The sequence below is a fragment of the Leucoraja erinacea genome, chromosome 6 (assembly GCF_028641065.1).
Source record: "Leucoraja erinacea ecotype New England chromosome 6, Leri_hhj_1, whole genome shotgun sequence".
Classification (NCBI taxonomy): domain Eukaryota; kingdom Metazoa; phylum Chordata; class Chondrichthyes; order Rajiformes; family Rajidae; genus Leucoraja; species Leucoraja erinaceus.
The window spans coordinates 68495563-68556510 of record NC_073382.1 but is presented as its reverse complement, the minus strand read 5'-3'; the positions used below and the strand labels follow the sequence as shown (position 1 = coordinate 68556510).

Genomic DNA, 60948 nt, shown 5'->3' with positions numbered 1-60948 from the left:
GGTACACTTGCCTCCACATACGAATCTGAAACACGAAGTGGAAATGCTCTCGTGTTTTATAATTAGTTTTTTTTCATCCAGGGCAAGTCGATAACGATACCAATGAAGAGCGTTTTATGTTATTTGGGCATGACGTCGGCGTTATCTGTATTCCACGGGGAACTGAACTGAATTAATGAATAAAATTCCTCACGTAAACTTGAATTGTTACTTGAAATAAAGATCTAACAGCAGTACCATTGACGAGTGAATGCAGGCTGACAAAATGCCATGGATAGCATACGATGTCCCGTTTTTTTTTTAAAGTTAATGGCTGGTTAGGTAGCTCGGCAATGCAAAAATAATTCTGCTTTTTTTACATTTGTAAAGAACTATATTTTTGAATACAATGGAAATAAATAGAAAGGGTGCTATACAACGAAGGGGCACAGGGAACTGAAGGCGCTGAAATATAAAGCAAAGCTTCGCCGGGTGAGGGGGGTGGGAGATTTAAGGAATTGGAGAGTTCATTCTTTGCTTGAAACAGAGTGAGACGTATACTGAGGTGGGAATACAGCACCGCGTTATGCTATGCAGATTTTCAACAAAAAAAAAGGAGCGACGAGAAAGAGACGTCACTGTGCTAAGGCGGCCAAAACATCAATTGGTTACAGTACGTGTCACCTTGTGCGTGGGTTTCAGCTGGCTTCATGTATAAAAGAGCTCGCATCATAATCTCTCGGCGGTAGCGAGATGTTGGCTCAATACGACCCAAAACACACTCCACTACTGCACAAACCGAGCAGCACTTTCTGAAATGAGTGATTTACAAAGCGGTTTCTTATCTAAGACCGAACAGTGCAGATGACGGCATCGCTGCAACTTTTCAGAAAGCAACTTTGCCAAGATTTATAAATCCAGAGACTTGTTGTGTTTTTTTTTTTAACATTATAATGACCCGTTACATGTCTCTTCCTTACTTGACCAAAGCTTTTCAAAGGTCAAGTAACTTACTTAACATCAGTTTATCTGGATTGCCTTTAATGCCTAACAGGTCGACTTTCTTTCCGTGGGGCAACTTTAGTCTGGACGATTGGGAGAGCTTTGTAGGATCGGCTAAATACGAGGCAGAATCTCAAAATGCAACAGTCAAGGCTTTTCTTATCGTGGCTTATTCGGTCATGATAGTTATCTCCCTCTTTGGGAATGTTCTTGTGTGCCAAGTCGTGATAAAGAACAAACGGATGCATTCTGCTACCAGCCTGTTCATTGTTAATCTCGCCGTCTCGGACATCATGATAACTCTTCTTAACACTCCTTTTACACTGGTAAGACCACAGTTATGTATTAGAGGGCGGGGGTACGGTGTTCAAACTTAATAGCTTTCATTGCTCGTTTCATAAGGAAAGAGGGAGAGAGAAAGCGGGGAATTAGAGACCAGTTATCCTTACATTGGTAGTGGGGAAGATGCTGGAGTCGATTATTAAAGATGTTACAGCGGCTCACTTGGAAAGCGATGACAGGATCGGTCAAAGTCGGCATTGATTGATGAAGGGGAAATCATGTTCGACTAATCCTTTGGAATTTTTTTGAGGATGTAACAAGTAGAATGGCTAAGGGAGAGCCAGTGGATGTGGTGTATCTGGACTTTCAAAAAGCCTCTGACAAGGTCCCACACAAGAGATTAGTCCAAAATTAGAGTACATGGTATTGGGGGTAGGGTATTGACATGGATAGAGAATTGGTTGGTAGACAGGAAGCAAAGAGTAGCATCCTTAACGGGTCCTTTTCAGAATGGCAGCCGGTGACTAGTGGGGTGCCGCAAGGCTCGATGCCGGGACCCCAGTTCTTTACAATATACATTAACGATTTAGACAAGGGAATTAAAGGTAACATCTCTAAATTTGCAGATGACACAAAGCTGGGTGGCAGTGTGAGCTGCGAGGAGATACTATAAGGCTGCAGGGTGACGGATAGGTTGTGTGAGTGGGCAAAAGCATAGCAGATGCATTATAATGCGGATAAATGTGAGGTTATCCACTTTGGTGTCAAGAACAGGTAGGCAGATTATTATCTGAATGGTTTCAGTTTAAGAGGGGGGGGGGGGGTACAACGAAACCTGGGTGTGCTTGTACATCAGTCACTGAAAGAAAGCATGCATATACAGCAGGCAGTGAAGAAAGCTAATGGCATGTTGTCCTTCTGGTCAATAGGATTTGAGTTTAGGAGCAAGGTGGTCCTACTGCTGTTGTACAGGGCCCTGGTGAGACCATACCTGGAGTACTGTGTGTAATTTTGGTCTCCTAATTGGTCTCCTGATTTGAGGAAGGACATTATTGCTATTGAGCGAGTGCAGCATAGATTCACCAGGTTAATTCCCAGGATGGTGGGACTGGCGTATGATGAAGGAATGGATCGACTGGGCTGGAATTTACAAGGATGAGAGGGGATCTTACAGAAACATGTAAAATTCTTGGACAGGGTAGGTACAGGAAAAATGTTCCCGGTGTTGGGGGTGTCCAGATCCAGGGGTCACTATTTAAGAATAAGGGATAGGGATATGATTTATGACTGAGATGAGGAAAAACATTTTCTCTCAGAGAGTTGTGAATCAGTGGAATTTGCTGCCACAGAAGGCAGTGGAGGCCAATTTACTGGTGGTTTCAAAAGAACGTTGGATTTTGCTCTGAGGGCTAAGGGATTCAAGGCATATGGGGGAAAAGCCAGAACGGGGTACAGATTTTGGATGATCAGTCATGATCATATTGAATGGCCGAATATCGAAGGGCCGAATGGCCCAATCCTGCACATATTTTCTATGTTTCTAAGAATCCACTGAAAATTACATTAAGGCGCATTCACGCGTATTCATATGGCGCCTAATCTGTAACACAATATTGGAAAATTCACGAATAGAGTTGGCAAATGTGTTATATTGTGTTACACGCGATGAGTTGTGCACTTGGAGTATCCGAATGAAGCTTTCAGCATTTTGCTTCAACTTAACATATGCAAGTAGGAAACATCCAGTGGCAGGTGTCGTTTTTTTTACTTTTGCACATGTCTTCTCTTCAGTGTATAATAAACTGGTGTGCCAGTGGACAGTATGTGTAAAACAAAATGCCTTAGCTAATTAATATTATAGTACGGGTCAAATATAACTGGACTGGGATAAACATAACTATATTTCTGGCATGGAGCAAAAGTTACACCTGGGTGACAGACTGGCTGTATAGCAAAAGGCAACACGTTGGCACAGCTGGTAGAGCTGCTGCCTCACAGGGCCAAAAATCAGGATTTGATCCCGACCTCGGATGCTATCTGTGTGGAGTTTGTACGTTCTCCATGTGACCAGTAACTATCCTCTGTGTGTTCCGGTTTCTACCCACATCCCACAGACGTGCAGGTTTGTAAGTTAATTGTCCTCTATAAATTGTGTGTAGGAAGTAAATGCGAAAGCGGTCTAACATAGACTTGACCACATAACCAATGGGGATAAACACAAAATGCTGGAGTAACTCAGCGGGTCAGGCAGGTGAAAAAGAATAGGTGACGTATAGGATCGGAACCCTTCCTCAGAGTGAAAGTGGAGATGGGGGGGGGGGGGGGGGGGGGGTAAACTGGAGGCGAGAAAAGGCCAGCACAAAAACTAGCACCTGCGGTTCCTTTTTGAACATAACTAATAAGAATGGACTATGGATGGTCTGCTGGGATTTGATGGGGTGAAGGGCAAGTTTCCATACTGTATCTTTCAATTCAATTCAAGACCACAGCCATTTCCCTTCTTGCTTGGCACAAGTAACACGGGCATCCACATTTCACCACATTGTTATGATTTCCTCAACATTTTCACCCGAGCAAACTAGGCTCAAAATATGTCGGTGTAGCCAGTCACAGTGAATTTCAGACTATGTTCCAAAACATGCATCTTTATGCGTCTCCGATTGTCCACTCTGCCCAGTAACAAACAGATTCAAGATTCAAGTAAAATATAAATAACTTAAAAAGTAATTATTTTGCATTACATCTCATCATTCATAAGTTCATGTTCTAGGAGGTAAGTGAGGCCATTTGGCCCACTACATCGCCTTTCAATCATAGCTGATCTAACTTTCCCTCTCAACCCCATTCTCCTACCTTTGCCTCATAACCTCTGACACACTGACAAAAATCTATCAATCTCCCCATAAAAATATCAACTGACTTGGTCTCCACACCACCCTCTAACTGCAGAATCCCTTCTCATCTCCACATTCGTGTGTTTGGAAGGTCCAAACAAGACTATATCTATGCTGCTTGAATGTACCATATAACCCATTTGTAGAGTCCAAACACCGATAGTGTGTAGGAAGATAACTGCAGATGCCGGTTTACACAGAAGACAGACACAAAGTGATGGAGAAACTCAGCGGGACAGGCAGCATCTCTGGAGAGGAATGGGTGACGTTTCAGGTCGGAATTTTTCTTCAGTCGAAGGAAGGGTCTCGACCCGAAACGCCACCCATTCCTTCTCTCCAGAGATGCTGCCTGTCCCGCTGAGTTAGTCCAGCATTTTGTTTCTATCTTCGGTGTAAGCCAACATCTGCAGTTTCTTCCCACACGAAGCCTGACGTAGGATCGCGGAGTAGTACCCCATCTTTCCGCGAGGTACATTGTAACTGGCACGTATTTGATTCTGCAATCTTAGATAACCAGCCTTCCGTGTTTGTGTTAGAAGCGACCATTTCTGATCTAAGGTCATCCATCTGTAACGTTCATATCCCCCCCCCCCCCCCCAACTCTCTTGGGAAAGGGACTGTGAGCGGAATAGAGGATTACATCATTCGAAACCTTTATTTTAGACTGTGCATTTCCCCCCATTGGGAGTCAGTATACATTCCACATACAGCGTGCCCCTTATTTAACAGCGTGGACAACACGCGGTAATAGTGAAGACGGACATAAAAGGCTGGAGCAACCTAATGGGTCAGGCAGCAACTCTGGAGAAAGTGGGTGAAAGCGTCAGCTTTTCCTTTTCTCCAGAGATGTTGCTTGACCCGCTGAGCGAGTTACTCCAGCCTTTTTGGTCTGTCGTCGGTTTTAACCAGCATATCCAGTTCCTCTCTACACACAGTAATAGTGAATGGCCATTTATCCATGCACAGTGTACATGTCTCTCACGGTATGTGAAACCTTATGTGAGTTATCTTCTACTTTTGGTTACCAGGTCCGGTTCGTTAACAGTACCTGGGTGTTCGGAACGGTCATGTGCCACATCAGCCGCTTTGCTCAGTACTGCTCACTGCACGTCTCCACACTCACCTTGACCGCCATCGCTCTCGACAGGCACCAGGTAACTACCGCCTATGCTTCCCAGAACTTTTCTACGCGCCTACTGTCAATTTTGAAATCACCTACAGTTCACAGTCATCAATGTAAACACTGAACTGATACTGTTCATTGTTCTGAATAACATAACCGGTATTCAGATGTTTTACGTGTAGGAAGGAACAGCAGATGCTGGTTTAAACCGACGATAGACACACAATACTCAGTAACTCAGCAGAACAGGCAGCATCTCTGGAGAGACGGGATGGGTGACGTTTCGGGTCGAGATCCTTCTTACGGTTTAACGATTAGAAGAAGTGTCACTATATTCAACCAACATGGCAATAAGATGCCATTTAAACTTAACAATTTATTTGGCTGATGGGTGTTTGCATAAGATTAATGGCGCCTCTTTAAAATATCCCTTCAATTAGCTGTCCCGACTAATAGCAGCCATCTCAAAATAGTCCAGGGCTGAGAAATACTTAATAGAAGGATCATGGAAGTCGAAAATCAGTATCCTAAAACATTGGACCCCTCCCAGAAAATGCTGCAAATATTTAGCAGGTCAGGCAGCATCAGTGGAAATCAGAAACAGCTTACGTTTTGGACCGAAGTCTCTTCGCCCAACTCTGTTTCTCTTTCCACGGTTGCTGCCTGAACTGCCCCGTGACGTTTTAGATTTGCAGCATCGCCGAAGTAATACCCGGAGAAATTTGCAACCGACTGGATTTGTACAGTCACAGGGGGTCAGCAGCGGGAACCCCGGAAATAGCTGGCTGAAAACCCCACTGAATCGATGAATGTTGGCTTCGCACTGACGTAGCCCGTGAGTGGATGTGTCTCCTACCTCCCTCCCTATTCCCACGAATGTCATCGAACACATTTCATTTTCTGGAATACCTGAGTGCTTCACAATTCAGTGCATTCCAAAACCTACCCACAGTACGTAGAATCTCAGAGCCAGACAGAGCCCGCTGCCCAATGCTCATCACTTGCGATAACACCACGCTCAATACCTCTTGTGCAGAATTATACCGCGATCCGACATCAGGAGCTGGAGCAGGTATTCATTGTGTGGTTCAACTACTAATGTCCTGAAATGCCGCAGTGATAGAGACCGCAGGCTCGGTTGCTACTGGGCACCGACACAGCCAGCCGATTCCCATTTTAATCTTTTCGCAAGCAACATAAAACATCGGATCATTTGCACCGTGACTAGGCTAAAAGCAAAAGAAAACATTTTGTTTTGGAAACATTTAATCTGTTCAGAACTGAGAGCACCTGGGTTTTGGGGGTCCCCTCACACCGACCTGAACGCCCTCATCTACAAAGCCTTGAACATCTTGTCCTGATCAAAGATTCGTGTTAGAACACATGATTAAATATTTATCTTCCCTTAATTCGATGGTGATTATTAATAGACAATTTATTTTAACATAAATCCGCAGTAACGGTATCCATCATCTAAAGCACATAGCGACTCAGTTCTTGATTTTAAAGTCTTTGCTCCTTTGTCTTTCTTGTCTCTAATGTTCAGTCCCGCGTTTTAATTTCAATTAGGCTACCAGAAAAATGTTTTGGAAGTCAGCCAATTAAATGCAAAATCAATGCATGCAGCATCGCAATGAATCACTCAGCAGGAACTCTGCAGGTTCTGCGGCCACAACCTCGATTGGCGTCAGAAGAAATGTTATTTTGTTTCAAGACTGCAAATAAAGCGGTTCTGCAGCCAGAGATTCCAGTCCCGCCTTCGACTCGGATGCAGCCGAGCAGAAGATGGGGGAGCCATGCGCAAGCGTCCTCTCTGCCGCCCACTCCAAATAATTACACCAACTCGCTGCATTGCCAGAGCGAGTCATTCCAAATCCATCTAGTTTTCCCAAGGATTACTTTTCCTTTCCGAATTACGCCGAGACCTGCAATTAATTAATTTCATAATGGAAAGAAATTCATGGCTCCTGAAATACACCGTGTGTCTCTTGTGCCGTCAGTTTCAAAATTCCACCTATATTGTGTTCGCTGGGCATTAATTTACATCATGCACTGAAATCTCTAAGGGAGGAAAATTAAATAAAACATTTAATGTTAGTAAATCATCACTTGATGTTGTGGTAAAATCATAGGAAGACGGCAAAGGCAGAATGATTTAGGGGCATCAAATGGATTGCACAAATGTATTCCCAGTGTTGGAAGTTAATTGTTATATTTTGTGCAGGTTATAATGCATCCTCTAAAACCACGCATGTCAACTACCAAAGGTGTACTCTACATCACCGTCATCTGGGTTATGGCGAGCTGCTTCTCTCTTCCGCATGCCATCTATCAGAAGCTCTTCAAATTTGAATACAGGTATAGATGGAGAAATAATTACCTTCATTGGCTCTCTTATCTTCATTATGTTGGTAAAGATGATTAGTTAACAGGAAATTAGGTTCTATTCACTGGTGGCCCTCACATCACTACCGATTGTATGACTAAGTCGAGACATGAAATATCGTAAATGAGTATTTGGGAAGAAGCTAAAGGTGGATTTATGATTCCCAATTGCTGGGAGTTTTACTCACTGAGTCTGGGTTTGTGGTGGAGAAATTAATGAAGATTGACAGTCATGATTAGTCAGTAAACCTATTGTTGCCTGGGGTCAGCAGTGTATGGTGATAGACTAACCAGTTGCATTCCCTTAGGAATCTGATCATTCCTTTGGTTTCTACAGTTTTTAGTGTACCATCTGGGCTATATTTAAGAGGGAGTTAGATGTGGCCCTTGTGGCTAAAGGGATCAGGGGGTATGGAGAGAAGGCAGGTACAGGATACTGAGTTGGATGATCAGCCATGATCATATTGAATGGCGGTGCAGGCTCAAAGGGCCGAATGGCCTACTCCTGCACCTATTTCCTATGTTTCTATGTTTCTATGACACCTTGTTTAAGAAGGAACTGCAGATGCTGGAAAATCGAAGGTAGACAAAAGTGTTGGAGAAGCTCAGCGGGTGCGGCAGCTTCAATGGAGCAAAGGAAATAGGCAACGTTTTGGTCCGAAACCCTTCTTCAGACTGATGTATGGTGGGGGGGGGGGGGGGGGGGGGGGGGGGGGGGGGGGGGGGGGGGGGGGGGGGGGAGGGAGAAGAAAGGAAGAGGAGGAGCCAGAGTGCTGAGGGAGAGCTGAGAAGGGGAGGAAACAGTGAGGACTACCTGAAATTGGAGAAGTCAATGTTCATACTGCTGGTGTATAAACTGCCCAAGTGAAACATGAGGTGCTGCTCCTCCAATTTCCAGTGGTCCTCACTCTGGCCATGGAGGAGGCCCAGGACACAAAGGTCGGATTCGGAATGGTAGAGGGAGTTGAAGTGCTGAGCCACCGGGAGATCAGATTGGTTATTGCGTACATTGTGACAGGACTTGATCTTCCAGATAAGATATAAAAATGAGGCTATATCCTATCTTCATAAGACATTGAATTGGGCCAATCAGCCCATTGAGTTTGCTCTGCCACTCAATCTTGGCTGATCCTGTCTTAGAAACATAGAAACATAGAAAATAGATGCAGGAGTAGGCCATTCGGTCCTTCGAGCCTGCACCACCATTCAATATGATCATGGTTGATCATCCATCTCAGTATCCCATACTTGCCTTCTCTCCATACCCCCTGATCCCTTTAGCCACAAGGGCCACATCTAATTCCCTCTTAAATATAGCCAATGAACTGGCCTCAACTACTTTCTGTGGCAGTGAGTTCCAGAGATTCACCACACTCTGTGTGAAAAATGTTTTTCTCATCTCGGTCCTAAAGGATCTCCCCTCTTCCCCAATGTCGGGAACAACCTTCCTGCATCTAGCCTGTCCAACCCCTTAAGAATTTTGTAAGTTTCTATAAGATCCCCCCTCAATCTCCTAAATTCTAGCGAGTACAAGCCAAGTCTATCCAGTCTTCCTTCTCAAGGGCAGCTCCCAGGCTCTGGAACTCCCTCCCCCAACTGATCCACAATTCCGTGTCCCTCACCTTCTTCCAGTCCCGCCTCAAGACCCATCTCTTCACCTCTGCCTATCCTTAGCCCCATGTCCCCCTCCCTTTTCATCTGTGCTTGAATTGCCTCATATTGTGTTTTGAATTGAATTCTGTCTTTATTTGTGTACTAGTCATGTCTCTACTATTTATTTCATTCCGCTTACATGTTTTTCCTCTACTTGCTAAATTTTTGTAAGGTGTCCTTGAGACTCTTGAAAGGCGCCCATAAGTAAAATTTATTATTATTATTATATGAAAGTCCTGACATCCCAGGAATCAGTCTGGTGAACCTTCTCTGCACTCTCTCTATGGCAATAATGTCCTTCCTCAGATTTGGAGACCAAAACTGTACGCAATACTCCAGGTGTGGTCTCACCAAGACCCTGTACAACTGCAGTAGAACCTCCCTGCTCCTATACTCAAATCCTTTTGCTATGAATGCTAACATACCATTCACTTTCTTCACTGCCTGCTGCACCTGCATGCCTACTTTCAATGGTACACAAAAATGCTGGAGAAACTCAGCGGGTGCAGCAGCATCTATGGAGCGAAGGAAATAGGCGACGTTTCGGGCCGAAACCCTTCTTCAGACTGATGGGGGGTGGGGGGGAGAAGGAAGGAAAAAGGGAGGAGGAGGAGCCCGAGGGCGGGGGGGGGGTGGGAGGAGACAGCTCGAGGGTTAAGGAAGGGGAGGAGACATCAAGGGCTAGCAAAACTGGGAGAATTCAACGTTCATGCCATCCGGACGCAAGCAATCCAGGCGGAATATGAGGTGCTGTTCCTCCAATTTCCAGTGCTGCTCAGTCTGGCAATGGAGGAGACCCAGGACAGAGAGGTCGGATTGGGGATGGGAGGGGGAGTTGAAGTGCTGAGCCACCGGGAGTTCAGGTAGGTTATTGCGGACTTAGCAGAGGTGTTCGGCGAAACGATCGCCCAACCTCCGCTTAGTCTCCCCGATGTAAATCAGCTGACATCTAGAGCAGTGCTTGCAGTAGATGAGGTTGGAGGAGATACAGGTGAACCTTTGTCGCACCTGGAATGACTTTCAATGACTGGTGTACCATGACAACCAGGTCTCGTTGCATCTCCCCTTTTCCTAATCGGCCACCATTTGAGATAAAATTCTGCTTTCCTGTTTTTGCCACCAAAGTGGATAACCTCACATTTATCCACTTTACACTGTATCTGCCATGCATTTGCCCACTCACCCAGCCTATCCAAGTCACCTTGCAGCCTCCTAGCATCCTCCTCACAGCTAACACTGCCCCCCAGCTTAGTGTCATCTGCAAACTTGGAGATGTTGCATTTAATTCCCTCGTCTCTCATGATCTTAAAATATCTCACAATACCATTAAAAACAAGGACTTCACAGAGTTTTGGCCAACATTCATCTCTTCACCAGTGTCTCAGAAAATGGGCGCTCTGATCGTACCAATTTCTGTCTTTGTTGGACAGAATCTTGCCTCTGCATTATAACAATCATTGACTATAGTGTCAAACAGTGTTCTTTATCTATTCTCCTATTTTATTTACATTTAACTGAATATAAGGTTAACTTTAAAGTGGTTTTGAAATATATAACATTTAAGGACAACTTTTTAACATGAACACCGATCAAACTCAACATGAATCATTGAAGGTAGATACAGAATGCAGACTGAGAGTCAGGGGAGGGGAGGCACAGAGATAAGGAAGGGTAATGTGTGAAAATGAGACATCAAAAGATGAAGAAAGGTGGAATAGATAATTGTTTGCTAGGAGAAGGTGAAAACAAAGCAAACAGGTTTGTTGTGGAAACTTACTACAGAATCCCAGATTCAATTTCAGATTCAATTTTAATTGTCATTGTCAGTGTACAGTACAGAGACAACGAAATGTATTATGCAATCGCCTTACCTTGAACGTTTTCTGTGGAGTAATGTATACTTATAATAAAATTAAGTTGTGCATTGAATTCAGTTATGTTTTCCTTGTAAATTAATGTAAACGTCTATACTATCATTATGAAATGTGGTGAGAAAGATTTGTTTAAAGAATTACAGTTAGTACTAATAATCAAACTATTGATTTCTGGTTATGGTGGACAATGGAAGGAAAAGTCAAGTAAAATATCTAAAACATCTCATAAAGTTCCACAGTTCAATTAAAATACATTAAATTAGTTCATTCGGTTATCATAAGCTATTGATCACAGCGATGATCTTCTGTTTTCCATTGCAGCAAAGAAAAGATTCGGAGCTTGTGTGTCCCAAATTTTCCAGAGCCAGCGGATCTGTTCTGGAAGTACCTGGACCTGTCCACATTTATCATGTTGTATGTGCTACCCCTTTTAATCATCACTGTCACCTACACCACTGTTGCCAAGAAGTTGTGGCTTCGCAATGCAATCGGGGATGTGACAACAGAGCAATATTTTGCACATCGCCGGAAAAAGAAAAAGACGATTAAAATGCTGATGCTGGTCGTGGTGGTGTTTGCTGTCTGTTGGTTTCCACTGAACTGTTATGTTGTCCTTATATCTAGTCAAATCATTCGTACCAACAATGCTCTTTATTTTGCTTTCCACTGGTTTGCCCTGAGCAGCACTTGCTATAACCCATTCATCTATTGCTGGCTAAATGAGAGTTTTCGTTTAGAACTTAAGTCTCTCTTAAATATATTCAGAAAACAACGTGAAGTGCAGGAGCATATCCTTCCATCTATGGCCCCTTCTTACAGGTTAGCGTGGCCACAACAGAGTAATTGCAAGAGGAGACAAGATCCACAGAGTCTTCGCTCAAACAGTAACATCCAGTCAGGAAAGACAGATATTTCATCAGTTGAGCCAATAGTAACGATGAGCTAAAAATGAGAGACCTGCCGATTTCTATCATCATCTTACGAGAGTTGTGTAATATCTAGTTCTAAAGAGTTCATTTATCACAGTGCTATTGTACAGAATATTTTTATGCTTTATAAAACAGGTCAGCATTATTGAAAGTAATTGTTCATTAAATATCTTAAATGCAACAACTTGGATTGTTCCAAAACATTCATCAATGTGCAAATGAAGATTAATTAGCATTGCCCAGGGAGGAGGAAGGGTAGTCTGGCATTCTTACCAACCAACCACCTACACTGAAGTGGACGTATGCTAAGGGGAGACAGGATAAGAAGTTATTGGTCGTAGTACCATTAGGTGGTAGCGGAGACCCGACTAGGCCCCGAAGCTGTGGCGGAGGTAGCGGCAGCAGAGACCCGACTCGGTCCTGGAGCTGTGGCGGAGGCAGCGACCACCCGCGGAGTTTGAACCGTCGCCTCGGCGCAGAGGGAGAGCAAAGAGGGAAGAGACAGAGACTTTAGGATTTTGCCTTCCACCGCAGTGAGGAGGTATTTGGTGAACTCACTGTGGTGGATGTTAAATTTGTGTTGATTGTGTGTTTTTGTCATTTTTTAAATTATATGTATGACTGCAGGGAAACAAAATTTCGTTCAGACCGAAAGGTCTGAATGACAATAAACGAATCTGATCTAATCTAATCTAATCTAAAGGTGTCTGCATCTCGGCTACGGGAAACAAAGTTTAATTCTGACCTTCGAAACATAGAAACATAGAAATTAGGTGCAGGAGTAGGCCATTTGGCCCTTCGGGCCTGCACCGCCATTCAATATGATCATGGCTGATCATCCAACTCAGTATCCTGTACCTGCCTTCTCTCCATAACCCCTGATCCCTTTAGCCACAAGGGCCACATCTAACTCCCTCTTAAATATAGCCAATGAACTGGCCTCAACTACCTTCTGTGGCAGAGAGTTCCAGAGATTCACCACTCTCTGTGAGAAAAATGTTTTTCTCATCTCGGTCCTAAAAGATTTCCCCCTTATCCTTAAACTGTGACCCCTTGTTCTGGACTTCCCAAACATCGGGAACAATCTTCCTGCATCTAGCCTGTCCAATCCCTTAAGAATTTTGTAAGTTTCTATAAAATCCCCCCTCAATCTTCTAAATTCTAGCGAGTACAAGCCGAGTCTATCCAGTCTTTCTTCATATGAAAGTCCTGACATCCCAGGAAAGTCTGGTGAACCTTTGTACTCCCTCTATGGCAAGAATGTCTTTCCTCAGATTAGGAGACCAAAACTGTACGCAATACTCCAGGTGTGGTCTCACCAAGACCCTGTAGAACTGCAGTGCTATCTACAACTAGGTGCTATCTCTGTGGACCTTTTGTGTCCTTATTAATACTCTCCTGGGTGTTCCAGTTTTCCCCTAGGTGGGCTCCTATTTCCTCCCAAATCTCAAAGATGACGGGTGTCAGAGGTTATGGGGAGAAAGTAGGAGAATAGGGTTCAGAGGGAGAGATAGATCAGCCATGGTTGAATGGCGGAGTAGACTTGATGGGCAGAATGGCCTAATTCTCATTCTGCTTATATTACTCATGACCTTATGACTTGGTAGCTTAATTGACTGTTGCAAATTATCCCTAGTAGAGGTCGAGGTAAACAAAAGAGAATCAAGGGGCAGCTGAAGGGCACCTGAGAAAAAGCAAGTTGCAAGTATATAGGAAAATATGGTGAGCGGTCATGCGATGAATGGGATTGCTTTGCTGAGTGGTGACGTGGATCTGATAGGTTGATTCATCTCTTTCCACCTCATATTATGTTAGTTCAATGAAATGCAATTAGAAGTAAGATGGCAGGCCTTGGACATCTGTAGAAATGTCAGTGCCTTTAAAATAGAACGTGGAAATATAGAAGAAGAATAAAACAACTACATCATTGATATGAGTTAAAAATACCATGTTTAATATAGCTCCTTAAGGACTTTTGTTAAAATAATAGGAAATCATACCAAGCAGTTAGAGAGTATTGGCAAAGATGTGCAAGAGGCTGTAGGTCAAAATCGGAACAGACTCTATTGAATTATTTAACGTGAAGTCAAACTGCAGAGTTTTAAACAAGTCATTCAACATTATGGGTAGATTTTACCAACGTGCTTGTCAAGACCATGAACTGAGAATTCAGGCACAGATGTCAACAGAGCTTATTACATTTTCCGTCAATTTCTTTCAATGGTTTCAACATCCTGAGAGACCAGCTAGCCTCTGTGACTCAAATCCTGATGACTTGTTCTGGACACACAACATATTAATGTGCAAATTTGTAGAATCTATCATGAGAAGCATCAGGTATTGTATTAAGCTTGTATTTGATTACTGAACATGAGCTCTAAAGAGTTTATTCTGTTTCATGATCTATTTATAACATCCACAGTATGCTGAACTTCTTTAAGACATGGAATTTGTGTTTATAGATATTTTAATAATTTATATAACTGTGTAAAAAAGAATGCTGTGATACCCACACTTGATATAAATATTTGCATCTGTTACACAAACACGTGGTGTAAAAACTGCTCATTAAAGACGAGAATGTTTTGAATTTTGAAGGATTGCATAGGAAAACCAGTATAGAAATTGCGATTGGATAAAATGGTAACACCAATGGCTCAAAATGATGCATTAAATATTTTAAATTGTAACCAATTATTTGTGTAGTAATATGTTAATTCTTTGCTTAAATATTTTATTTTGAATTCAGATTTTCTTTCTCATAATAACATAGAAACATAGAAAATAGGTGCAGGAGTAGGCCATTCGGCCCTTCGAGCCTGCACCGCCATTCAATATGATCATGGCTGATCATCGAACTCAGTATCCTGTACCTGCCTTCTCTCCATACCATCTGATCCCTTTAGCCACAAGGGCCACATCTAACTCCTTCTTAAATATAGCCAATGAACTGGCCTCAACTACCCTCTGTGGCAAAGAATTCCACAGATTCACCACTCTCTGTGTGAAAAATGTTTTTCTCATCTCAGTCCTAAAATACTTTTTCCCCCTTATCCTTAAACTTTGACCCCTTGTTCTGGACTTCCCCAACATCTGGAACAATCTTCCTGCATCTAGCCTGTCCAACCCCTTAAGAATTTTGTAAGTTTCTATAAGATCCCCCCTCAATCTTCTAAATTCTAGCGAGTACGAGCCGAGTCTATCCAGTCTTTCTTCATATGAAAGTCCTGCCATCCCAGGCAAAAAACCATGTCTTATAACAATAAACCATGTCTTCTCTTTAAATAGTGTCCAATAATCAAGTTACTTAAAGTTGACATGGAATATCAACATCAAATATCCATTTAGTCCTGAAGTTTTTTCAGATGTATGTTGAAACAGCTACCTCCACCTGCCTGGCCTTCCATTTATCAAAGATAGATACAAAATGCCGGTGTAACTCAGTGGTCAGGCAGCATCCCTGGAGAACATGGATAGGCGACGTTTTGGGTCAGAGTGACTGGTGTAATTCAGGTCAGGCAGCATCTGTGGCCAATGTGGATAGATGATGTTTCAGGTCTGAAGAAGGGTCGTGACTGAACAAAACGACCCCTATCCATGTTCTCCATATACAGACACAAAATGCTGGAGTAACTCAGAGGGACAGGCAGCATCTCTGGAGAGAAGGAATGGCTGATGTTGAGACCATTCTTCAGACACGAGGCGAAACATCAACCCATTCATTTTCTCCAGAGATGCAGCCTGTCTTGCTGAGTTACTTCAGTGTGTCTATCTTCAATAATAGGTAAACACAGGCAATGAGGATATTTGAAAGGCAGATCGTTAAACATAGGCCAGCGATGCAAAGGCAGGAGATTCCAGAGAAGAAAAAGAGTTGTTAATTGTTAAATTGTAAGTGTTAGAAAAGTTGTGAAATGTGTATCCATTGTAAATGAAAAATGTTGAGGGGGGGGGGGGAAACTGGTGCAAGGTCAGGTATGTTTCATATGAGGAGAGGGAAGAGGTAGGGGGGGGGGAGGGGGGGGAGGGGGGGGGGGGGGGGGGGGGGTGGGTGGGGGAGAAAGGGGAGGGGGAAGGAGGCTGTGTGGAATAGTTACTTAAAACAGGAAAGTTCAATGCTCAATGTCTCGACCCGAAACGTCACCCATTCCTACTCTCCAGAGATGCTGCCTGTCCACAGGGCCGGATTTACATATAAACTAGACAAGCTTAAGCTTAGGGCCTCGAGATCTAGGGGAGCCTACTCACCTCACTGCGTCACCGGACCCGTCGAAACTCGCCGCCCCACTGACCATCCACCCACCGGGACCTCCTACACTTTGCCCACTGACCCTGGACAATCCACCGCCCTCCAGCAGCCGTCACCTTACCTGCAGCCTGGCCCCCATTGATGATCCCTTTTCCCGTCTCCACCGGACCCCCTCCTCTTGGACCCCCCCTCATGGCCATTGGTACAATGAAATTTGTGGGTCACCATCGGACGTCGGAACGAGAGAACATTCTCAGCGGCTTGGACTTCCGAATCGGCCACTTCCTACTGGAGACGGCGGCTCCCGAAGTCCACAGGCTGAGCTGGGTGGAGATTCACTCTGGCGGCCCTCGGCAAAGGGTTCCCAGGGCTCCGCGAAATTAAAATCAGCGTGGCCCGAGGCTGGGAGCTACGCAAACCACAGCCACCATGATGTTGAAGCAGCAGGCCCAACGCTCCAGAGCTTCAAACGGTGATCCAGGTAAGGCATCGCCCGCTCTGCGGTGAATCCAATATGTATTTTAAAACCTACTGTTTAATGACAACATACAGTAGGATCTAAAACTGTCACACTGTCACTGTCGTGTAGTCATGGTCCTGTAGTTGTGGGGGTGGGGGATGGGGAAGTGGACTCACAAGTGAAATAGCTTAGGGCCTCTCTTCATCCAGATCCGGCTGAGTTACTCCAGCTTTTTGTGTCTATCTATGGTTTAAACCAGCATCTGCAGTTCCTTCTTACACAAGCTCAATGTTCATACCATTTTGTTGTAGGCTGCTCAAGTGGAATATGAGGTGCTGCTTCTCCAGTTGGCGTGTGGTCATTAATCATCTGACTAAGGTTTTATTTGAATTCCTTATTTCATCTTGAATTATGTAACCTCCAGATGTGGCCAAGGCAATGGATTATTGGCTTGCCTCCCACCTTCCCTCATAAAATTATTCATAAACACTCAGCTGAAAACATCCTCATTTGCACCAAATCCTATGCAGCCATTGCCACTGTTCTCACTGAGCACGCAGGCCTCTGATTGAACTACATCTTATTTTTTAAATTCTACTCCTTGTTTACAATTCTCCTCCTTTATGTGGGTGGCATGGTGGCGTAGCAGTAGGACTACAGCCTTAAGCCCGTGTCCCACTTTCCCGAGTTACTCACAAATTCTCCCGAGTTTTCCCCTTGATTCAAACTCGGGGAATGTCCGTAGCGAGTCTGTAGGAGGACGTAGGAGTCCGTAGACATTTCGTAGCGGCTCGTAATGCCAGCCGTAGTTACTCGGGGCATCATGTAAGTCGGGACATTTTTCCAGCATGTTGAAAAATGTCCACGAGTGTAAAAAAATAGCCCCGAGTACCTACAGCTGGCTATTACCGTAATTCTCCAAGTTTGAATCAAGGGGAAACTCGGGGAAATTTGTAAGTAACTCAGGAAAGTGAGACGGGGCTTTACAGCGCCAGAGACCAGAGTTCAATCCTGACTATGGGTGCTTGTCTGAACGGATTCTGTACGTTCTCTCCATGACCCGAGTCGATTTTCTCCAAGATCTTTGTTTTTCTCCCACACTGTGCCTAGTGTGTGTAGGATAGTGTAAGTGTGCAGGGATCGCTGATAAGTCCAGACTCGGTGGGTAGAAGGGCCGGTTTCCGCGCTGTATTTCTAAACTAAACTAAACTAAACTAAATGGCACTGTGGTATTGTCTCTACGTTGGTATCTGTACCTTGTCCTACCTCCTCCTGTGATATCTATGGCCTTTCAATTTTGGTCTTGCATACACTTCAAATGTTGGCCTTTCATTGGTATCATGCCTACAGTTGGTAAGAGCTTAAGACCTGTCAGCATAGTGGTGCAGCGGGAGAGTTGCTGCCTTACAGCGAATGCAGCACCAGAGCGCCAGGTTCGATCCCGACGATGGGTACCGTCTGTATGGAGTTTGGACATTCTCCCCGTATCCTGCGTGGGTTTTTTCCGAGACCTTCGGTTTTCTCCCACACTCCAAAGATGTAGGTTAATTGACTTGGTATTAAAAAAAATGTAAATTGTCCCTAGTGGGTGTAGCATAGTGTTGATCCACGATAGCGGGAATCACTGGATGGCGCGGACCCGGTGGGCCGATGGGCCTGTTTCCGGGCTGTATCTCTAAATTAAACAAAACCTGGAATTGCTTTTATAAACCTCACCAACTCTCCTGGTGCTCTTTAAAGCATCACCTTAAGCCCCATCTAATCTTGACTATTCTTTAATTATTGGTACATAAAACATTAGCATCATTCAGCATCGATAATCATATTATCATCATGTTACAATTGGTGGAAGCATTGCACTAATTGGTTATGTGCTAAAAATATCAACACATTGGAAGGTGTTTAGGAAAGCAGATTCGTTTAATTTGGAATCATGTTGGGCACAGAATCACAGGTCAAAGGGGAATGTTCTATGTTTTATCTTCTATTCCATTGGCTGTTAAATGGTTTATTTGGAGCAAAATGTGTTATTTAAATGCAGGGCTTTTCCTTTTTTGTCACTTTCATTTTGCTTTCCTCTCCACAGTTATTTCTTGCAATAAATGCAACTAGTTCGTTAACCAGAATTGTAAACTTTGACCATCGGGACTTGAGCCTTGGAGGACATTATGGGGGCCCAAGGGTAATATGAACACCCTCTATTGCTTCTTGTATGAGTTTGGTGACAGGAAAGCTTGTAATCCTAAAACAAGTTAAATCCACCAACACGCATTCATATGTTTCAGAGAACATAGAATAAGATTTGGAAACATGTAATCTTTATAGTAATTGATAAAAATCAAGTTGTAACATTAGCTATAAATCGAAAGGAACAAACCTATTTGTGCAATCCATGTGAATTGATTATGTTTTGAAATTTCTGGTAAAGTTTTGAATGGTGTCCTCCAGTTCTACCTCAGAAGAAAGTAGTTGGGTTTTAACTGGAAAGGTGTGGTTAATATCTCATGTATCGTAAGGTGTCCTAATACCTTCTTTGAATGTTAATACATGATTACAGGGATATGTGATATTCTAAGTGTAGCTAGCACTAATAAAGAAACAATCTCTCATTGTAATCCCTCATTGAAACATTTTCTATTATAACCATATAACAATTACAGCACGGAAACAGGCCATTTCGACCCTTCTAGTCCGTGCCGAACACGTATATCCCCTAGTCCCATATACCTGCGCTCAGACCATAACCCTCCATTCCTTTCCTGTCCATATAACTATTATAGAAGAATCTTTGATTTCTTGGCCAAACTTCTTAACGTCTAAACTGTAACGAATTCTCAAAGCACAACATTTAGAGATGTACACAAGATGCTGGACTAACACAACGGGTCAGGTAGCATCTCTTGCAAAAATGAATAAGTCAATAAGTTCATAAGTGATAGGAGCAGAATTAGGCCATTTGGCCCATCAAGTCTACTCCGCCATTCAATTATGGCTGATCTATCTTTCCTTCTTAACCACATTCTTCAGCCTTCTCCCCATTACCTCTGACACCCGTATTAATCAAGAATCAATCTATCTCTGCCTTAAAAATATCCATTGACTTGTCCTCCACAGTCCTCTGTGGCAATGAATTCCTCAGATTCACCACCCTGGTGATAGGTGACATTTCATGTCAGTACCCTCATCAGACCGATTATCGGCTGTGGAGGGGTGAAACTTTATTGCAACATTTTGAGACGTCTTTCTCATGCTGATTTGTGTGTATCAGTACAGAAAAAATGTTTTATGAGGATTATACTTGTAATAAGCAGCACTTGCATTTCCAACCATGATCGTAACACAACAATACGGATTAGTGCCAAATAATTGAAGCTTTGGCTAAATTGTTGTCGGGTGAATGTGACTGACTTGATTCTCAATAAAGAACTGTACTTTATGCGTGTACAGTAAAGTAGACATAAATCCTAGGCTTTTTTAAACTATTTTATTGAATGGGACAATTGCAATGATGTGTTCGGCACAAAAGAAGCACAAAAGATGTGGGATGCTAAAGAGCGTATCGAGGGATGACAAATTAATTGTTCTTACAATATTCTCAGTCTTAAATGCAATTTAGGGCTACCTCTGAAATAGCAGTTCTTGTGTGTTCCTACTCCAGTATGGACATGGCCCTGATATATTCATCACCTGCATACAGGTTGGAAATTCCCTCATTGTTCGTTACTGTCAGATAGGGAAGATTGATAGAGTCATGAATGCTAATGCTGCTGTGATCTTTGTTTATTCATGAGTCAAGAGTGTTTTATTGTCATATGTCCCAGATTGAACAATGAAATTCTTACTTGCTGCAGCACAATAGAATATGTAAACATAGTACACTGTAAACAATATAATAAACGAGAGGAAAAAAAAGTTCAGTGTGTTCAAAGGTTCAATGCTTTTGTTAACTTTTTTCCAGATCAGCGAGAGTGACTTTACTGGTATCTCATGTTTTTAAATGTATAAAAAATCCTCTTCTAGAATATTTACAAGCATGTACCAAAGGTCAGCAAATGACTTTGGGAAATCGCATCATTCAGTTTTGTTGCCACACTTTGAAGCAACTGCAGACAAATATTGATTAATTTCACCAAACTCTTACAGGAAACCTTTGAAGGTATCATTGAGTTATGAACCAAACTATGCAGAGTGTCATTTTGTTTCGGTCAGTTACCCAAACATCATTCATCTCTCTTCATATTAGATTTTGTTGACCAAACCAATCAGGAAATGTTCCTGATCTAGTTAACTGTGTGGTGTGGAATCCATGCAAATGGCACAGGAAAGGAGATTCATAGAGATTTAACAAAAGGCAGCTTTTAGTAGAGGGGAAATCAATACAAATTAATCTACATGAGCTGTATCTGTTTGCTCTGTGAAATGGCTATTAGTTGATTTTTCATATCTGCATCGCTTATGTACTAAATGAATTACACATTTACAAATAGGAAAGTAATTGTTGCACATACATTCCAATGCTACCCTTATTCTCCGCCAAAAGATTTGTTAATTTCAACCCCAAAAGTTAAAACCCATCGCTTATAATATGGATGCAAAAACGTTTGCTTCAACTGAGAGCTAGAGACAGGCTTTATCAATACTTCAGTACTGATGACCAACATTTTAGGGCCAAATAATGGGAGGTGGACAAGTTGTACAAGTCACAGTAAACAAAGTTAATTGTCTAGGTAATGTGCAGAGAAACTAGTCGCAATAAAACAGAATCATTTCTGTGGTAAAATCCAGGGTGGAAGAATTATGTGCCTAATGAGGGAGAAAGAGAAAGATGATGGAGATTTCAATAGTTAGTCAGACAGGCATTTCTATGGTTGTGACTCTAGGAATTTACATGGTGCCAGGGTCAAGTCTTTCACTGAATGGTTGCAAAACACTTTAAAGGGATCTGATAAAAATCCAGAGATTGTGGATAGTATTGGCATCAACAACACGAGTAGATAAAGCGTTGTCCTGCAGGCAGAATGTAAGGAGTTAAGAAATAATTTAATAAGCAGTATCTTAAAATGGTCATTATAACTGCTACGTGCTGGTCAGACAAGAAATAACAAGATGGAGCAGTCTAATGAACGGAGAGAATCGGAGAGAAGTCTTTAGATTCCTGAGGAACTCGAACCATTCACATGAGAGGGGATGTTACAAGCCAGGCAGGGTGCAGCTCATTGGGAATGAGACCAATGAAGAAGGGTCTCAACCCGGTACATCACCCATTCCTTCCCTCCAGAGATGCTGCCCGTCCAGCTGAGTTACTCCAGCATTTCGTGCCTATCTTCTGCAGTAATGGATGGAGTTTAATCCGAGCAAGTGCGAAGTGTTGCACTTTGGAAGGTTGAATATAAAGAGAGAATATGTAGTTATTGGCAAGACCCTTAACAGCATTGATGTGCAGAGGGATTTTGGAGTTCAGATTCATAGCTCACTAAAGGTGGCAACACAAGAGGATAGGGTGGTACAAAGGCATATAGTATACATGCCTTCATTACTAGTGGCATTGAATATAAGAGTCAACAAGTCACGATGAAGGTCTATAGGACTTTGTGTCGGCCGCACTAGGAATACTGCATGCAGTTCTGGTCGCCTCATTCCAGAACAGATGTGGAAGCTTTGGAGAGCATACAGAAGAGGTTTACCAGAATTCTGCCCGTATTAGAGGGTTTCAACTACAGGTGGAAGTTGGATGAACTTAGATTGTTTTCTCTGGAATGTCGGAGGTTAAGGGAGACATGATATAAAATTATGAGAGGCATAGATATGGTAGACTGTCAGAACCTTTTCCCCCAAAGTGGAAATGTCCAATACTAGACAGCAGAGATATAAGATGAGACGGGGAAAGTTTAATGGAAATGTGTTGGGCAAGTGTTTTACACAGAGGATGGTGGGTACCTGGAATGTATTGTCAGCGGGGGTGGTGTATGCAGATACGATATCTGCGTTTAAGATACTTTGGATGGGCACACAGACAGATACGGATCATATGCAGGCAGATAAGATCAGTTTTGTTCAGCATCATGTTTGGCACAAACATAGTGGCTGAAGGGCCTGTTACCATGCTGTGCTATTCTATGTTCTATGTTCTAGCATTGGGGAGATGATGGGAGAATTAGAAATAAATGGATGTTATCAGACAGCCAATAGAGAGGGGTGTTTGCAAGGTGACCAAGGGTGGAATCGAGCATTCAGGGGTATTTGACATTTTGGAAGGGTAAGCAGAAAGGAAAAGGAGGTGGCCTAGTAGCAATGTTACAAAATTTTGAGATTTTAAAAATCAAGTCTGCAATTTATCCCATCAGATAAAGCATAACAATAAGTTTAATTTGACACCAAATTCACTTTCATATCTCAAGTATTAAAAAAGTTATGGCCATTTTCATACTAGGAAATTAGCATCTTGTTCCCTATTGATTTTCAATGGACATTACAAAAAAGCTGTGATCTTGGATAGTCAAAAGCCCATTTCTTAAGGAAAGATTAACATTTTTAAATAGCCTAAGTGTCCAAAGATTATTCACAAATAATTCACAATATAACATGATTTTTATATCTAATTTACATTAATTTATAGGCCAAATGGAAGGAATTTAGTGTTCAATTGCTGTAAATAAATGCCCATTTAAATCGGCTTTCTAGTGGGTTCATGTGAACGCGCTGGTTTAGAACGTTCGCATCGCGCTGGATTAGTGCCCTCAAATGCCGAGAAAAATACTGCGGGATATAAAAAGCCCAAAATGAACTACTCTTTATAGATAACTTGATATACAGGGTTATATATAAGCCCCATTTAATGTAAAAATAAGGTACATACCTTTAATTGTTTGCTTTATAAAACCCTGGGGCTGTGGGAGGTTGCGGAGTGAGACAGTAATTTTAAAACTATTATAACTATATTATCGAGGCCTATAAAACTAATAATACCTTTTGCGACCGGGTCTTGCAGCGATTTTTCGTTAATGATTTACTAGGCTGAACATCTGCGGTTAGAATAGCCTAGTAAAAATCGCGTTTTAAACCCGCCCCCTCCAAACAGCGCCAAAATCGCGGACATGGCTGAGGGCAGATTCCCAATGACGATTCAGGTAGGTTTTGTAACATACCTAGGTCTAGCCGTTTTGGGGAGTTAGATCATCATGGCGAGGAACTTTGTTGGCTCATGATGTTGAATCATTTTGGTGGAGATAAAAATCAAATTAGCAATCTGTTGAGGACTAATTCATAGTGTGAGCAGCACGATCAGCAGCAGTTGGTGCTGCTATCTCACGGTTCCAGAGACCTACCTCAGATGATGTGCGTATGGAATTTGCATGTTCTCACTGTGACCCCATAGGTTTTTACCAGCTGCTGCAATTTCCTCCCATATCCCAAAGCTGTGCTGCTAGATTAATTCATTACTGTAAATTACCTCTTAATTTTGCAAATAAAAAGAATAAAAAAGGAGGAGATGAGTGTGCGAGAGAGATTGCAGGAATGAGGAAATAAGGAGAGGGAGAATGAACTAATCGGATCCTTCTCCTGGGAGCTGGCATGGACCTGATGGACTGGATGACCATGTTCTGTGTCATTATATGTACAAGGTGGTACATGCTGTGTGGCTTCTCAAGTCAAGTCAAGTCAAGTCAAGTCAAGTTTATTTGTCACATACACATACGAGATGTGCAGTGAAATGAAAGTGGCAATGCTCGCGGACTTTTGTGCAAAAGACAAACAACAAAACAACCAAACAATTTATAAACACAATCATAACACACATATTCTTTTACATAATAAATTATGGAAGGAAAAATAATGGAAGGAAAAACGTTCTGTAGAGTTAGTCCCTGGTGAGATAGGTGTTTACAGTCCGAATTGCCTCTGGGAAGAAGAATTGCCTCTCAGATGATATGTTGAGAAAACAATGGTGGAACAGGCTATTGGTATTGTAGAAAGAGACAGGATTATTAATAATGTTATAGCAACTAATTCCTGGGGAGAGAATGCCGATAACATGGTAGAGTTTCAAATTCCGTTTGAAAGTGAAAACCTGAGCCTGATAAAATTAACAAATGTAATGACAGCCAATTGATATGGTATGAAGATAGAATTGACTAATGTCAATTGGAAAAATAGATTAAAGGGCAAAGGAGTAGGAGGGCATTTGGGTGAATGAATTTTTCAAAATTTGCAACGGTTGGGTAGAAGGCACTGTGGGCATGTTGGTGGAATGAAGGTCTGTGTGCAGAGGGTGCAGCTCTGTACATGAGTAGTTTTCACATATCCCAAAGAGTCAATAGCATTGGAACAGGGATTTGTAAACTGAATGTTCATAAATCAAGGAATTACCGTGTTTATATATCAATGGATATCACTGTTCCACACACTCAGTTATGACCTTTATTTGAATTAGCTGTTATCATCACCCTTCCATTTTGGCATTCAGAATCCATGGCAAATGTTATTTGGCATTGCTACCAGAATATTTAACTTTGTCGTATCCATTTGACTGAGACATAACGTTGTGGGTCAAGCAAAAAACAAACATTATCTTCGCCAACTTCATATTTTACTCCAGATTTGTCAGTGATTCACTTTGAATGAGTAAATTATTCATAACATAGAATATAATTATAGAAAAACACAGACTGAACATTTCCCCTTAACATTTACACTGGATGTTTACTGACATTAATGCTGTGCAACCAGTTGCTACAGTTTTGACTGGGGTCAGGGCACAATTCTTTGATAGCTTCAGTCTCAAGCTGTGGTTTTCCTGCCTGGTAGTGACTTCATTGTTAGCCCTGCGTATTGCCATTTGATTATTGACCCAGCATGAATGGATTCTACAGCCTTATGTTTCTCAACAATTGATCTCTGGACCATTTCCTCTGCATTAGCAGCCGCTCTGGTCTGTACATAATGGAATAATTACAGAAAGCTGACAGAGATCTCTGAATTCCCCGAGTTGAGCAGAATGCCACAAATTACTAAACAGCTCGAAGTAAGTTTATATTCCAATCCACTTCTGTTTTGCGTCAGGTCTTCCAATTAAAGTGGTTGCTTGCGTACATTTTTTCAGTTGAAATTCACAGCACAGGCCAACCGGAGCATAAAGGATTAGAAATTGCCTAGTTAGACTGTCAAAGGTGGTACAATTATTATTTTTTCAAACGGGTGACAGTTTTTGGAAATGCAGCAGAAATGAGGCATGTCATGAGCCAAGTGACGAAAGAGAAGCTGCAAAAAGCAAAGAAGCATCTGGCCGTTAATAAATAATACAATACAGCATATATAAATTGTGGGTTTATTTTAGTATTGTGTGCAATTTGGAGTATTTGTGTGCAATTCTAGTCTCTTAATTTGAGGAAGGACATTATTGCTATTGAGGGAATGCCGCGTAGGTTCACCAGGTTAATTTCCAGGAAGGCGAGACTGACATATGATGAAAGAATGGGTCGACTGGGCTTTTATTCACTGGAGTTTAGAAGGATAAGAGGGGATCTTATCGAAACATATAAAATTCGTAGAGGATTGGACTGGGTAGATGCAGGCAAAATGTTCCCCATGTTGAGGGAGTCCAGAACCAGGGGTCACAGTTTAAGAATAAGGGGTAGGCCATTTAGGACTGAGATGAGGAAAAACTTTTTCACCCAGAGAGTTGTGAATCTGTGGAATTCTCTGCCACAAAAGGCAGTGGAGGCCAATTCACTGGATGTTTTCAAGAGAGAGTTACGGTGGATTTAGCTCTTAGAGTTAAGGGAATCAAGGGATATGGGGGAAAAAGCGGGGTACTGATATTGGATGATCAGTCATGATCATATTAAATGGTGGTGCTGGCTCGAAGGGCCATACGGCTTACTCCTGCACCTATTTTCTATGTTTCTATGTTTCTATAAACAGGGAAAATTAATGGCCCAACATCAGTTTGTTGTGTTTGGTATGAATCTGAACAACAATTCTTGAAAACATCCAGAATCATTAATACCTTGAGACTACTCGAAGTTAAAGGAAAAATCTGTTGGAATTGTCCCAGTGGAATCCTCAACAGCAACAATTAGAGCAATAATGACAAATTAACAAACTGTCTTTTGTAAATTGACAAATGTAAATTGCTAAGAAAAGTAGTGGAATTCCTTGTCAAATAGAACTATTGAAATCTCAGAAGACATTGAATTTTGAGCTGTGCTTGAGTAGGTAACAACGAACAGACTCAAGTGGGAGCTCTCCATTGTATTGACGGAGCAGCTGTAATGACCATGATCATTGCTTGTTAAAGGTTTCTTCTAAAATGTAGAATTTCAATAAAAAACAAAAGCCATTATTTTGATTGTTATCTTCAATAAACAGGGTGAGTTTCAGGTTGTTCGATTTAATTAAAGTCCGCGTTCCAACTTTCAGTTAACTTGCAGTTTATATGCACAAATTGAGCACAAGAAAAACAAAGACAAAATTGGCTATCCATCTTGAGTCACAGTCTGCAACTCAACTCCTGGCATCATATTACTTGAATGATCACGCTGCACTACAAAATGCATGAAGAATTACCAAAACCGATTAGGAACATTTCAAAACTCTGATGAAGAGCAGAGTGCACAGAGTTCCTCGAGAACATAGAAACAGAAACATAGAAATTAGGTGCAGGAGTAGGCCATTCAGGCCTTCGAGCCTGCACCGCCATTCAATATGATCATGGCTGATCATCCAACTCAGTATCCCGTACCTGCCTTCTCTCCATACCCCCTGATCCCTTTAGCCACAAGGGCCACATCTAACTCCCTCTTTCTTACAGTTTGGCTTTCTTCCCAACCAATTGTTCAAGCGCTTTTGATTGCAACATGCGCCTTAATTTAGTTCAACAAAGAAACTGACAAGTTACTAAAGAACCTATATAGCCAATACAGCCAATGAACTGGCCTCAACTACCTTCTGTGGCAGAGAATTCCAGAGAACAGTGGGCCCGAGATCATGAGGGTTGGCACCGTGGCGCAGCGGTAGAGTTGCTGTCTTCCAGCACCAGAGAGCCGAACTGTACGGAGTTTGTACGTTCTCCCTGGAACCGCGTGGGTTTTCTCCGGGTGCTCTGGTTTCCTCCCACCTTCCAAAGATGTACATGTTTGTAGGTTAATTGGCTTTGGTAAAGATTGTAAATTGTGCCTAGTGTGTAGGATAGCATTATAGTATGGGGATCGCTGGTCAACACAGTCTTGGTAAGTGAGCCCAAGGGTCTGTTTCCGTGCTGTATCTCTAAACTAAACTAAACTAAACTAAACTAAACTAAACTAAACTAAACTAAACTAAACTAAACTAAACTAAACTAAAATAAACAGTATTGCACAGTAGGAATTCCAAACACCTCAATATCACAGAGACAGAATAGGTCATATTAGGGTTAGGTACAGACCACTCTGGGCAACAAATGGGTTCTCCTTTTTTACAGACATCAGCAAATTGATTTTCTCTGTGATTCAGAAAATCACTCATTATGGTAACCATACACCTGTACATTGTAATAAATGGCACCAAACACATATAGAACCGTTAAGAGACTGAACCGAATCGGAACCAATACCCTTGAAGGCTCCAGCTGGCGCGGCATCTACAGCCCGGGATCCCTCGTGGGGGACCCGGGGGGAAGAAGAAGCTTCCACCGCCGGCCCGCGGCCAACTTCTACCGCGGGTCCGGTATGGACTTAACATCACCCCTGGAGGGGAGCTTCGACCGCCGGCCCTGCAGACTGCGGTGCTTATGGCTGCGACGTGGAGGGAACTTTAAATCTTCGGCCGCCGGCCTATACCAACCAAAAGCTGCGATCTCCGGTGGGGAGGAGCCGACTCTGGACTTACCTGGACTTGTACCTTGTCTTTACCATCTGGACGCCCGCAGCATCGGCTGCGGAGGGTTGAGGTCCCGACCACGGGGGAAAATGGAGGAGGACTGGCCAAATTGTGTGCCTTCCACCACAGTGATGAATGCTGTGGTGGATGTTTATGTTAAAATTTTATTGTGTTTTTGTGTGTGCTCTTTATCATTGTATCGCTGCTGACATATCATTTCACTTGCATTTTTTGTGCAATGTGACAAATAAACCGTTGTATTGTATTGTATTGGTATGCGTGGGTTTAAACTCAGCGGGTCAGGCAGCTCTCTGGAGAAAAGGAATAGGAGACGTTTGGGGTCGAGACCCTTCCAGAGAGGTTGGTGGGTACCTGGAATGCACTGTCAGGGTGGTGGTGGAAACCATTATGATAATGGGGTTTAAAAGCATGGGCGCATGAATATGCAGGGAATGGAGGACTATGTGTCATGTGCAGGCAGGGAAGATCCGTTTAGCTTGACATCATGTTCGGTACAGACATTGTGGGCCGAAGAGTGTGTTACTGAGCTGCCTGTACTGTTCTATGTTTACAGAATAATTACTAAGGGAGAGAGGAAACTATTTCTCCAGTTTGTAGGAATATTATTTAATAATATTGTGGCAGCTCATTTGTATGTAATAGTGCCCATTAATCAGGCTTTAATAACCCAGCCATGGCCTCTGTAAGTAGACTGTCCATTGTGTACTGAACGTTATTATTCATTACTAAGGTAATTGTATTCCACGTGTAATTGTATGTAAAGACATACAATAATTGGCACTATTTGCAATCTCCAACTAATAATCTTGATGTCAAAGCTGAGCATAGAGGTAACCTCAAATTGGTATGAGACTGAATGTGAATTCTGAGGACAGGTTTTCACGGGTGTCTCTTGTAGTTGGTGGTGCGGGCCACAGGGTGATGCATGTGTCTAGTGGGCTACGCTGTCATAGATACTGGAACAAAATTCATGTCTACAGTTTTAGTGTGCTGGCATATTGTATCACGATGTGGTATGCCGGTTGCTCAGCAGCAGACAGGAGAGCAGTGCAAAATGATCCAAACTGCCCAGAAAATCATCGGCTGCCCTCTGCCTTCCCTGGAAGACATCTCCACCTCTTGTTGCCTCTGTAGAGCCAGGAAAATAATCAAAGACCCCTTCCATCCTGGACAGTTCCTGTTTAACCTCCTGCCCTGTGGTAGGTGGTACAGGTGCGTCAAAAGCCGGACAAACAGACTCAAGAACGGTTTCTTTCCCTGGGCCATTAGAACTCTAAATTCCTCAAATGTCCACGCAACCTGAGAATGCTGTCATCCATTCTACTATAAAACAGACCACGCAACTAATATTTCTTCTTTTTTAATTCTTTTAAAGCTTTTATTAAATTTAAAAGTGTAATATTCTCCCAGTGCAATGTTCTACCTAGGTGTGATAATTATAATTTAGCTGCTATTTTAAGCAGTAACGTATTGAATGTATTGGATGTGTTTTTGTCTTGTTTGGACTTGCTTTGGTTGCACTGATCAGGAGTAGCTCTCCTAATGTTGTTGTATTTCTAAGTACAATGACAATAAAGGCTTATTATTATTATTATTATTACTTATTTAAAACTCAATGTGAATTGTACTAACTCTAATTATACAATATGATATGATACAATACGATAGAATTTTATTGATTCCAGGAGGGAAATTGATCTGTCAAAGTCATAAAACACTAGATACATGATACATGAAATTAAAGTGATGAGTGGAAAGGATTGTGGATGTCCAAAGTCCACCTCCCATGAAACCAACTCTGCCCCCAGGATGGAGTCACCCTTCCTGATGACAAAGTGTAGAGATGATATGGATGATATTAAAAAAATTCAAGCACAACCTTTCACTCCATTTGCTTCACATAGCCAGTTACACCCCACACAAGTCTTCCCTCACTCAGATCACATTTTAATACTTCCTTTATCCTGCTGTTTCTTTAGTTTGATGTCGGCATCAAACCATCTCCTCAATATTTATTACATGGTTTGACCATTTTTTTAGGTGCCACACTCTACAATACCACCACAACCTATGTAAAAACAAAGTGTCCTAAATTCTCTGCATGATTATGGTTGTCATGTACTTATCTCCCCTTGTTCTGATTATGCCACAATCACAGCAGCCTTTAGGGGATGTAGAAGAATATATTGCAAACCTTAAATACTGTATTGCATTCACATTGCAGAAATACTGGGAAATTTCAATTGCGATTTTAGGTAATAGTGAGGTTGGATGAAAGGACCTTATACTGCTCAGTCTTTTCTGTCCATATGTTTGCTCCCACGCACCTAATTATGGCTGGCAACATGCAGAGCAGGCAGACAATGAAGTCAATCAGTGTGTGACAATGATTTGGCAGTAAGTGCTCTCACAGAGTTTTTCTGTGAATTGTACATTTATTTTCCTGACTTTGACTTACATGAACTCAGGAATGACGCAGTCTTGGATATTTGCACCAGATGTTAAACAAATTGAAGAAAATTCACCAACTTTACTTACAATTATCATGAACGGCGTGCATTTTAGTTAATTTTTGGTTGCTATTGCAATTGTTCATGTTTTTGGGGGCAGGAGTATAGGCTGGAGAAAGACTGAAAAGTCAATAGGATGGTCAAGCTCGTAAAATTGTATTCTCCATTGAAAAGGTTGTAGAACGTTTCTTGATGAGGCAAATGAAAAGAGGATGTGGGGAGCCGAAAAATCTGCTAGAAATTTGAGAATGCAGGCAGAGACAGGGAGTTTTAGTAAGAGCAATTTTCACATGGGACTTTGGCAATATTTCTGCCTCAAATTCAATGATTAGCAATTGATGAAGAGGCTTTGCTTCACCAAGAAGCGACTAAACTGCTGCAGTCACAGCTTCTACTTCAAATGAAGGCAAGGGCTGCATTGTGTCTGCCTGTCTCAGTGATTATTTTTTCTTAACTTTCACATTTCTGACTTAAAGGAGACGTGCAGAGCAAGTTTTTAGCACAGTGATTGATGAGTGCCTGGAATGAGCTGGTAGTGGTGGTGGTAAAGGCAGAAATATGATAAGGGCATTTAAGAGACTTTTGAATAAATATATGGATATTCAGAGAATGATTTGGATTATGTGCAGACAGATAAGAGTTGGCATTGGCATCATGCTCCGCACAGACACGTGGGCCGAAGGGCCTGTTCCTGTGCTGCACTGTTCTATGTTCCTTCTGGAGATAGCCTTGTGCAAAGCCTCAAAAAGATGGATTAAATAGAAGGAAGTGACAAGCCTGTGATGAACTGGGCTGTGTTCATCACGCTCTGTCGGTTCAAACAGTTGAGAGCAGAGTAGTTGTCATGCGACTGCATCCCTGCAAAATACTTTCTACACCGCAACTCTAGAAGTTCGAGAGAAAGCTTGTGGACCCGCAGAATCTTCTCAGATGCCTAAGAAGGTAAATATCCATCCCCCACCAGGAGGGTCTTAAAGCCCTCCGTTTCTTCCTCGACCTCAGAATCAGCCAATTTCCGTCTGCCAGTATTCTCCGCCTAGCAGAGCTGGTCCTTGCCCTCAACTTCTCCATCGACTCCTCCCACTTCCTCCAAATCCAAGATGTAGCTATAGGCACTCGCTTGGGCCCCAGCTATGCCTGCCTCTTTGTAGGGTGTCGAACAATCCCTATTCAAGACATACCGTGGCCCTCTCCCAGAACTCTACCTCCACCACATTGATGACTGCACCCATGCATAACTCACTGACTTCACCACTAATTTCCATCCTGCACTCACATTCACTTGGACCATCTCCAACATGTCACTACCGTTTCTAGATCTCACCGTCTCCATCACAGGAAAGACTATTGACCGACATCTACTACAAACCTACTGACTCCCATAGCTATCTGGACTACACTTCTTCCCAACATGCCTCCTGTAAATACTCTGTTCCCGACTCCCAATTCCTCCGTCTACGCCGCATCTGCGCCCAGGATGAGGTGTTCCAAACCAGGGCATCGGAGATGTCCTCATTCTTTAGGGAACGGGTGTTCCCCTCTTCCATTATAGACGAGGCTTTCACTAGGGTCTCCTCGATATTCTGCAGCTCCGCTCTTACTCCCATTCCCCCCATTCATAACACGGACAGGGTCCCCCTTGTCCTCACCTTCCACGCCATCAGCCGTCGCATACAGCATATAATCCTCCAACATTTTCGCCACCTCCAATGAGATCCCACTACTGGCCACATCTTCCCACCTCCACCTCTTTCTGCTTTCTGCAGAGACCATTCCCTCCAAAAACTCCCTGATCAACTCGTCCCTTCCCACCCAAACTACCCTCTCCCCAGGTACTTTCCCTTGCAACCGCAGCAGATGCAACACCTATCCCAATACCTCCCCCCTTGACTCCATCCAAGGACCCAAACAGTCTTTCCAGGTGAGGCAGAGGTTCACTTGCACCTCCTCCAACCTCATCTACTGTATCCGCTGTTCCAGGTGTCAACTTCTCTACATCGGCGAGACCAAGTGCATGCTTGGCGATCGGTTCACTGAACTCCTCCGCTCAGTCCGTCTTAATTTTCTTTTTTTTTAATTTCAAAATAAACTTTATTCGAGAAATAAATATATACAATACATGATCCTTACAAAAACTCCATCCGACATTCTCGGAGGCTATACATACATACAATACAGTTTCCCCAAATCACAATTTTATCCCCCACCCTTGCCTCTCATGTGGCCCACTGGCATGAAATATCTACCTGATCTCCCGGTGGCTCAGTACTTCAACTCCCCCTCCCATTCCCACTCTGACCTTTCTGTCCTGGGCCATTGTCAGAGTGAGGCCCAGGCAAATTGGAAGAACAGCATCTTACATTTAGCTTGGGTAGTTTACACCCCAGCAGTATGAACATTGAACTCTAACTTCAGATAGCCCTTGCCTTCTCTCTCCATCCCCTTCCTCTTCCCAGTTCTCCCACTAGTCTTACTGTCTCCGCCTACATTCTATCTTTGTCCCGCCCCCTCCCTTGAGATCAGTCAAAGAAGGGTCTCGATCTGAAATGTCGCCATTCCTTTTCTCCAGAGATGCTGCCTCGTCTGCTGAGTTACTCCAGCATTTTGTAGGTATGTTACAAAACCTACCTGAATCGTGTCTGAGCATCTGCCCTACCCCGTGTACGCGATTTTGGCACTGTTTAGAGGGGGCGGGTTTAAAACGCGATTTTTACTAGGCTGTTCCAATCGAAAATGTTCAGCCTAGTAAATCATTAACGGAAAATCGCTGAAAGACCCCGTTGCAAAAGGTATTATTAGTTTTTATGGCCTTGTATAATAGTTATAGTAGTTTAAAAATCACTCTCTCACTCCGCAACCTCTCGCAGCCCCAGGGTTTTATAAAGCAAACAATTAAAGGTATGTACCTTATTTTTACATTAAATGGGGCTTGTATATAACCCTGTATATAAAGTTTTCTATAGCGAGTAGTTCATTTTGGGCTCTTTATATCCCGCAGTATTTTTCTGGGCACTTGAGGGCACAAATCCAGCGCAATGTGAACGTTCTAAACCAGCGCGTTCACAGGAACCCACTAGAAAGCCGATTTAAATTGACTTTAATTTACAGCAAATGAACACTAAATTCCTTCCATTTGGCCTATAAATTGATGTAAATGAGATTTAAAAATCATGTTTTATTGTGAATTATTTGTGATTATTATTTGGACACTTGGGCTATTTAAAAATGTTAATCATTTATTAAGAAATGGATAGATGTTTAGATCTAGTAAATGAAGTTTGAAATTAGCTACAATTGGGTAACTAACTAATTATATGCTTTAATTTCAGGTCATCCAAATAAGATTATTTTATATTTGTTTCAGAATGCTTCAATCTATGATAACTGAAAATTTCATTCAGTTCTCTTAATTTTTAAGAAGGTTATGGGCTTTTAACTGTCCACGATCACAGCTTTTTTGTTATGTCCATAGAAAATCAATAGGGAACAAGATGCTAATTTCCGAGTATGAAAATGGCCATAACTTTTTTATTACTTGAGATATGAAAGTGAATTAGGTGTCAAATTAAACTTATTGTTATGCTTTATCTGATGGGATAAATTGCAGAATTGACTTTTTAAATTTCAAAATTTTGTAACATTGCTACATTTTGTGTCCACCTTCGATTTAAACCAGCATCTGTAGTTCTTTCTTACACAAGAAAGTTAATATACTGATTTGCTTTCTTGATCACCATATCAGTGTGAAGGGACCAGATCGGGCTGCTGGTGATAAGGATGGCAATAGAAGATGGGAGGAGGAGGAGGAGGGAGAAGTGAAACAGAGAGGGCCACAAAGTGAAGGTACAATGTAGTCAGACATTTACTTTCTGTGGTTTCTTTTTTGATATCATCAAAATGCAATGTCAACAACGGTTAATAAGAAGGGAATAGGTGGTGCTGAAATGGTTAGAGGGGGAGTGTTGTCATGCAGAGAAGGGACAGATGGTCATTGCTACACAATGATAGCACCAGTTTTCTGGGTGGCATCTTAGCGACCCTATTATTCTGTGGTGAACTTGACAGTCCCTTTTGAAGAGGCTCTTCCATGCATTACTGCAGTGTTCATACCTTTGACAGAAAATTATTTCTCTCAAATGGATTCGAATTTTGTTGCAATAGCTATATAATCCATGTTATGATGGATTCCACAGGTGTATTTGTGGAGGCGACCACAAATTGCATGTTGGAAATATGTAAAAGGTTACAGGTCAATGCACAACCTTGTACCAAATTGGTGTTGGCATATGTGTAGGAAGGAACTGCAGATGCTGGATAACCCCATAGACAGACATAAAATGCTGGAGTAACTCAGTGGGACAGGTAGCATCTCTGGAGAGAAGTAATTGGTGATGTTTTGGGTCAAGATTGAAGAGGTCTGAAGAAGGGTCTCGAACCGAAAACATCACCCATTCCTTCTCTCCAGAGATGCTGTCTGTCTCGCTGAGTTACTCCAGAATTTTGTGTCTATATTTAAAATACTCACTTAACTCTTCTGCAACTGAGCTACTCGGCAAGTGTGCAATGTATCTACTATCTTTCCTCTCCCCCACACCTAATAACTGACCACATACAGATCCTCGATATCATCCTCTAAATTCTGACACAGACGGATTGTTTTAAATGTAATAGTGAGTGAGCATGTCTCTCTGCCTTTTCCTCTTCCTCCACTGTTTAGGAAGATTCCACTTTTTGTGAATTTGATATGAGAAAGAAACAAGGCTAACCAGGTGGTAGTCCTTTTAGGAAGAATAAAGAGTGCATACTTTATTCTCCCTTCTGCAGTTTGTGAGTCAAAGTGAGGGAGGTTAAAAGAAAGATGGAGGAATTAAGTAGAAACTTTCATTATTAACCACTTCAGTGTACCAGTGCCATGGACTTAGATTCCATTGACCTTATGACATGACGGGCTGGATTGCCTTCTGCAACACTTAGTATGCTGACACTAGAAAATGTTGTTAGTCTTAAACATTAGTCTCAAGTTGTAGAGAACCTACCTGATATTGGTGAAGTCATGTTCATACCGCTGGGGTGGAAACCTACCAAAACAAAATACGAGGTGCTGCTCCTCCAATTTATGGTGGGCCCCACTCTGGCCATGGAGGAGGCCCAGGACATAAAGGTCGAATTTGGAATGGGAGGGGGAGTTGAAGTGCTGAGCCCCTGGGAGATCAGGTTGGTTAATACGAACTGAGCGGAGGTGTTGGGCGAAGCGATCGCCAAGCCTGCGCTTGGTCTCACCAATGTAGAGCAGCTGACACCTAGAGCAGCGGATGCAATAGATGAGGTTGGAGGAGGTGCAGGTGAACCTCTGCCTCACTTGGAAAGACTGCTTAGGTCCTTGGATGGAGTCGAGGGGGGAGGTAAAGTGACAAGTGTAGCATTTCCTGCGGTTGCAAGGGAAAGTACCAGGTGATGGGATGGTTTGGGTGGGAAGGGACGAATTGACCAGGGAGTTACGGAGGGAGTGGTCTCTGCAGAAAGCCACAAGGGGAGGAGATGGGAAGATGTGGCCAGTGGTGGAATCCCGTTGGAGGTGGCAAAAATGTCGGAAGATTATCTGTTGTATGTGACGGCTGGTAGGGTGGAAGGTGAGGAGAAGGGGGTCTTTGTTACGAGTGGGTAGGATGGTGAGTGAGCGCAGAGCTACGGGATATGGAGGAGACCCTGGTGAGAGCCTCATCTATAGTCGAAGAGGGGAACCCCCGTTCCCTAAAGAATGAGGACATTTCTGATACCCTGGTTTGGAACACCTCATCCTGGGTGCAGATGTGGCGTAGACGGAGGAATTGGGAGCAGGGGATATAGTCCTTACACGAACCAGGGTAGGAAGAAGCGTAGTCCAGATAGTCATGGGAGTCAGTGGGTTTTTAAACCTCTGTGATCCTTTCCAACTCCCACCAGTCCATCCAGGATCTCCCTATTTCTGTTCACCTTTTCTGTCCCATCCCCTTTGTTGTTACGACTTCACCCACCTTCACCTAGCTCCATCTGCCTCTCACCCACATACCTGTCTATCTGGGCTTCTTCCTTCTATTCCTTTGGTTCACCTTTCACATTCCCTCTACCTACAACTTCCATCTGCCCATTATCCCTCCTCCCATATACTTTGTCTCCATCCCCCTTGTCCACCCCCACCACCACCACACACACCTCTAAGTCCACATGCCTAAATTTGTTTTATCGTTATCGATTTCTACCTATGATCATCTTTCTCAATACCACTCTCTCTGCTTTGTCCATTCACCCCCATCATCCCCTCCCCCTCCCCCCTAACCCCACCCCACCCCCCAACCCCCCAAATCTAGTTCCATCTATCTCACACCATCCTCTGTCTCACCCCTCCCTTTCACTTCACTATTGCCCATCTACATGCTCAGGCACGATGCAGGATCTCAAACTGAAACATCAACAATCCCTTTACCTTCCTAGCTGCTGCTTGACTTGCTGAGATCTTCCAACATTTACCGTCTCTTGTGTCTCCCTGAGGGTCGATCTTGCTTGTGTGAATTTTCTTCATAGGTAGAATGCACCGGGATTATGGACAATGTATAACTGACTCTATTTTGGCAAATTATAAAGGCAGGTTGTAAGTTTGTCTTGTGTTGAACAGACATTCTGTAAATTAAAGTTTAAATAACTGCAGATATCGGAACTCGGATCAGTAAGAGTAACTCGGATCTGAGAGAATGGAGCGGCTCGGCTTGTACACTTTGGAGTTTAGAAGAATGAGAGGGGATCTTATTGAAACATACAAGATTGTTAAGGGTTTGGACACGCTAGAGGCAGGAAACATGTTCCCAATATTGGGGGAGTCCAGAACCAGTGGCCACAGTTTAACAATAAGGAGTAAGCCATTTAGAACGGAGACAATGAAACACTTTTTCTCACAGAGAGTTGTGAGTCTGTGGAATTCTCTGCCTCAGAGAGCGGTGGAGGCAGGTTCTCTGGATGCTTTCAAGAGAGAGCTAGATAGGGCTCTTAAAAATAGTGGAGTCAGTGGGTATGGGGAAAAGGCAGGAACGGGGTACTGATTAGGGATGATCAGCCATGATCCCATTAAATGGCGGTGCTGGCTCGAAGGGCCGAATGGCCCACTCCTGCACCTATTGTCTTTGTCTAAATTAGATTCTGTAATTTGTAAGTCTTCTGGTATAGTTGAAAGGTATAATGTGCCGGTTCCTAAGGAATTTATTCGCGATATTGGCTTTTATGTTGTTCCACATGGTTGACTTCATCTTTAAATACTGTGATTGATTGATTTTGTTTTAATCAATGTTCAGTGTTATTGCCTTGTTGTCTCCATGTTAGTTCTCTTATCTTTGTATCAGAGGTTTAGGTCTTAAATTTCAGCTGAAACTTGATAATCCAATCTAGGTTAATGCTTCAACCCACAACAATCACACTGTTAGAATTAGTGGTTTTGAAATTCATCTATGTTTATACTCAGAGACACGAGTAACACAAACTCAAATCAATTACAGTGATACAAAAATCCCAGATGTTTGTATGTCAATCAGTTAAGCACATAATAGAAACTGGATTGATTAGTGTCTGCAAGTTAAAGTGATATAACCTGTGTTAGATTGTACCAGTAATCATTTACAGGTGAAGGACACTATCAATAAACGTTGCTTAACACATTCATTGATGCTGTTACCTCTAAGGCCAACAATTGACATACTAAACAGATACACTAAACCAAGGGTTCAGTGCAACTTAATCTGATGATGATGATGATGATGATGATACTTTAATGTACCTAGGTATAGTGAAATTCTTTATTTTGCATACAATGCAGTAAAATCATACTACAGATAAGCACATTCATAGATAAGTACAAATGTGCAACTATTGTGGTGTAATAGTAGACTTCACTGAGACAGTACACAAAGGGTCGCCATGTTTCTGTCCCCTACAAAGTTTCAAAGCTCTTAAGAGTGTATACAAACAGTAACATCAATCAGAAGGACAGCGTAGCTAGTTGGAGATCTAGGGCTCCCGATCGCTAAACACTTTAACTCCCATTCCCTTACTGACCTTTCTGTCCTGGGCCTCCTCCACTGTCGGAGTAAGGCCAAACGCAAATTGGAGGAACTCATAATTCGCTTGGGCAGTTTACAACCCAGTAGCATGAATATTGATTTCTCTAACTTCAAGGAACCCTTGCATCCCCTCTCTCTCCGTCCCTCCCCCACCCTGGTTGTCCGACCAGTTTCACTGTCCTCCTCATTAATTTTACTTTGTATGCCTCGTTGTCACCTTCCCCTAAGTCAACAATGTACCATTCTACATTTTCTTGAACATCGTCTGCTTTGAGCTTACACAAAAAAGCTGGAGAAACTCAGCGGGTGCAGCAGCATCTATGGAGCGAAGGAAATAGGCAACGTTTCGGGCCGAAACCCTTCTTCAGACTGGTTCCTTCGCTCCATAGATGCTGCTGCACCCGCTGAGTTTCTCCAGCTTTTTTGTGTAACCTTCGATTCTCCAGCATCTGCAGTTCCCTCTTAAACAAAAGTCTGCTTTGAGCTGTTGTTTTCACACCTTATCCTTCCCCCAACTCTCAGTCTGAAGAAGCATCTTAACCTGAAACGTCACCCATTCCTTCTCACCAGAGATGCTGCCTGGCCCGCTGAGTTACTCCAGCATTTTGTGTCTATCTTCAGGTTGGTAGATTAGTTTGGCTTTTGTTAACTGTAAAGTGTCTCTGGTGTGTAAGATAATGCTAGTGTATGGGGCGATCGCTGGTCGGTGCGTACTCTTTGGGCTGAAGGGCCTGTTTCCACGCTGGTTCTTTAAAGTCTAAAGTCCAAAGCTACTAAGAATTGAATGTTGATTCAATTCTCAACTTTATTACAGCAGGCTTATACACTAATAACAGATGCTGTGAAAATAAGTCACAATTACACCCCATTCTGATCAACCTCATCATTCAGAGTAAATGAGCAAATATACCCTATTGAGAACATAATTGCAGATTATATATTATTAGACCAATCAAGTGAAAATATGGTAAACAATATATATTTAGTCCATGAACAATGTACTTCCCAGAATCAGCAATTCAGCTGAAATGTTGCAGCACTTGTCACCAGCAGTAATTATCCTTACAAATAGGTTTACATTAACGCCCAGATGAGTTATTTGGCTGAATGCTATTTATTTTTTGCCTATATTTGATCATTTTGTTAAGGTAAAGCTACACAAGTTTCTGATTCATTTCTGGAAAAGACCTGTGATATAAGTATGTGGAATTCCACCCACTGCATTTATATCATGTAGGCTGCAAGGCAGAATACACTGGCAGAAAAGATTGCCTTGTGGGAGTGATAAGGCATGGAGCACAATGGCTCCATACACACTTTCTCTCTATTGAGGACCATTGTGTTGAAATACTTTGCAAAGAAAATCTTAAAGTGCAGCAATATTGACTGCAAACGGATATATTACTATTTGCAAAGCACTGTTTAAGTGTAACACACCCTTTGTAAAAGCACAATGTTTCCATAATTGTTGAAGGCTTCTTTCGTAGAATTTTACTATTTTATTTCTTTGTACATTGCAGATATCACAGGCAAAATGATGCTGACTTGTGTCCCCCCCGGATGATGTCCCCCCGGACACTTATTATCCCCCCCGGACACTTATTATTATTTATTCAAATCGTTTGCTATGTCGCTCTTCCAGGGAGATGCTAAATGCATTTCGCTGTCTCTGTACTGTACACTGACAATGACAATTAAAATTGAATCTGAATCTGAATCTGAATCTGAATCTGACTGCCCTTAAGCAAGTGGAGTGTTCCCTGTATTTTCTATTTTATTTCAGATTTCCAGTATCTGCAGTTTTATTTACTGATTTTCACAGTAGTTACAGTATTAGCTATAGTACATAATCCTCTCTAGGATTATTTTCCCTGGAATGATGGAGGTTGATGGGAGACTGGGAGGTGGGAGTTCGTTTTTTACATACTGATATTCTTTTTGTTATTAATTTTGTTATTAATATTAATTGAATTTCATTGTTCTGTTTCGGGATATATGACAATAAAACACTCTTGACTTTTGACTCTTGACCTGATATGTAAAATTATGAGAGGCAACGATAAGGAAGACTTTCTCCCAGGATACAAATATCAAATACTAGACTAAGTGGGAACCGTTGGGTTGGGAACCGTTCACACGGTTGGGAACCGTTCACACGGGAGGGCTGGTCTCCTGACACAATATTCCACCTCTCCACCAATTCCAATATTGGTGGCCAGTGGCGGCTTTCTGGAGTGCTGGTATGGGTGTTGTTGGCTGCAGGGACTACTGGTGTCCAGAGGGCTAGTATGGACATTGTGGGCCAAATGGATTCTTGGGGTGGCAGCTCAGTCCCTCAAGCCTGATGTGCTGGCAGCTCACTCATGGCTGGTGGGCTGGCAGTTGAATCACGGCTATTCCTTGAAATTCCTTGCCACCAAATTCCATTTCAAGCAGGGTGCAAGGCCACCAAATTCAGGTTCAGTTTTCTACCACTTCAAGCAGGGTGCAAGGCCACCAAATTCAAGGGCAGTTTCATACCATTTCAAGGAGGGTGCAAGACCACCAAATTCAAATGCAGTTTCATACCATTTCATGCTGGGTGCAAGGCCACCACATTCAAATGCAGTTTCATACTTTCAAGCAGGGTGAAACCACCATAAAAACCACCATAAAACCACACAAAACACCACACTCACAGTTCAGTAGACATGCAGTGTGTTCAGTTGATTCACAGCTCAGACAGAGTTGTGACCTCTCCCTCCCCCATCATGTAGAGACTGAGCCACCCCACACTTCCGGGTTTTATAATCCCTCCCCCTCCCACCGGAAAAGGTGTGGCCTTCATGGCATGATTGACAGGAGAGAGATACTCCACATTTTTTAAACACTAATAATACTTTTGTTTTTCATTGATGGGAAGAATCCTCTGCACCTGATGAGCGGAGGGGGACTGAGTAAGATGGCCAAAAATCACAGACGTAAATGGTAGCGTTTTATCCAAAATCAATATAGTGCAAACAGGAAGTTGTCAAGTTTAGACAAACAACCATTTGCAGGCAGTGCCTTTTCACTTCAACCCAAACCCCCCAAACAACCATTTGCAGGCAGTGCCTTTTCATTTCAACCCAAACCCCCCAAACAACCATTTGCAGGCAGTGCCTTTTCATTTCAACCCAAACCCCCCAAACAACCATTTGCAGCCAGTGCCTTTTTACTTCAAACCACATTAAGGGCACTCACATTTGAGTACACATGTGTTTTATGTTATTCAGAGCTCAGAGAGGCGTGACCCTCTGGCTTCCTCCACTTCCTGGTTTTATCGTCCCTCCCTCCAGCAGGGGCAGCAGAGAGAATGGCAATTTAAAAAAAAACATTAATATCTCTCTGATTTTTCATTGATGGGAAAAATCCTCTGGTCCCGGAAGGCGGAGGAGGGGAGCTCTGAGCGAGGTGGCCAAAAATGACGGCCATAGCTGACGACTTTCTCTCGGAAATCACAGCACAGTGTGCCAAAAGCGGTCAAGATCAGACTTTTAGTAATATAGACTAGAGGGCATACCTTTAAGGTGAAAGGGGCAAAATTTAAAGGAGATATGCGAAGCACGATTTTTACACAGAGGGTGGTGAGTGCCTGGAATGTGTTGCTGGAGGTTGAGGCAGATGCAATAGTGGCATTTAAGATACTTTTAGAAAGGCACATGGATATGCAGGGAATAGAGGGATGTGGATTGTGTGTAGCCAGATAATAGTTGGTCTTGCATCATCTCTGACTCAGACATTGTGGGCCAAATGGTCTGTTCCTGCACTGTACTATTCTATGTGTAGGAAGGAACTACAGATTTTGGATTAAATCGAAGTTAGACACAAAATGCTGGAGTAACTCAGCGGGATAGGCAGCATCTCTGGAGAGAACAAGGTCTTCTTCTGAAGAAGGGTGTCGCCCCGAAACGTCACCCATTCCTTCTCTCCAGAGATATTTGCCCATCCCGCTGAGTTACTCCAGCAGTTTGTGTCTATCTGTACTGTTCTATGTTCAATGTTCTATGTTCTATAGCAGCTGTGTCTGTTTGTTGGGTTTCTGGGGTCCAAATAGTGTCAAAACTGTACAGAATATTGTTAAGACATACTAATCAAACTGGCCGTGACGGAATCGATCATCTCACTATGATCAGGGAAAAGTAACGTCTTTTGGTTTTCTGGATCCATATTTAGGGAGGTAGTTAGAATTTAATACACTGCAAATTCTGAATGATAGCCCAGCTCACAAAGGCAGCTTCCAGAAAGCAATTCCAAGCATAATTACATTTGATAGAACTGACAAAACTAAAATAGTTCAGAAGTGGCATAATTATTTTGATGGTTGTTGTAATCGTGTTCAATGCCTTCAGAAGATTGACTTTCATTCACAGTAACATTTGTAAACGTAAGGAAAATGATCAAAATTTTTATGGCACTTTATCCTGCCTTTCAAGGTATGTCCAAACATTTAAAATGCAGAGGCAGGTTTTCCTGTTTCGTGCTTCAAAGTTAAGTAATCCACAGGGTGAGACACATCATGTCGGGGGAAGATTACACTTCCAGTATAAAACTTAGTTAACCTACGCAGTAATGATTTGTGTCGGCAAATGCAACAAAATGTCATGACCAAACCTCCACCAAAAATGGTGATTGAATATGCCTGTGGCTGAGAGGGTAATTTTAGCCAGAACACCTATGCAGGGACGGCAGGCAGTGAAGAAAGCAAATGGCATGTTGGTCTTTATGACGAGAGGAGTTGAGTATAGGAGCAAAGAGGTCCTTCTACAGTTGTATAGGGCCCTAGTGAGACCACACCTGGAGTATTGTGTGCAGCTTTGCTTCCCTAATTTGAGGAAGGACATTTGTGCTATTGAGGGAGTACAAGGTTATTTCCCGGGATGGCGGGATTGTCATGTGCTAAGAGAATGGAGCGGCTGGGCTTGTATACTCTGGAGTTTAGAAGGATGAGAGGGATTCTTATTGAAACATATAAGATTATTAAGGGTTTGGACACGATAGAGGCAGGAAACATGTTCCCGATTTTGGAGGAGTCCAGAACCAGGGGCCACAGTTTAAGAATAAGGGGTAAGCTATTTAGAACGGAGATGAGGAAACACTTTTTCTCACAGAGAGTTGTTAGTCTGTGGAATTCTCTGCCTGTGAAGGCCGGTTCTCTGGATACTTTCAAGAGCGAGCTAGATAGGGCTCTTAAAGATAACGGAGTCAGGGGATATGGGGAGAAGGCAGGAGCGGGGTACTGATTGGGGATGATCAGCCATGATCACTTTGAATGACGGTGCTGGCTTGAAGGGCAGAATGGCCTACTCCTGCACCTATTGTCTATTGTCTATTGTGCAGAAGAGTTTTATCAGAACGTTGCCTAGATTAGAGCATATTAGCTACAAGGAGAAGTTGGACAAACTTGGATTGTTTTCTCTGGAACAATGGAGGTTTAGGGGAGACCTGAGAGAAGCATATCTATCTATGAGAGGCATAGATAGAGCAGACAGTCAGCAACTTTTACCCAGGGTGGAAATGTCAAAGACGAGAGGGTGACAAAGGCAAAGTTTAAAGGAGATGTGCAAGGTAATATTTGTAACACAAAAAGGGCTGAATGTAGACACAGTGGCATTTTAGAAGCTTTTAGAGAGGCACATGAATGTGTAGGAAATGGGGGACTATGGATCACCTGCAGGCAGAGGAGATTAGTTTAATTTGGCATCATGTTGGGCACGAACATTATGGGCAGAGGGCCTGCTCCTGTACTACCTTCAACCAAGCAATTAGGATGAGACTCCACCAGCCTAAAAAAGGTGAATGCAATAAGGCAACATTCCCTCAATATGGAAATAATTTGTTGCCTTAAGTGGTTGTTGCTTAATGCCCCTGTCCCACTTGGGAAACCTGAACGGAAACCTCTGGAGACCTTGCGCCCCACCCAAGGTTTCCGTGATGTTCTCGGAGGTTTTGGTCGCTCTCCCTAATGGTGGAAAGTGGTTTCCACATAGTCGAGGCTTCTTCTATGTTCCTGCGATTATTTCAAAAAAAACAAAGCCGGCCCCGACTAAAAATAGGTTGCCGTTTGGTCGAAGCCAGTGGAGTGGGGTCGCTATTTACTCACAGGCAGCCAAAGGCAATCTCCTTCGCTGACTGGCCATTTTGATTGGCTCATTGGAGTTTTCAGCAAAGATCCTGTAGGATCTTTGGTTTTCAGGACCTAGAAGATCCGCCGGAAGATAAAATGCCCGCTAACTTTATTAAACTTCTTAAAACTCTTCACTCCTTCTCCCCCCCACCCCCCCCCCTCTCTCCCCTTCTCTCTCACTTTCTCTCCCCCCTTCTCTCCACCCTTCTCTCCACCCTTCTCTCTCCCCTTCTCTCCCCCCTTCTCTCCCCCCTTCTCTCTCCCTTTCCCTCTCCCCTTCTCCCCCCCTTCTCTCTCCCCTTCTCTCTCCCCCACTATCTCCCCCACTATTTTTTTGCCTTCAGTCCCAACAGTTTACCTAACACTATTTCCCGACTAATGTGGATTCCCTTCAGTTCCTCCCCCCCCCCCCCCCCCCCCCCCCCCCCCTCGGTCTCCTAGTATTTCTGGGATATTTCTTGAGTCTTTCTTAGTGAAGACAGAACCAAAGTACTCGTTTAACCTGTTCTGACATTTCCTTGTTTCCCATTATAAATTAACCTGTCTCTGATTGTAAGGGACCTACATTTGTCTTCACATCTTTTTATTTTTACATATCTAAAGAAGCTTTTAGAGTCAGTTTTTATATTCCCCGCAAGCTTTCTTTCATGCTTTTTTCTCCCCTCTTAATTAACCCCTTTGTCCTTCACTGTTGAGTTCTAAATGTTTCCAACTACTCCAGTTTGCTGCTTCCTCTGGCCAATTTATATGCCTCTTCCTGGGATTTAACACTATCCATGATTTCCCTCATTAGCCACGGTTGAGCCGCCCGCCTTCCCCGTTTTATTTTTTTGCCAGACAGGGCTGAACAATGTTTGGAGTTCATCCATACGGTCTTTAAATCTTTGCCATTGCATCTCCACCGTCAACCCTTTAAATATAATTTGCCAGTCTATCCTAGCCAATTCCCGTCTCATACCTACAAAGTCTCCTTTCTTTAAGTTCAGCACCTTAGTCTCTGACTTAACCATGCTAATGCAGAATTCAACCAAGGGGCTCTGCAAAACAAGAAACTTCACTAATCCTTACTCATTACACAATATTGGTTAGTTCTTCTACATAATGGTTTAAAAAACCACCCCGTATACATTCCAGGGAATCCTCCACCACAGCGCTGCTACCAATTTGATTGGCCCAATCTATATGTAGATTAAAGTCACCCATGATAACTGCTGTACCTTTGCCACATGCATCTCTAATTTCCTGCTTGATGCTATCCCCAACCTCCCTACTGCTGTTTGGAGGTCTGTATACAACTCCAACTCCCTTGGCTATTTCAGTTTGACAGGTACGTGGATAGGACAGGTTTGGAAGGATATGGGCCGAACACGGGCAGGTGGGACTAGTGCAGCTGGGACATGTTGACTGGTGTGGGCAAGGGGCTGAAGGGCCTGTTTCCATGCTGTATCACTCTACGACTCCATGACTCGATGACTCTGACTAAGGAATGGACTCTCTGCAATTTCCCGGATTATCATATTCCACAAGTAACACAAGTAAAGAGGCTGCTCTCTTTTTTAATTACTTAATTGAATAATGAGGACTTAGGAAATGAAGGAACATAGAGGGAAGGAGAAGAGGGACAATAGAAAAAAATCACATTAGTCACAAATAAAAGAACCCATTTAAAACAATTTTGTTTCCTGCCTTTAGTTACTTTGGAAATGACTGTCAAATTATCACTTTAACAATGCTGAAGCTGGATTTAGCAAGCAATTGGAAGTAATGACTTCCCCCAGGTACAGGCCAGAGTAATTCCCTCCCAGCACTTCCAACTGGCAGTTTGATATAATAATCCTACACATCCAACAGGTGGCCGAGAACATTAATAATTCATCTAATACAACACAATACCGCAGGATGAATCATGCCCCTACTGGAATCAGCGCTTGTAACCATGGAAATAATATACAAGGTTGTTACCATGACTGCAATTGTGTGATCTGCGTTCTGCTTTTTGCACGTTTGCAGGAATAGAAATTCATTATGACGCTGGACAACATGCAAGATCACCATAGATTATGGCCTCCCTATGCATACTTACTGCCTACAGCAACAGGATGGATATGTTACTATATTAAATTACAAGCCAGTTCATCCAAACACATGAATTCACGTCCTACCAAGACAGCTGGGAAAGTTAAATTCAGTTAACTAACTAAATCTGCAATAACAGTGTGTATCACACACCAGGTACCAGTGATGTGAATGGGAAACACCTAAATTGTCATAAAACCATTTGTTTTTGCAAAAAACCCACAAGGAAGTAAGTTTAATGTCATTACCCTTTCTCGCTTACAAATGACTGAAGACCCAATAACTTGGTTAACTGTTAGGTGGTTAACAGTCTTCAGAAATAGACCAACGGGCCACTTCGTCAAGGGGGATATTAGGTTGGGCAATAAATGCCACTCCAGCCAGTCATGTATTCATTCTGTGAATGAATTGAAGAATAAATAAAGAATAAATAAATAACTCAGGCGGCACGATGGCATAGCGGTAGAGCTGCAGCGTTACAGCGCCCGAGACGGCACAGTTTGTGTCTTCTCCCCATGGGTTTTCTTCGAGATCTACTGCTTCCTCCACACTTCAAAGACATACAGGTTTGTAGGTTAATTGGCTTGGTATAAATGTAAATTGTCCCTAGTGCGTGTAGGGTGGCGTTAGTGTGCGGGGATCGCTGGTCAGTGCGGACTCGCTAGGACGGACCCTGTCTCCGCGCTGTATCTCTAAACTAAGCTAAACTCACCATGGAACGCAGCAGAATGGGAGTGGCATGAGGTTTCTTCAGCATTGACCCGGAACTGATGAAATCTCATGGAGTCAGTTCAAACACAGGCACGAAAATCACCCAATGATTATTATCTATCACTTTCAGCTGATGAATCTGCACTCCTGCAAGATAAGTGTCACTAGGACGAAGCACTAAGGTGAGGTGGAATGTATTCTGTGTAAAGTTATTCATTTTGGATCGTCAAGACTGTTTCAATGGCTCCATTATAGAGGTGATCTAGTCTTGAAAGATGTAGCTACTAAAATGGACCTTTGGCAAGTGGTAAGAGTAACAGCAGAATAAATTAACTAATTAACCTTGTCCTCCATATCTACTTGAAGCATTGTCCATAATACTGGTGGCTGAGGGACAATGCAGTCTTTGGGAAAACAAAATGTTATCTTTCCATTGAGGACATGCTTTATCATAATGTGTGGCACAAAAGCTTATTGAACATATTTAGAAATATACCGGGATTGGAGATTATGGAGCGAGGATTGATTAATGGACAGAAAACAAAGAATATTTATAAATAAAGAAAATAATAGGGAGAGGTTGTGCAGGCTAGGACTTTATTACTGGGAGTGCAGGAGGGTGAGAGGTGATGTTATAGAGGTGTATAAGATCATGAAGGAAATAAAGTAGATGCACAAAGTATTTTATCCTGAGTAGAGGAATCAAGAACCAGAGGACATAGGTTTAAGGTAAGCGGGGAAAGATTTAAAAGGAACCTGAGGGAAACAAAATTCGCACAGTGGGTGGTGGATATATGGAATGAGCTGCCAGAGGAGGTAGTTGAGGTTGACACTTGGACAGGTCTAGGATAGGAAAGGTTTAGAGGGACATGGCCCACACATGGGCAGGTGTGACCAGTGTGGATGAGACATCTTGGGCAGCATAGGCAAGTTGGGCCAAAGGGCCTGTTTCCATGATGACTGTCTATGACTCCATATAAATACATTAATTTTAGGCTGTGACCAATGGGATGCCATAGAGATGTATAACAATGTCTTGGATGAGAGGCCTGAATGTAATATATCCACAGAAGATAGACACAAAAAGCTGGAGCAACAACTGGTCAGGCATCATCTCTGGAGAAAGGAATGGGTGACAAACTCTTCTTCGGTTTAAACCAGCATCCGCAGTTCCCTCCTTATGTGAGATTATCCGCTTTGGTGGCAAAAACAAGAAAGTAGCCTGTTATCTGAATGGTGGCCGATTAGGAAAAGGGGAGATGCAACGAGACCTGGGTGTCATGGTACACCAGTCATTGAAAGTCGGCATGCAGGTGCAGCAGGCAGTGAAGAAAGCAATTGGTATGTTAGCATTCATAGCAAAAGGATATGAGTATAGGAGCAGGGAGGTTCTACTGCAATTCTTGGTGAGACCATACCTGGAGTATTGCGTACAGTTTTGGTTTCCTAATCTGAGGAAAGACATTCTTGCCATAGAGGGAGTACAGAGAAGGTTCACCAGACTGATTCCTGGGATGGCAGGACTTTCATATGAAGAAAGACTGGATAGACTCGGCTTGTACTCACTAGAATTTAGACAATTGAGGGGGGATCTTATAGAAACTTTCAAAATTCTTAAGCGGTTGGACAGGTGAGATGCAGGAAGATTGTTCCCGATGTTGGGGAAGTCCAGGACAAGGGGTCACAGTTTAAGGATAAGGGGGAAGTCTTTTAGGACCGAGATGAGAAAAACATTTTTCACACAGAGAGTGGTGAATCTGTGGAATTCTCTGCCACAGAAGGTAGCTGAGGCCAGTTCATTGGTTATATTTAAGAGGGAGTTAGATGTGGCCCTTGTGGCTAAAGGGATCAGGAGGTGTGGAGAGAAGGCAGGTACGGGATACTGAGTTGGATGCTCAGCCATGATCATATTGAATGGCGGTGCAGGCTCGAAGGGCCGAATGGCCTACTGCTGCACCTATTTTCTATATTTCTATGTTTCCTACATATAATATATCCACGTTTGCTGATGATATAAAGCTGGATGGCAGTCTGAATTGTGAGGAGAATTTTGAACAGCTTCAAGGTGATGTGGTCAGGCAAAGTGAATGTATATAAATCACTGAAAGCAACTTGGCAAGATATTTTTAAAGCTTGATTATCATTGTATCAGAATTGTGAATCACCTTCCTCACAGCACCATGTGAGGAATGTTACCATATTTGAGGAAGGATGTGCTGGCTCTGGGAGAGGGTACAGAGGAGGTTTACAAGAATGATCCCAGGAATTAGTATGTTAACCTATGATGAGCATTTGTCGACACTGTGCCTGTACTCGCTGGAGTTTAGAAGAATGAGGGGAGACCTCATTGAAACATACAGAATAGTAAAAGGCTTGGATAGAGTAGATGTGGAGAGGATGTATCCACTAGTGGGAGAGTCTAGGACCAGAGGGCATAGTCTCAGAATTAAAGGACGTTCTTTTAGGAAGGAGATGAGAAGAAATGTCTTTAGTCAGAGGGTGGTGAATCTGTGGAATTCTTTGCCACAGAAAGGTGTGTTGGTTGTCAGTGGATATTTTTGAGGCAGAGATAGATAGATTCTTGATTCGTACGGGTGTCGGAGGTTATGGGGAGAAGGCAGGAGAATGTGGTTAGGAGGGAGAGATAGACCAGCCATGATTGAATGGCGGAGTAGACTTAATTCTACTATTCCTTATGACATAACCTTATGAACCTGCACACGAGTTCGAGAAGGCAGCACAGCATTACCAATCATTGGCCTTTTTCTACTACTATCTCTCAATCATCCCAATACCTGCCTCAGATCAACCTCCCTTTTATTAATGGTTAAGTAACACACATTTTCATTGTTGTGTTCCTCAATTCATTTAATCTATTCACTCACTAAACAGTTTCAAATTAATATCACATTTATATACTGTACATTTTCCAGTAGATCACCACCAACTCTTTGTATCTGAATCACCTACACATTGTTTGTATTTTAATTTTGATTAAAATGACAAGAAATAAATGAGGTTTGCATGTGCACAAAGGAAAATAATGACTTGGAGCATGTCACTACGAAGGAGAATTTTGCACAAAGGAAGAGGAAAATGAAATAATCTTATTGTTCACATGTTGCAAGGTGAGAAATAAATGACATGTTGTTACTGAGTCTCGGCTGTGGGGCTGAAATTTCCAGATTGTGGGATAATTGACAATGGTTATGTTGGATCGTTAGTGGTAAATTCTGCCTGCACTTGCGATAATCTAACTATGTTACTGTCTGATCCTATCAAAATTTAAAGGCGATTGAAATGGTTCCTTCATAAATGCAGTGCCTGGTTGACCTATCTGGTGCTCTGAGAGAAAAGCACAGTTAAGTTGTTGTCGCTTGGACAGATCACGTGGCAAGGAAGTGTAAGGCAAGATGTCCTTGATCTTTATTGAGAGAGTGACTGAAGGGCTTGTCACAGAAGATCAAACACCTCAGTGAAGACAACAATGGTAAACTTTCACCAGCAAATAAACTGATAGAGACACCAATGTAAAGATGTGGTATCTCTGAAGAAGCTGTGTGAATAGATTATTCACTAATGTGCATATCTTGCACTCCTGCCCTGTGGTAATTCAGCCCGAATGATTGTCATGGCCATAATAAGACTGCTATGCTGCTGGCATTGTCATCAATGAGGCAGTCATCCGCTGGGGAAAACAGAGTAACGGAAACTCTCTCCTTATGGTCAATATATTAGATGGTGAAGAGTTCATCTCATATTAAAGTGATAATGAGCACAATGCAATAATGAATCCTGGAAATATTTTCTTGACTGTCCTCAATGTGCTGCATTTATGTTTGTCAATTATTCCTAGATGGGGAAGCTAACCAGCAGATAAGGCAGAACAAATGCAATGGTAACTAAAATTGAATGCTGCTTCAAAATATTGAACTACCTTACATTAGAAATCCTGATTTGTGTCAGAGAATCTGGTTCCTTTCATGCACTGCCTTCCGAGCTTCATCATTTTCTCAGCAGTGCGGAAGTGATGTTAATTCATTCCCCTTGCTAAGTCGGAAATCAACGATAGATGAAGATTATTATTATTACTTTACACGTATTTTACATGGTGAGTGCCTGGAACATGCTGCCAGAGATGATAGAGGAGGCAGAGATGATAGTGGCATTTAAGAGGCTTTTGGATTGGCACATGGATATGCAGGGAATGGAGAGACATCAATAGGTCAATAGTGCACTATTTGTCACATATGCAGCTGCACAGTGAAATTCCTTTTGCATATATTACACATGCGGGCACCGCTGACAGAGGAGATCACTTGCTGACAGAGGAGATTAATTTGACAGACAATGTGGGCCAAAGGGGCTGTTCCTATGCTGTACTGTTCTATGTTCTATGGCTTATTCTCTACCTCATTATTGTATTCCTAGTTTCTTCCACTATATCCTTGCTGCCATTTGCATCTGGAAATTAGTTGAACTCCTTCTTGAGTTTATTTAGTGACTTGGCCGCCACTGCCCTTTGTGGTAAAGAATTCCACAGTTTCTCTCATTGCATCATCGATATCTTCCTGCATACTATGGGACTGTGACCCTTATAGTGAAAGGCTCACCCTTATAGAGTGGATGTGGATAGGATGTTTCCACTAGTGGGAGAGTACAGGACTAGAGGTCGTACCCTCAGAATTAAAGGACATTCCTTTAGGAAGGAGATGGGTAGGAATTTCATTAGTCAAAGGGTGGTGAATGTGTGGAATTCTTTGCCACACAAGGCTGTGGAGGCCAAGGCAATGAATAATTTTAATGCAGCGATAGATAGATTCTTGATTAGTAGGCCAGGAGTTAAGGGGAGAAGAGAGGAGGATGAGGTTAGGAGGGAAAGATAGATCAGCCATGATGGAATGGTGGGGCAGACTTGATGGGCTGAATGGCCTAATTTTGCTCCTATCACATGAGCCTATGAAATTAGGTGCAGGAGTGGGCCATTCGGCCCTTCGAGCCTGCACCGCCATTCAATATGATCATGGCTGATCATCAACTCAGTATCCCGTACCTGCCTTCTCTCCATACCCTCTGACCCCCTTGGCCACAAGGGCCACATCTAACTCCCTCTTAAATATAGCCAATGAACTGGCCTCAACTACCCTCTGTGGCAGAGAGTTCCAGAGATTCACCACTCTCCGTGTGAAAAAAAGTTCTCCTCATCTCGGTTTTAAAGGATTTCCCCCTTATCCTTAAGCTGTGTCCCCTTGTCCTGGACTTCCCCAACATCGGGAACAATCTTCCTGCATCTAGCCTGTCCAACCCCTTATGAATTTTGTAAGTTTCTATAAGATCCCCTCTCAATCTCCTAAATTCTAGAGAGTATAAACCAAGTCTATCCAGTCTTTCTTCATAAGACAGTCCTGACATCCCAGGAATCAGTCTGGTGAACCTCCTCTGCACTCCCTCTATGGCAATGATGTCCTTCCTCAGATTTGGAGACCAAAACTGCACGCAATACTCCAGGTGTGGTCTAACGAGTGAAACAATCCTCGCGCATCAAGAATTTGGTATGTTTCAACGAGATCTCCCCGTGCTCCCCTAAACACCAGTGAATATAAACCTACTTGATTCAATCTCTCTTTACATGACAGTCCTGCCATCACAGCAATTGCTCAAGTGAACCTTTGCTGCATTTCCTCTGAAATAAATATATCCCTTCTTTGAGAGGAGGATCAAAATTGCGCATAATATTCTAGTGTGATTCACCAAGGACCCTGCATAATTGTAATAGGATATCTTTGTCCCAGTACTCAAAACCTTTTACAACGAAGGCCAAAATAGCACTTATTTGCTTAACTGCTTGCTGTGTTTGCAAACCACTTTCCATAATTGGTATACAAGGACACCCAAGATAGACACAAAAAGCTGGCGTAACTCAGCGGGGCAGGCAGCATCACTGGAGAGAAGGAATGGGTGACGTTTCAGATCACGACCCGAAACGTCACCCATTCCTTCTCTCCAGAGAGGCTGCCTGCCCTGCTGAGTTACGCCAGCTTTTTGTGTCTATCTTCGGTTTAAACCAGCATCTGCAGTTCTTTCTTATACAAGGACACCCACTCCCTTTGTACATAAATATTTCCTTGTTTTTTTTAATCTGATACCTTTTATGAAATACTCTTGCCTTTCTGTTTTTTTTTCAACCAGTAGGTAATTAACAGTTTTCCAAGTGACACCCAATCTGCCAAGTATTCACCACTCACTAAACCTGAATAAATGATATTATGGAAATGATATGGAAAACAAGTAGAAAATTGCTTCTGTTCTTTAAGTTCAGTTGTTATTAAAGAGCAGGGACATATTAACTTTGTTAATGAGGATCATTCGTTAAAAAAAAAGTTTCAAATGTGTTTTGAATTGAATTGAATTGAATCCTTTATTTGTCATTCAGACCTTTCAGTCTGTTTTATAACCAGTTTTATTAATAAAAGCAAGAAGGACATTTGCCTGAGGCAACCTTTGCTATTGGGATTTGAAATGTAGCTATGATTTCTCCAGGTGCCTTTGTAAACCAGCCACAAAATAGTTGCATTGAAGAACTAAGCTACATTGTTGGTTAAAATGTGATTTGGGCTGCCCTGAAGTTATTAAATTCATTTTATTAAATGTTAGGGATTTTTCATTCTTAAAACGGTTCCTGTATTTGTGTGACTTGAATTATTCAGAGGGAACTTCATCTACCACAGATTGTTTTTGTTCTGCGTGCCCTTTTGCTGTTTTCTACTTCAATTATATTTTTTGTTTGGAAGGCAGCACTATTCTTAATATTATCATTTACCCACAAGATCTACAAACATGGGCCTTCCACTGGGCCTCGGAAGATTGGCTTGAGTTTGGAGGAGAACAGGATATTGCTAATGTATGGACAGGTTGTTACAGAAGACAGGCTCTGGAGTTCCACAGGATGAGTCATAAGGCACGCTTTGTACTACCTTTCTTGCGAGCTTCATGTTGAGATAAACCCTTCAGTACATTATTACAATCTGAATAAGTTTTTAGTCCCTATCTAAATTTGATAGAATCCATTTTACCCTGCCATTCCCATACCTGATGAAAGTATGTATGCATATGAGGGACTGATGGTGGTGGAGGTGGTGAAACATTTTAATGAAACCCTTGTACTGACTTGATGGTCCTGGTGGAGGTTCCTTGTGGAATTGACCAAGGCTGGGGAATGAAGGGAGGTCATGTAGAGCTGGGAGAAGCTGCTGGAAGAGGAAGTGTGAAGAGGGCTTTCTGCAGGAGACTGTTGCCAACATGAGGCTTTAGAGAATATTTATTATCTAAATGGTGGCCGATTGGGAAAGGGGGAGATGCAGCGAGACCTGGGTGTCATGGCACACCAGTCATTGAAGGTAGGCATGCAGGTGCAGCAGGCAGTAAAGAAAGCGAATGGTATGTTAGCTTTCATTGCAAAAGGATTTGAGTATAGGAGCAGAGAGGTTCTACTGCAGTTGTACAGGGTCTTGGTGAGACCACACCTGGAGTATTGCGTACAGTTTTGGTCTCCAAATCTGAGGAAGGACATTATTGCCATAGAGGGAGTGCAGAGACGGTTCACCAGACTGATTCCTGGGATGTCAGGACTGTCTTATGAAGAAAAACTGGATAGACTTGGTTTATACTCTCTAGAATTTAGAAGATTGAGAGGGGATCTTATGGAAACTTACAAAATTCTTAAGGGGTTGGACAGGCTAGATGCAGGAAGAGTGTTCCCGATGTTAGGGAAGTCCAGGACAAGGGGTCACAGCTTAAGGATAAAGGGGAAATCCTTTAAAACCGAGATGAGAAGAACTTTTTTCACACAGAGAGTGGTGAATCTCTGGAACTCTCTGCCACAGAGGGTAGTTGAGGCCAGTTCATTGGCTATATTTAAGAGGGAGTTAGATGTGGCCCTTGTGGCTAAGGGGATCAGGGGGTATGGAGAGAAGGCAGGTACGGGATACTGAGTTGGATGATCAGCCATGATCATATTGAATGGCGGTGCAGGCTCGAAGGTGCCGAATGGCCTACTCCTGCACCTAATTTCTATGTTTCTATGTTTCTATTTCACCAGATCACCAGTTCAGAAGGGCCCAACACTTGATCTGACTTCAGACAAGAGGTTGTGACTAAAGTCTATCCCTTGCTGCAATAAAACCACAGTCACAAAGTGGGGCAGAAACACGATGTTCGGTGACATTTAATTTGTACATGCTCGGTTCTGTCAGAGTGCTGCTGGATACGGGGGCAGTATTTCAGCACTTGGCAGTACAATGTTGCATAAAGCACTTTTTGTGCACAGAACAATAACAACCACAATCCTTGTTAAGAGAGGTGGAGTGAGTACAAGCTATTGACCTGCACATTGCCTCGCATCCACCATGCATGGACTTTAATGAATTGAGAGGGATTTCAATTGCCCAATGAGCAGCTGCTACAGTATGTGTCCTCATCAACGTCCACAGCCTAAGAATATTCTTGATGAGGCAGTTCCCATCAGATAGAAGGCCAGCATTCAGATGGCAAGTTATCAGTTCATGGCATGGCTCATTGATCCAGGCTGGAACCCATGCAGCAGCCTGAGAGTGAGCGCCACACTGCCACAACAACAACAGAGATGCTGCCTCGCAGAGCCGGAGACGCAGGTTCGATCCTGATCTTGGTGCTGACTGCATGGAGTTTGTACATTCTCTCTGTGACCATGTGGGTTTCCTCCCACATCCCAGAGATGTGTGCTATTGTTAATTTTAAGAAAAATCTCTAAAGATATAAGCAAACCAAAGATGGGGAAGGTTTAGGGAATGAATTGGAAATATTGGGAGTCTTGGCAATTGAAGGCATTGCTTCCAATGGTGAAATACTCTAATTTGGGATGAAACGAAAAATAGATAAGTGCAGATATTCTGAAGAATTACAGGGTGGAAAATATCACAGAGAGTGAGAATTGTGAGATTAGATGGGGTTTCATGTCCAGGTGTTTTTATTTTAATCTGGAGCTATTGTAGGTCAGTGAGCCAGGGAGTGAGCAGTCTTGTGTCTTCAGCATGCAGGAAACAGAATTTTAAACAGTTTTCACTCTCCACGGATGCTGCCTGACCTGCAGGTTTCCCCAACACTTTAGACTTTAGAGATGTAGCATGGAAACTGACGCTTCGGCCAACTGAGTCTGCATCATCTGCCGATCACCCGTACACTAACCTTCACACGCTAGGGACAATTTTACAACTTACTGAAGTGAATTAACCTACAAACTGGTACATAGAAACATAGAAATTAGGTGCAGGAGTAGGCCATTCGGCCCTTCGAGCCTGCACCGCCATTCAATATGATCATGGCTGATCATCAACTCAGTATCCCGTACCTGCCTTCTCTCCATACCCCCTGATCCCCTTGGCCACAAGGGCCACATCTAACTCCCTCTTAAATATAGCCAATGAACTGGCCTCAACTACCCTCTGTGGCAGAGAGTTCCAGAGATTCACCACTCTCTGTGTGAAAAAAGTTCTCCTCATCTCGGTTTTAAAGGATTTCCCCCTTATCCTTAAGCTGTGACCCCTTGTCCTGTCCTGGTACGTTTTTGGAGTATGGGAGGAGAAAGCCAATGTGGTCACGAAGAATGTACAAACTCCGTCCAGACAGCACCCAGGTCAGGATTCCACTGAACTTCCATTTGGCCACTGCATTGCTGTCTTGAACTCTCGTCTTTGGTTCTCCAATTTTGCCAATTCCTGCCAAAACCTTCAAAAACATGATTTTTAAAAAATCTTTGATATTTATTGTTCTTCATTCATCCTCTTTATATTCTCCCCTGTTTTGCTTTTGCCCGCTTTCTATTGTTTTCACTTACAAGGTAATTCTATTGTTTTTACTTATTAAGTGGCGTGGCAGTACAGTTGCTGCCTAACAGCGCAGGAGACCCGGGTCCGATCCTAGTTATGGGTGCTATGTGTACAGTGTTTGTACGTTCTCCCCGTTACCTGCGTGGGTTTTCTCCGAGATCTTCAGTTTCCTCCCACACTCCAAAGACGTGTAGGTAAATTGGCTTGGTATAAATGTAAATTGTTCCTAGTGTGTATAAGATAATGTTAATATGCGGGGATTACTAGTCAGCGCGGACCTGTTGGACCGAAGAGCCTGTTTTCGTGCTGCATCTCTAAACTAAAACGTGCTTTCGTACATTTCTCTATGTATTGATGTCTAGAATGGCTGAATGATTGCACGCAAATCCAGTTGCAACCAAGGTCCAAGTCCGACATGTTGTGAATATGCATGTTGTGTATTAAGTCATTACTGGTTATAGGCCATTGTTCCATTCTGCTTCCTCAGCTGGTTATTAAAGGTTTCCGGGTACTGATTTGCAAATGAGATTAATTCACAATTGTTGTCACACTATATGCAATGAAGATAAACTGTTGAATGTATGTGGGCACAGTTCCTCCACACAACATCCTTTAAACATTCCTTCAAACTTTGTTCCTGGTTTCCATTAAAAGAAAAAAAATCAAATTGCTGTAACCTGTTTGCACAACTGTTACACATTATATAGGAATTGTGGCTAAATAAAAATTGGTTAATAACATGGCGGCATAGTGGCTCAGCAGGAAGAGCTGCTGCCTCACAGCACCAGAGGCGTGGGTTTGATCCTGACCTTGTGCTGTCTCAGTGGAGTTCATACTTTCTCCCTGTCATGGTATGGGTTTCCTCCAGGTGCTCCAGTTTCCTCCCACGTCCCAAAGATATGCGGGTGGAGGGTTAATTGCCCTCTGTAAATTACCCCCCCTGTGTAGCGAGAGGATGAGAAAGTGGGATAACACAGAATGTGAAGATACACACAAAATGCTGGAGGAACTCAGCGGGACAGCGAAGGATGATGCGTACAAATTAGCCAGAAAAAGCAGCATACCGGAGGACTGGGAGAAATTCAAAGACCAGCCGAGGAGGACAAAGGGCTTAATTAGGAAAGGAAAAATAGATTATGAAAGAAAACTGGCAGGGAACATAAAAACTGACTGCAAAAGTTTTTATAGATATGTGAAAAGAAAGAGATTAGTTAAAACAAATGTAGGTCCCTTGCAGTCAGAAACAGGTGAGTTGATCATGGGGAACAAGGATATGGCGGACCAATTGAATAACTACTTTGGTTCCGTCTTCACTAAGGAAGACATAAATAATTTGCCGGAAATAGCAGGGGACCGCGGGTCAAAGGAGTTGGAGGAATTGAGTGAAATCCAGGTTAGCCGGGAAGTGGTGTTGGGTAAATTGTATGGATTAAAGGCCGATAAATCCCCAGGGCCAGATAGGCTGCATCCCAGAGCAGGAAGTAGCTCCAGAAATAGTGGATGCATTAGTAATAATCTTTCAAAACTCTTTAGATTCTGGAGTAGTTCCTGAAGATTGGCGGGTAGCAAACGTAACCCCACTTTTTAAGAAGGGAGGGAGAGAGAAAATGGGGAATTACAGACCAGTTAGTCTAACATCGGTAGTGGGGAAACTGCTAGAGTCAGTTATTAAAGATGGGATAGCAGCACATTTGGAAAGTGGTGAAATCATTGGCCAAAGTCAGCATGGATTTACGAAAGGTAAATCATGTCTGACGAATCTTATAGAATTTTTCGAGGATGTAACTAGTAGCGTGGATAGGGGAGAACCAGTGGATGTGGTGTATCTGGACTTCCAGAAGGCTTTCGACAAGGTCCCACATAAGAGATTAGTATACAAACTTAAAGCACAAGGCATTGGGGGTTCAGTATTGATGTGGATAGAGAACTGGCTGGCAAACAGGAAGCAAAGAGTAGGAGTAAACTGGTCCTTTTCACAATGGCAGGCAGTGACTAGTGGGGTACCCCAAGGCTCAGTACTGGGACCCCAGCTATTTACAATATATATTAATGATCTGGATGAGGGAATTGAAGGCAATATCTCCAAGTTTGCGGATGACACTAAGCTGGGGGGCAGTGTTAGCTGTGAGGAGGATGCTAGGAGACTGCAGGGTGACATGGATAGGCTGGGTGAGTGGGCAAATGTTTGGCAGATGCAGTATAATGTGGATAAATGTGAGGTTATCCATTTTGGTGGCAAAAACAGGAAAGCAGACTATTATCTAAATGGTGGCCGATTGGGAAAGGGGGAGATGCAGCGAGACCTGGGTGTCATGGTACACCAGTCATTGAAGGTAGGCATGCAGGTGCAGCAGGCAGTAAAGAAAGTGAATGGTATGTTAGCTTTCATTGCAAAAGGATTTGAGTATAGGAGCAGAGAGGTTCTACTGCAGTTGTACAGGGTCTTGGTGAGACCACACCTGGAGTATTGCGTACAGTTTTGGTCTCCAAATCTGAGGAAGGACATTATTGCCATAGAGGGAGTGCAGAGACGGTTCACCAGACTGATTCCTGGGATGTCAGGACTGTCTTATGAAGAAAGACTGGATAGACTTGGTTTATACTCTCTAGAATTTAGAAGATTGAGAGGGGATCTTATAGAAACTTACAAAAATACTTAAGGGGTTGGACAGGCTAGATGCAGGAAGATTGTTGCCGATGTTGGGGAAGTCCAGGACAAGGGGTCACAGCTTAAGGATAAAGGGGAAATCCTTTAAAACCGAGATGAGAAGAACTTTTTTCACGCAGAGAGTGGTGAATCTCTGGAACTCTCTGCCACAGAGGGTAGTTGAGGCCAGTTCATTGGCTATATT

The 60948-nt window shown here is 42.7% G+C and overlaps 1 protein-coding gene across 1 annotated transcript; it reads left to right on the top strand.

Annotated features, from left to right (window-relative positions):
- The first annotated feature begins 625 nt into the window (after positions 1–625).
- LOC129698265 (G-protein coupled receptor 83-like) lies at positions 626–14805 on the top strand. Its single transcript, XM_055637301.1, has 4 exons — positions 626–1307; positions 5186–5311; positions 7505–7638; positions 11514–14805. The coding sequence occupies exons 1-4, from the start codon at positions 933–935 to the stop codon at positions 12136–12138; spliced, it is 1260 nt and encodes a 419-aa protein (XP_055493276.1). The 5' UTR covers positions 626–932; the 3' UTR covers positions 12139–14805.
- Positions 14806–60948: the final 46143 nt, after the last annotated feature.

Coding starts and splice junctions, on each gene's coding strand:
- LOC129698265 (XM_055637301.1), top strand. CDS start 933: ATGACCCGTTACATGTCTCTTCCTTACTTGACCAAAGCTTTTCAAAGG. Junction 1,308..5,185: donor TTAACACTCCTTTTACACTG/GTAAGACCACAG, acceptor TTTGGTTACCAG/GTCCGGTTCGTTAACAGTAC. Junction 5,312..7,504: donor TCGCTCTCGACAGGCACCAG/GTAACTACCGCC, acceptor TATTTTGTGCAG/GTTATAATGCATCCTCTAAA.